This window comes from Lytechinus pictus, chromosome 8 (genome assembly GCF_037042905.1).
Source record: "Lytechinus pictus isolate F3 Inbred chromosome 8, Lp3.0, whole genome shotgun sequence".
Lineage (NCBI taxonomy): Eukaryota > Metazoa > Echinodermata > Echinoidea > Temnopleuroida > Toxopneustidae > Lytechinus > Lytechinus pictus.
In genome coordinates this window covers 13,677,528-13,749,616 of record NC_087252.1, presented here as the reverse complement: position 1 = coordinate 13,749,616, position 72,089 = coordinate 13,677,528, and the positions used below count along the sequence as shown (strand labels likewise).

At 37.6% G+C, this 72,089-nt stretch overlaps 4 protein-coding genes and 1 long non-coding RNA gene across 14 annotated transcripts in view; 1 reads left to right on the top strand and 4 right to left on the bottom strand.

Annotated features, from left to right (window-relative positions):
- The window catches only part of LOC129267152 (uncharacterized), an 18,093-nt gene extending 14,492 nt beyond the window's left edge, over positions 1-3,601 (bottom strand). Inside the window, exons 1-2 of the mRNA XM_064104115.1 lie at positions 3,568-3,601; positions 2,715-3,059 (exon numbers count right to left, since the gene is read on the bottom strand). Of these exons, the coding sequence (XP_063960185.1) occupies positions 2,715-3,059; positions 3,568-3,601 (379 nt within the window). The remainder of the gene's footprint in view (positions 1-2,714; positions 3,060-3,567) is intronic.
- Positions 3,602-5,147: 1,546 nt separating this feature from the next.
- On the bottom strand, positions 5,148-13,158 carry LOC129274545 (uncharacterized). Its single transcript, XR_008585908.2, has 4 exons — positions 13,030-13,158; positions 10,956-11,131; positions 10,195-10,291; positions 5,148-9,564 (listed from the first exon to the last, which is right to left on the bottom strand). It is a non-coding gene; the product is annotated as an uncharacterized LOC129274545 (long non-coding RNA).
- Positions 13,159-21,729: 8,571 nt separating this feature from the next.
- LOC129267151 (uncharacterized) lies at positions 21,730-35,882 on the bottom strand. Its single transcript, XM_064104114.1, has 6 exons — positions 34,421-35,882; positions 32,032-32,136; positions 29,289-29,958; positions 28,641-28,782; positions 25,006-25,178; positions 21,730-24,097 (listed from the first exon to the last, which is right to left on the bottom strand). The coding sequence occupies exons 1-6, from the start codon at positions 35,880-35,882 to the stop codon at positions 23,677-23,679; spliced, it is 2,973 nt and encodes a 990-aa protein (XP_063960184.1). The 3' UTR covers positions 21,730-23,676.
- LOC129266305 (ankyrin repeat and SAM domain-containing protein 3-like) lies at positions 33,571-52,932 on the bottom strand. 9 transcript variants are annotated; one of them, XM_064103610.1, is made up of 8 exons: positions 52,789-52,877; positions 49,725-49,907; positions 48,541-48,739; positions 44,922-45,043; positions 43,339-43,420; positions 42,315-42,450; positions 41,576-41,797; positions 33,571-36,224 (listed from the first exon to the last, which is right to left on the bottom strand). In XM_064103610.1, coding segments are annotated over exons 2-8 (945 nt in total). In that variant the 5' UTR covers position 49,907; positions 52,789-52,877; the 3' UTR covers positions 33,571-36,222. The 9 variants fall into 9 exon arrangements, with proteins under 9 accessions (XP_063959680.1, XP_063959679.1, XP_063959681.1 ...); XM_064103609.1 differs by having other exon boundaries at positions 52,696-52,829; XM_064103611.1 differs by having other exon boundaries at positions 52,685-52,820.
- Positions 52,933-68,425: 15,493 nt separating this feature from the next.
- The window catches only part of LOC129266306 (signal recognition particle receptor subunit alpha-like), a 24,143-nt gene continuing 20,479 nt past the window's right edge, over positions 68,426-72,089 (top strand). Inside the window, exon 1 of one of the 2 annotated variants that reach the window (XR_010294414.1) lies at positions 68,426-68,619. Coding sequence is in view for 1 of the 2 variants with exons in the window: in XM_064103602.1 (XP_063959672.1) it covers positions 68,503-68,619 (117 nt within the window). In the remaining variant the exon portion in view is untranslated. The remainder of the gene's footprint in view (positions 68,620-72,089) is intronic. The other variant, XM_064103602.1, reaches the window with a different exon arrangement.

Below are 72,089 nucleotides of genomic sequence, written 5' to 3'. Positions count from 1 at the left end.
GAATTGGGACAGAAGGCTTCATGCCACAGTAATTAAGTTAACTTTTTCTGTCCCTGGCGTTCCAATGGTTGATATTTCTTATTTTGTATTGTTCACATTGAAATGTATCTTTGAATATTATTTGCCGAATAAATAATAATAATAAATAATATTCGGGCAAGATTTCTATGCAGAATTTCAGTTAATATATCAATATTTTCATGAGAGGCAAGAAGCGGTGTGTCATCTGCAAATAATATAAAATGAGAGTCATGGCAACATTTAACAATATCATTTATGTATAATAAAAAAATAAAAAGGGTCCTAGAATGGATCCTTGGGGCAAACCCGTATTTACATTTCTAAAAGATGATTTAGTTGTATTATATACAGTAGATTGTTCTCTATTCAATAAATATGACCTAAACCAATTAAAAGGTACACCTCTAATACCATATTCAGTTTGTCCAACAGGATATCATGTGAGAGGGAGTCAAACGCCTTTGACAAGTCCATGAAAATACCAATAACCTTTTAATCTTTATTTAATTCACTAATAATTCTGTCTTGTTTTTCGATAACTGCCATATCTGGTGAAAAATTCTTGCGAAATCCATATTGACTTTCATATAAAATGTCGTGTTTAATTAAAAAATTATATAATCTGTTAAAAACCAGTTTCTCTTATATTTTTTGATATACAAGGTAAAACCGATATAGGGCGATAATTAGTAAAACACTTTGAATCATTCTTTCTAAATAAAGAGTTTAGTTGCAAAAGGGATTCGGTCCACTTTGGACCATTCCGAGAAAAACCATAATTTTTATTCTCACTCATGTTATATTTAAGTAGAATTGTAAGAGCAATTACATTCATTTATTTAGTTATTTTCTCTTTAAGGATATTCACATAATGATTAAGAATATTCCAGAATGTATCATTAAAGCTATGTTAGGCATGCATATTATAATGAGTACTGAATAATCTTTGTTATTTCTGGAATGTCCCAAGATAGACAATAAAGCCAGCCTGCAGTGAAAAAGACAATAGGATTAGCTATTTTGTTTACATTGTTAATTTCACTGAGGTCATTCAAGAATGTTCTAAAATTAGACTGCTCTAGAAATTGGCAGAATGTTCTTTTTGTTGACAATGCTAGAAGCTTCCAGAATAGTGAACAATTTGCATATAAGCTGGCAGTTTCTTCAAGGACATCATCACATCATATCAGAACTCAGAGTTTCACGCCAGAATTTATGTCAGAGCATAGTTTATTTCCAACTGGAATATAACGTTTATCTTCTGTGGAATTATTTGCACACCAACAATGAAGTGTTTGCAGTTACTTTGAGAGAGGAATTCTCAGTTCTCATCGAGATCATAAACCTGTTTTAATGAACGCTTTTCAACCCATGGATTGTTGAAATTGACTGTTAATCATCATCAACATCGTCTTCACGGACATTTCAACTCGTTACAGTGACTCTTGTAATTCATCGTGCTTCAACATCAATTTAATCATCGCCATCATTGTGAACTTTAATTTAAGGAATCTTCGCCAACCAACTTGGATTTCATTTGGATATACTATCATAGCTTTGGATTGCACATCTGACATTTCAAGAGATGTAAGATCAATATTTATTGTTAGTTTATGATTGTTATATTTCCTGTAATAAAAAAAAAGGAAATCAAATTTAAAACTAAATTTTCAATGTTATTTGTTGCAATATCGTAACACTTATTGCAATATTCTTATGAAAAACTAAATCATCATGATGTACTACCCTATCATGTGAACATAAAACTGGGTATAAAAGAAATCTACCTGTCTTCAATTTTTTTATATATATTTTAGAAAAAATAATCATTGTGAACCTAACCCCTTTTGCAAGTAAACTAAAATGAATCTAATCTCTTTTAATTAAAAAGTGATTTTTCTTTGCCACTTTCATTCACGTTTTCATATTTTGTTTGGTATCATCAGAGTGACTAAAAAGGTTTAGAGACAGAAAACAATAGAATTTATGAAAAATTGACCTAACCCCTTTTGACAAATGAGTTCTTCAGAATAGTTTAATTCCAAAAGGGGTCAGGTCCACTCCAAGAAAATCATTTTTTTTATCCTTCCATATTGCAATATTCTTATGCAAAACTGAATTTACATGATACCCTACCATGAGAACATAAAATTGGGTATAAAAAATCTACCTGTCTTCTTCTTTTTAAGATATTATTTTCCAAAAAAATTATGTGTGGACCTAACTCCTTTTGCAACTAAACTGAAATGGACCTAACCCCTTTTGATAAAAAAGTGATATTTTTTTTGCCATTTTAGTCACTTTTTAATAGGAATTTCAACTTTCCTTTGGTATCATCTTATAGAGCTACTAAAAATCTATACATTGAGACATAAAAATCAAATTTGATGAAAAATATAATACAATACAATATAAAACAACACCTTTTGCAAGTGAGCTCTTCAAATACAGGTACTACCTTAGCTATCTTCGATTTGGAAGGTACATATTCAGAACTTAAGGATCTACAATATAAAATATTAATTGTTTAACAACATAAGGATCGATTTCATCGAAGTCACTACTTTCTCCAGACTGCAAAGATTTACATATCTCTAGTACTTCATTATTCGTATACATTAGTAAATAAATATATTTATTTACTTATCTATTTATCTGTCCATTTATTTACTTTAGCAAAGAACAATACTTACCAAATACGGTTACTTCCGTAAAGTTATGGATTAAGACCCCCCAGTGGTTTGATACCCTACATATGTATGAGCCTTGATCTGAAACCTTGACGCTTCTGATGTAGAGCGAGTAGTCGACTGTAATATTGCATGATCTGTCATTAACACATGACCCGGAAGCAGATTCTCCTTCCACCCACGTGATCAGATTTGGTGCCGTCGTGGGGTCGACCCCTTTCTTCCAGTAAACCGCGATTGGCATTCCATAGAACCGGCATGTGAGAACAAGTGGTTTTCCAATCTCTGCCGTTCTTTGCAATTCGGTATAGACAACACCATCGGGAACCTGATCATCACCATTGACCCCTGTATTTATTGAAAGCAGACAATGTAAAATAAATGAAGGTAAAAGTGATTTGATGTCAGACAGATACAAAGATTATATCCTGAAACTTTTGTCCATTTCATGCTTTCATAAGAAGTTATATTATATAGGCCTAGGCCCGACATTTCATTTCGATTAAATCTTCGCCGACAATTCATCTCTATATCTCTTTCTTTCACAACATGTTTAAATAAAGAGTTGGCAAAAAGAAGCTGCTGAAAACTGCTTATCTAATAAAGGAGAGCCAATGGAGTAAATTAGAAAGTCAAAAAGGGACTTTCTAAATAAAGAGTTGTCAAAGCTACTATGTATGTGTTTTATCACACTTACATGCATGTAATAAATTTGGTCTGTCCCAGAGGCATTGAGCATCATTTAAACCTTTGTTCAACAAAACAGTGTAACATATCCTGCCTTTCAGTATCTTTTGTGGTGTCCCTAATGGTTCTTTGGTAGGCCCTATTATTTTCATATGTATCAATGGCTTACCACAGTCATTAAAATATTTATCATTCTTTTTCATCACGGTAAAAATAATTTATTGCTTTGCCATATCATATTAAACCAGTTAGTGAGGGGTGCCACTTGTGTAATGTTCAAAATAAATCACTCGAAACATAAACCCTATAAGACCACAAGAGTGAGAAAGTAAATGTTGTAGATGTTGTGAAGATTATTATCATTTTACTTTGTCGGAGTATTGCTGAATACTTAAAGTGGAGCTAGTGAAGATACCAATCACGTAAGTAGCGTAATTCGGAAGAACGTACAAAATTATGAGTTACGGTATATGGTATATAAAGGCATTCCGTTCCAAAACGAGTGTTCGTAATGCTATATTACTCTTTTATTTAAACATATTTCATATGGACTGGAAGTGTGGGGATGTGCCTGGGCAATGACAACATTGAATAAAACCACAATGGGGTAATGACTAATGAGCCATGAAAATTAAGAGGGCCTAATATGGCGTATCGATCGTCAAAATATATTTTTTAAGTTGCGAGATAGCAAAACAAATCTTACAAAGATCTAATTTTTAAACAGATTTTGGCATAGTATTCAGAAAATAACATTTCACCCTTCTCTCCCTTACAAAAATGTCCTGTGGTAATACCATATAATTACCATAGGACTGTACCACACGATTACCACATATATTGTTGTGTGGTAATGCTATGTCTTTATGTCCTGTGGTATTGTGTGGTAATGTGTGGTAATGTCGTGTGGTATTGTCCTGTGGTAAATTGGAACATTTACCACACAACATTACCACAGGAATACCACATGAATGGATTAATATATGGTAACATTTACCACACAAGGGATTAATTTATGGTAACAATTTTTACCACATACCATTTACCACATAGATTATCACACGACATTTACCACACCATTTACCACACACCAGTTACGACATGCATTACCACACACCATTTACCACACAAATTACCTCACATTTTACCACACACCAGTTACCACACGCGTTACCACACATCATTTACCACACGAATTACCTCATATTTTACCACACGCCTTACCACACAAATTACCTCACATTTTACCACACACCGGTTACCACACGCGTTACCACACATAATTTACCACACAAATTACCTCATATTTTACCACATGCCTTACCACACAAATTACGTCACATTTTACCACACACCGGTTACCACATGCATTACTACACACGATTTACCACACACGTTACCACATACACTACCACACACCAGTTACGTAACTGGTGTGTGGTAATGCATGTGGTTACTGGTGTGTGGTAAACACTTACCAGTTACCACACATATTGTACATAATACACATAATACCATGCATCAGAGTCATTACCCAAAATGTGTGTGGTAACTAGATGTGTGATAACTGATGCATGATAATGTATGTTGCAACTGGTGTGTTGCAATGTGTGTGGTAACTGGTTAGATACATCACAGATCATGGGTATGATTTTGGTAGCAGTAGAATGTGTTCATGACCCTATGGACTTTTATAAGATTAAGAAAATACAACACCTTCAATGAACAGATAACAAATGATTTTACAAGTGATATAGAAAGTACTGGTATTTAGCTCATAGAGTCATCAATTTACAATACTGGTTTAGATTTGCTATTGACAAAAATTGTGTAACAGCTGCTTTACTGTACAAACAGTGTAACATAATAGTAACTATCAAAGAAATTAGTTACAGTGCATATAAATACTTTTAAAAAAGATACATTTCTTCTAAATACTTTAAAAAGTTACCTCAAAGGTTATCTGGCTTTTCAGCAAACCAAATTAACGACCATTGTAGTTTTTTTGCAGGTCACACATACAGAATGGACTGATTTACTCTTTGTTTTATGCTTAAAGACAAAAATTATTAAACTCTTAATCGTTTTTAAGAAAATGAACAAAACATAAGGATGTGTCTACAATAGGTAATATCATATAAGTAGCTGCGGCAAAGTGCACTGTACTCAAAATTGCGTATAACAAAATGCATAATTATCCCAAGTTTACTTCAAGGCTGAAGGGCAAGTAGAAATAGACGAGAGATGATAATATGTATTTGGAGAAAATGAAAACTAGGACAATACCCTGGCATGTAATATCTGAATTAAAGGAAAATAACACCCAAAACATAATACCACATGATATTATTGATAAATACAGGACAATCAACATGAATCCACTCATACCCTAATCCAATTACGGAGTACCACCTTTTCAAAGTTGGCCTCTTACAGTATGGTTCGAAGTTTCTGGATGGAGGTCGCCATTTTCGCGGGGTTAGTTAGGAAATTATTACATCAGCGACGAACTACATCTCTAAACGTTTAGGCATTATATATTCTATTTTATCAATAACAAATCAAATGTACAGATAAAACTCATAAAAATATTAGTTAAAATTTGTTTAATATATGGTAGGTTCAAAATACAATTTGATGAGTTTTAATGATAAGATTTACACCCCAATTTCCGCTGCCAATTTGTAAATCGTAGATTAGGGTGTAATTTTTATCATTAAAACTCATCAAGTCGTAATTTGAACCTATCATATAATATTAAACAAATTTTAATTAATATTTTATGAGTTTTATCTGTACATTTGATTTATTATCGATGAAATAGAATATATAATGCCCAAACGTTTAGAGATGTAGTTCGTCGCTGACGGAATAATCCCCATCCATAGACTTTGTACCAGAAGATGCCAACTTTGAAAAGGTGGTACTCCATACTGGGACATCGGATTGGGGGTATATGAGTGGATTCATTTTCATTGTCCTGTATTTATCAATGGTATCATGTGGTATTATATTTTGGGTTTTATTTTCCTTTAAGATATTGTACTGGTTTATATCATGGCATTACAAAGTTCATCTGTAGTGCACACTGTGTCAAGTGCACAAACCTATTCATGGTTCCCACAGAAATTTGAAAACAGAATTCCATGACCTCTCCATGACTAAATTGCTGCTTTCCATGACTTAATTCCTTTCTGGCACAGTTTACAAAATCAGACATGTTATGATCATGAACACCAATTATAATAGTAGAGTACAATCACAGAGTATGAGAGTTGTGAGACATAAAAAACTAGAAAGCTGTCATAGCCAAGAGGTAAATGCAATTCCATGACTTTTCACATATCCCTGACTTTCCATGACCAATTTTTTTCCAGGATTTTCCATGACTGTGGGAACCCTGTAATAATACTGCATTGACAGAGCTCTATCATTTTTAAAGTTAATTTCAATTTCCTTCAAACATTTTATTCATCTCTTTTTGGTTGGACCTTGAATATAATACAATACAATGTTTTGGCAGGTCGTCTATAAAAGCATGTACATCGTTAAAAAAGGCTTTTGGCAGGAACTTTTGGCAAGTAGTCAACAGTATCAATGCATGTAAATTTGGGTGAAAGAATCATACATATACATTCATTCTTAAGAAAAGTTTGTGGTTGTATTACACTATCACTTAAACGTATTAAAAAGACAGCAGTTGCAGCAAACAATTATTTCATGAGAAATTGTCAAAATATTGTACATAATCTCTAGATCTGGTACATTAATGTACGCTTGTATTTTTGTAAAATCACTAATTTTGAACTTAAAATTAATTATTTTGATGATCACTAACACAGAAAAGAACATGTGGGACAGGACAGTGTATTATGATTGATTTGAAAAATACCTGACATTGGATAGAATTACATGCTTATTTTGCTCATTTCTCAGCAATTACACATTTTCTTCCCGAGCTATAATTAATTATGGCACATGTCTTTTATATTTTGCTGGTAATTCTATTGGATTCTGTTCGAACTCATTTTAAGATTGTTACTACAACTGGTAATTTATCTTTAAAGTTGTACTTGTATATGATACGGGCTCAACATTATCTAAAATAAAGTAATTTTTACCATGCAAAATAGTGAAAATTTTATCAAAATCAGATAAAATTTAAAAAAAAATAATTACAAAAATATTGGTCATCAACACATGCAAGTAGATACATGTAAGTTTATGATATTATGCCCACACTTTTATTGTTCTCATGTTACCAGATAAAATAATAATTTACTTCATGTGTGTAATAAGTATGTCTTCCAATCCCATGTAGCAAAAGAACTTCCAGCAATAATCAATACAGGTAAGTCACATCAATACAGTTTACAATCCGATTTGTTTCATTCTTGGTAAACAAAATTAAATGCACAATTTTATATACAAAATAATAAGTTGGGGATACGTGTACATGTACAATGTACGTCAGTATGACATCATCAGCTTGCTACTTGCATATATGCTTAGAGCTCTTTCACCAAAATAATGCAGAGGTTAGAATGTCATACATTACTTTATTATCCCTTGTCTAATTTGGATGAATTTTTCAGTTTTGTTAAAAAGTAATAAAAGGCAATATCCATGGTTACCCTTAAACTTGACCTCAATGCATGTTCGCTTTTACACAACACGTTATTTTGCGAGATACAAAGCGCATGAGATTTAAAAAATTCAAATTACCAGACAGTGACAGTATTGTTGTAAGTACAGAGCAAAGATCAGGATGGTAGGTCTTCTCAAATTGTATTTGGATTGATCCAAGGTTGTTGACAACTGGAGGAGAGGAAGGAGCTAATTCCACGGCCTTGGAGCAGTAGTGGAGAAAGTTGCATCACCAGTAGCTAATTCGTAGGTGCGTAATGATCACAAAAATAAAAAGGCAAGTGCGCCTAGAATGAAAATGACGCACAAGGGATTCCTTATAAAACATGTAATCTGGATCTCTGTCAATGACTTTGAAAATCAGGAGACGGACACTGATGTTCATGTATATCCTTTCCTTGACTTGCAGCCAGCGAAGTTGGCGTATGGCAAATGGCACAATAGATGCAGCATTCTGTACTATATGCAGTCAGTCCAGATCGCCCTAATTCAAGCACGAAGAGCATTACAATAGTCCAGTTTAGATAGCGCTAAACCATGGACTGCTTTGTGGCAAGTAGAAATATAAAAGGCACTTCCCATTGGCCTTTATTCTTCCAATCTGTTTGATGTTATACTGGTAGGGAGCAGGTTCCAATAGCACTATGAAAGGAGTTACGAAACCAGATGAATGGGTGCAGATTTAGGGACAGTGATTTTCCGTTTAAAAAAATTGCCTTTTCCGTTTCAGAAAATCTCAAATTCCGTTTCAGCATGTCAGAAAACGGAAATTCCGTTTCCCCCATAGACTTTGTACACACGGAAAAGTGACAATTCCGTTTACACATTGAATAGCAAAATCACAACACTCGCACTGGTCAAAATTTGTATCTGCTACTGTACCAACAACACAATAGAATCCGTTCTAATCGGATCTATGCGGGTGCATAAAATATTTTTCCAACCCCATTTAGCATGCATACATCCTCACCTTTCACATTATTAGCATTATTTCACGGTAGATGATATTTCATCGATAATTTTGGGGTTTTTTGGACATCGTTATCATCAGTCAACGGCTTTTGCCAATCCGCCATCTTGGATTTTAAGACCACGATATCGTGCTGTTACATCTTCAAACGTAGAGGGCAGCAACACACAACCGTGTAGTTGAACGATATGTGTGTGCATGTGAAGCCCAACCCGGCGCCGGCAGGGTACGGGTACGGTGCGGGGTACAATCAAGTGTGCTGATGTCGAGTGCAGTCACGATGTGTGAATTGTCATGAAAGTAGCGAAGTGAGATCGTGTTTTCTGGTGTTTTGTGGCCATTTAATATTCTCATTTTGTTGTGATTTTGGAGTAATTTCTGTTGCTATTCTGTGTATTTTGAGGGAAAATGCGTTTTCCGTGATTTTCCGTTTGAAATGACACTTTCCGTTTCAAAACACCCTTTCCGTGAATTCCGTCCGTTTTCCGCGATCGCGGAAAATCACTGTCCCTACAGATTCAGGACACCTTCCATTTCAACTTAAGGCATCTGCAATAAATAACAGAAGAAGATGAACATAAAAGCCTTTCCTGCATTAACTATTTAATATTCATTAAAAACTACATGGTTTCAATATCAATTTCCAAACTTTTTAAAAAATGATTAAAAAACAATGTGGGGTTTGTTCCATATTTATACTTCAAATATTAACATGTAAAGTCAGGTCGGGGGAGGGGGGCTTGATGCCCTCAAGATCTGCTGCACCTCCAAACCATCTCTGTATAGGGAAGGACATTTTAAAGTAAAAAAAAAATATTTATTTTAATTAAACATGATTTTAATTCATGCTTTTTTTAAATGTGTTTTAAATGGTTATGGGATAATTCCATCAGTTTGAATAAGAAATTACAAGTTGCCAATTTCACATAACGAAGATCAATTCTGATGTGATAATAAATGCATGTCAGATGTTGATGTTTCACTTATGCCTATCTAATACGTTTGAATTGACAACAGCATGAACCTTGTAAGGGCATTAATTATTAGACAAGCTTTGTATCAGAGTGGTTACAAAATCAAAATTATTTAACTGCATCTCATGTTCATGCACATGTAAATAATCAAAATAACACAATAATTATAAAAAATACCTTCCACAAAGGATAAATTTGTACACACCATTATATCTGCATTAATATTGTTCTTTTAGTCCACCTATAATGATACAGCTGATGAGAGTTTGAATGATGGTATCAAGATGGTGCTTCTACCAGGGCTGCAAAAGAGAGGAAAAAAAATAAAATGTTAACCTCAATCATGCCAAGAAATCATGCCAACCGTTGTGAAACTCTATTAGCGCCAAATTACACTCTAAACTTGTCATTAGAACGTCCAAACCGATACACGTCAGCCAGGAATCTAGTACTAGCACAATCAGCTATGCATTTGCACCAATTCCCTCTGTATTTTCTTGCATATGGACGTCTCTCGACTTAAAGGTCATGTCATTGTGTTATATAGCTTGGGAATTGCAAGCAAGTGATCCTTCGAAATGTTTACCTGCTTAAAAGTAACATTTCTTAAGCCTTAATTTTGTATATTTAGATAACAAAAGGCTTACAAATTGGAAAAATCAAATGTTTGCCCAAAATTATTGTGGGAAAGGTGGATTTTTAAAGGGAAATCCATCTTTGTGTACCAAGTTCTACAGGCAACAGAGACTTGTCTAGCTCCGTGAATGAAAATACCCCTTGTACAATGTAAAAATGATAAAAATATCATCACAGAGTCCTCTAAGTACAGTTAGGACCATTGACAGATAAGGTGCCCTAAGATTGCGCACATCCGAATCTGCGCGATTCTGATAATGGAAGATACGCAACGACTCCAAACAAAAAATAAACTTTACACCTGAAAGAGCCTACTGTACTTAGTCTTACCTACTGCCCGATGCCTCCTGACATGTAGAGCAACAACAAAGGACCTCCACTCCTGGCGGCCAGTGGTTCTGGGCCGTCTTCTGGAAACTCCCCCGGGCTAGGTCATATTCACCGACTTCATCTCCTCCTCAAATGTGATGCCAGGACAAGTAGTTTTGGGTCTCCCTCTCTTTCTCCTGGAATGTCATAAACAGATCTATTCATAAAAAATCTGACTTAAAATGGTTGGAAAATAATGAATTTAGGGCATTGGCAAGAGTTCCATATGCAACCCCACTAAAATTGAAAATAAAAACATGAAGAAGGTTCAGAATAATATATCTAGCACAATATAGAACATATATGATGGGGTAGTGGATAGTACTAGGAGTGGAAATACATACTAAAATATGGCTTTATTCCGTCAAATTTCGAGCATGTATGGATGTATCTAGTGTGTGTAATTGTCCATAGACATCGGTTTATTTACTCAAGGGTCTGTGAGTCAAGTCTAGGCGAACTATTGGCTGATAGTCGTTAAAATACCCCTTCCGGCATCAGCACTTCTTGCTAGCATAGCAGGAACAGGTCTTGACCGCAAATAAAACGAGGTGATCTCAAGTCCCAACTAAGGTGCCAAAACAAGGGTAAAAAAATTATAGAAAAATCTGAAGTGAACGAACTGGAATGGAATTAAGTCTCAACAATCTTATTTTTTATCATGTTGGTGGGGGGTACATTGGAATTGCATATGGAATTCTTTCCAGGGCATTTCATGTGACGTCCTCAAAATGCAGCCTCTGTGACTGTGCTTTCTTATCGAAATCTTCGCATCATGTGAATAAGTGCGCAGACATCGGCCACTATTAGTATTACCCAGTTGTTGTGTGTCCAGACAGGTTGTGTGTCTGGACGATCAATTTTAGAAAGTCATTTGGAAAAAAAGCAAAGTTCCATCAATTTTTAGTACAAATTATTAGGAAATATTATAAAGAACAAAATAGAAGATGATAACAAGTATTGAATTCATATTTTTAGTGTAATCCAAAGATAAAAGGAAGGCTTCAAAAAGATAAAACTGTCCGGACACCCGACCCCCATCCTACCAGCAACGTTCTCGCCAGTGTAGAACACGCGTCGCATGTGACACACGTAAATTCCACAAGCTCTATATGCGTCACGGGCAAAAAAAAATCATAAAAAGTGGGGAAAAGTCATCGGAAATAATTGTTGCATCATTCATCATCAATCCTCAAAAGTAAAGGATGTTTCAGAATCATTTCGGCAACAAACAAACTACGATCTTCTTATTGATGACCGGAAAAATATCCATGCATAGAAACTGGCGCATTTCCACTTCCAGCCGGCTAGCCAGCCAGCCAAGCCTGAGCTGAGCAGCCACACTAGCCCGCGTTGCCAGCGCGCCTAGCTGAGCTGGACATGCATGCTATACGCTACAATGCATGTTATTAAACTGAATTGTCCGCGGTGCGACCCGGGTCCGATGTAGCCTTTCATTTTTACATGATACCGTTTCCCGATAGTTATCAAGAAATTTTTATCATAAAATGAATTGTTCCACATAATTTTCCCGCTAATTTCTAAGTAATATTCTTAACGTTCATTCTCAATTTCTCATGTCATTCTGATCTGCTGTCGGGCTACCGTACCAGTACCACTAACTTAATAATTTTGTTCAATCAAAATGCAAGTAAATGACCATGACTGGCCGAGATATTTTCCCAAGAAAATCAATTATTTCTCTTAATTTTTAATGAGACTTTTTGCACACTTACTCATAAGAATACAAGGAACATCATCAATTGAAAGATTTTGTAAAATAACAGGAAATTCACGTTAAATCTAAACTCAAATCGTTTAGGTGTGCTGTGACTGTGTGCAGACTTGAGACTACCAGCCAGTGGTCCACATCACAGCAGCGAGCAGGCGCTCGGGGCCGGGCGAGCGCCCGGTTAGACAGGATGGGATTGCCAGTGTCATGTCATTTTCATTGACGAAATCTTTAGCTAGTTGCAAGCCGGGGCATTTAACAAACTACGAAAAGAAAATCATAGAAAATGGTTATCTAACTTACTGTTTAGCCTACTGCAAATGTCTTCGAAGTCGTCCACATCTAACCCGCATTCTTTAAGTAGTTGAATTATTAACGGCCTTCTTCGTCCCACTTCTCGATCGAGCTCAATAAACTGCAACGCAACGCAAACGGTATTTCTTTTCAAATGTTGGCGGTAAGTGCGCATGCGCAAGCCTGTCGCCGCCCCCCCGGCCCCCCCCCCCCCCAGGGTGACCAGATTTCACAAAATGAAATCAGGGACAATCGAAAAAAGATCAACAAAGAAGGCTACACAGTGTTACACCTGTAAAAAACTTAAAAAAATTGGAAGGGAGGGTGAACGAAAGAATGAAGGAAAGAAAGAATTTAAGGCGAAAGAAAAGAGATGAAAAGAGAAGAAAAAAAATCAAGGGGAAAATGAAGGAAAAAATAAAAAAAGAATAAAAGAAAGTTAGAATAAAAAAGAGAAAAAAAGTTTCCGCCATTCTTTGAATTGAATACAGAAAGAGAGAAAAAGAAAGAAATGGAAGAAGAATACATGTGTGAAAGACAAAATAAAGGAGAGAAAGAAAAATTAAAGTAAGAAAAAGGAGGAGGAAAGAAAGAATGAAGGAAAGAAAAATGTTTTCTTCATTCTTTGAAAGAAAGAAACAAAGAAAGAAGGAAACAGTAAGGGAGGAGGGAAGGAAGGAATTAAGGGAGGGAGAGAAATAATAAGGGAAAGAATTATAAGGAAAAATAAAATAAAGAATGAAAGAAAGAGAGGGAGGAAGAATGAAGTGAGGAAGGAGTGAAAACATAATGGAAGAAGAGAAAGAATTAAAATAAAAAGGAGATGAAGGGAGGGGAAGAAAAAAGTTGAAAGAAAGAATGGAGGAAATAAAAAAAGGAAATTTGATAAAGAAGACGGGTAAGAAAAAGGGAGGGAAAAAATGAACACAGAGAGAGAGAAAGGATCAGGAAAGGCAAATAGGAGAGAGAGATAGATGGAACAAAAACGGGCAAGCAGGAAGGATAGAAGGATGAAGAAAGAAGGATAGAAAAGTTCAAACTTCAAGCAAAAAATTCCAATCATCTAACAAAAATCATAATGATATTTGGTGTTTTTAAAATATATTTTAAAAAAATGTTTTAGAAATGAATAAAATTTCAAAGTGATTCTTTTTTTACTTAAAAATTAGATGAAACATCGCGGCATTATATAGAACAAGACTCAAAACGAAAGTTGAAACAACTAGATCTAGTTATGAAAACTCAATAACTTGTTCCTCCGATATACATCCCCAAATCAGTAATCTGAGAACCCATAATATAATTATACAAATTTCCCGCCGATTTTGTGATTATTTTGGCATGTTTCATTGTGTTTGGTGTAGAGAATCTGCTCCGATCCTACATGCCTTGCTAGTACTAGCCTGTCACACAAAGGCAGGAGGCCAGTTCGATTGGGTTAGCAAGAAAATCACCTTGCAAAAGTTTATTTATCGATTTTATTGTTGTCTCTGCTTCGTCATCTGTTGGTTATTTTAATGAAAATTCGTCACTTTTAAATATATTTTGTTCAATATTCTGAAATACGGGACAAATAGGGGTTTGTCGGGACGCCGGGACAAAGAAGCAAAATACGGGACAATCCCGGGAAATACGGGACGTCTGGTCACCCTGCCCCCCCTCCGGCGAATCAATTTTTAATTTTGATAGGGGGTGAGCTGAGGGGGGTCTAAGTTATGGGTGTGAAAACTTTTTTTGTGTGGTATTTCTGATTTTCAACAGAAGCTAGGGCAATAACACACAAATACCACATATTTGAATTGACAGTACTACACAATGGGCTATGACATAACATGCTTTCATGTGGTAATTTTGATTTACCACAGCAGTATAATTCCACACAAATACCACATATTTGAATTGACACACTGAATGGCATCATGTGGTATTGCATTCATGCGGTAAGTTTGATTTACCGCAGAGCATAACACCACAAAAATACATATTTGAATTTACATTACCACACAATGGGCTAATGTGGAAACATGCTTTCATATGTGGTAATTTTGATTTACCACAGCAGTATAAAAATACCACACAAATACCACATATTTGAATTTACGTTACCACACAATGGCATCATGAGGTAAAGCATTCATGTGGTAATTTTGTTTTACCACAGAAGTATACAATACACAAATACCACATATTTGAATTTACATTACCACACAATGGCATCATGAGGTAACATGCATTCCTGTGGTAATTTTGATTTACCACAGAAATATAACAATACCACACATACCACATATTTGAATTTACATTACCACACAATGGCATCATGAGGTAACATGCATTCATGTGGTAATTTTGATTTACCACAGAAATATAACAATACCACACAAATACCACATATTTGAATTTACATTACCACACAATGGCATCATGAGGTAACATGCATTCATGTGGTAATTTTGATTTACCACAGAAATATAACAATACCACACAAATACCACATATTTGAATTTACATTACCACACAATGGCATATGAGGTAACATGCATTCATGTGGTAATTTTGATTTACCACAGAAGTACCACATAGACAACAAATTACCACAGCCACCAGCTGACGTTACCACACAAGGATATGGAAAATTACCACAGATGTTCATGTGGTAATAACCTACATTCATGTGGTAATTCGTGTGGTAAAGCCGGGTACCACACAGATATACCACACGACATTTTCGTAAGGGCTCTTTCCTTTTTTTATTGGGGGGGGGGTCTTGGTCTTGTCAAAATTTGGGAGTTCAGCGGCCCAACACCCTCCCCCCCCCCCCATCTGTACGGCAGTGTATGAATCCATAAGACGTATTATCCTTATTTTAGCAACCTTTAAGTATTGTTGGATGTATCCAAATAGTACAAACATAATTCTGTGGCGACTTCCATTCTAGGTTCATATAAATAACAAACTCCCCAATTCATTATGAATGAATAATATGTATATGAACAACATATATTTTTTTAATATTGTTATCATACAAGACAAAACGAGTTTAAAACTTCTCGCCAAGGGTGAAAAATTACAGAGCAATTAAAATAAACCTTTAATTTCATTCATGTGATAGCAAACCTAGAATTTACTGGAAATAAAGTTTAATTACTTAAGAGTAAAAACCTTGTATATATACAGGGTTTTTCGGGAAAAAAGGGTAACCGAAAGTCACTGGAAATTTAAAGGAAGTACTCTGGTGAAACCAAAAACATACAACTAAGTTGGTTTCATGGAGCATGTAAATAAAAACCCCAAATCTTGGAAAAAGTAGGTTTTGTACCCTTCGCCTTCCAAAGACCACAACTCTATGACCAGGAACAATTATTGTGACGCAAAGTGTCCAATTATACTTTGATATAAGTTTTATACCCAATTATGTCCGATAGAAATCATAAGAATAATGCATGTATTTGTGATATTGCTGGCTTTTGAACTTCGACTACCTTTTTTTAAAAACACCCTGTATAAACAAAGACGAGGCTACATCTCCCTGCTTTCTTAGCATCCTCTAGCACCCACGCCATGTTTAGGTCCTTGCTCTTCCCATATCTATATATTATATTCATAAAGTGAGGTGCTATGTGCGCGGTAGCGGGCATCTGAATGATCGAAATCGATCAGTAAAAAAAATTAAATCCAACATGCATAACATTGAAATTTCCATCAAAATACGATGTGAAATAAGAAAGTTATGGTATAATTTTCACTAATTTCCCAAAACAGTTATATGCACATCCTGGTCGGTATGAAGATGAGGGGACTGATAAGTGATGACGTCATCCACTTACTATTTATTTTGTATTTTTATATGGAATATTGTAGTTTTCTCCTCATTTGTAAGTGAAAAAAAAAATTCTTCCCTGAACATAGTTAGCATTAATTTGCTTAATACTATATGGTTCAGTCAAGCTGGTCCTTATTGTTAAATCTGTAAAATATGAAATACTGTATAATCCAAACAATGAAAAACAAAAGAAATAATGAGTGAGGGACATCGACTGTTTAATTTGCATGTCACTGAGTTGTATCACTGATTGTAAAAAAATAAGCAAAAATCGGAAATGCTATAACTTTCTTATTTTACATTCAATTTTGGCGACATTTTCAGCGTTATGCTTGTTAGATTTTTTCTAATTATTCAAATCAAAATTTTATGGGGTGGATTTTACCTTTAAGAAAGTAGTTCATTCGCAAACCTATATGTATTTATATGTAGGCCCATGGCAATTAAATGAAACTACATAAATACATGAAACCATCTTGCACTCAGCCACATGCATTATGGTTTCCTTACATTCCTTGCATTATGGTTTCCTTTTCCAAATCGACAATTACGTATTTATATAGAGTTGAATTAAACAGTTAAATATACCGTGCAGTTCTCGATCCTCTCTGGTAAGCAATATGACCCCATATGACCGTTATAGCTCGGTCCTTACTGTAGGCATGGACCGAGGAGGTTCAGTTTCGTTCGAACAGCACAATTGGATAGTTCATGGTTATATAGGTCCATGGTTGATTCGATGCGGATGTTAGTAGATATGCATACACACATTCAATGTAAAAATATATATATATATCTCGCATTGGACCTTGAACTTTCCAGTACGCTTTGCCTATATATTTCTACTAGGCCTAATAAAGTCATAATCATGAGAGTAACTTGGAGTCCTTTGGACTATGTACCTGAAGCAATAGTATAGCTGATAATATAATGGGTGTGACACTCGCTCTTGATTGGAGTATGCATTAATTGCCGCACATACATATGATGATCATATACTTCGTACTTACATATACATCAATCTACTTACCTCCTTCCAAACATAGATACAATACAATGCACACAATACATGGTATTCGAAGCAAATGAAGTACTCCGGCAGCCATTTTTGTCACGCGATAACAATGATGTCAGGGACATTATATGTAATGGTAATGACAAAATCCGGGGAATTCCCGGCCAGTGCGTTTTTTGCGTAATACGTTGCGGATGATATAGGTAGTTGTACATAAGTATCATTCGGGACATGCATATATATAATATTCCGGGATGTGTAAACCTCCATACTTGGTGCAATGCATATTAGTTGGAAGAGCATTATATGCGTATTATGATTTCCATATATTAGGATCATCGAGGTGGAAAATAGTCAAACGACAGTCACAAAGGAGCCCGCGAAGACTTGTTAAGTGGGTTATTCTGCACACAGCGAAAAAACTCGTTGAGGGGGTGTTTGGAAAAAAATTGGTCACGCATGTGTACAGAAATACATTTGACTGGGTTGGTTGGGAGACGATGACAACCCGAAACACATTCAGTGGTTGATCGAGGGTACGTTGGAAATCAAGATCAAAAAGTTTGTGAAAAAGTCTTGCAGGGGGCCACTTCCAGTAACGAATGCGGCGTCCATCGTCCATGAAAAACACAAGTATTTTCCATGTTCTGAAAATGAATCCCTTAACAGTTTCCAAATATTGGCGTAAAATCCAGGACCTACCCTATCACAAGTATTGTATTTTGCATTAATATGTCTTACTTATTGAAGAAAACCTTCAATAACAAGCTTTGCTTTTCATCAGGTTTCTATTTCATTTCATAACGTTATATTATATTTGGCTTTACTTAGCCTAAATTGTTGACAATTTTGGAATGATAAAATTCGTTATCAATCAATCAATTGGAAACAAACGGCGCCATAATTATGTTACGGCACCCTTATTGGTGATTACACATTTTGGTAGATTTACCCATTACTGTGCAGGGCATTGACATCATATTTTGGTAACCTTTCTCTCAGTTGTCTGTACTAATTCACTTAGTAAACAATCATGACAATACGGACAAAATACCGGCCAGCATTTTAGTATTTCGATACCCTCGCAATTAAATCGATCTTAAACACGTTCAGCTTTCCTAGCGAATTATCCATTGACAGTATTTTTATGCTTTTGACGCCCTTATTACGTTACGTACGTAACGTGCTTGAATATCCTTTTTACTGACGCGTTTCTTTGGGAACGCATGGTATCCACTCGTCAATGGAAGTGCCCCCCCCCCCCCCCACCAGGAAATGTTTATGATCGACTGAAATTGGCATCAGTGATTCGTAAAGATAAGCCATTTTATTTTGTAATGTCTTCTTTTGCACACGATTGTTTTTTACATTCTCTCCATTTTATGTGATTTTCGTATTGGTTTATAGCTTCAAATTTAACTCTTTAAAGAGTTAGAACATTCAGTGTATGGCTGGTCATTATATTCTCAGCTGATTCAAATCCCTGAAAATTAAAGTGTATATGAAAAGCACTTCTTTCATTCCCATCTTACCTCTGAAAAGTCGGGGTGCGGAATATGAAGGAGTGATGATGAAAGGGCCGGAAGTTCACCCTGAAGAAAATTTTGTTATAAAAATACATTGTAAATAATATTGGGTAAAAATAAATGGGCAGAAGTGCTCCATGAGGTAATTACAGTATGTGTCCAACCTATTTTGGGCAGTCGCAATTGGGGAAGCATATTGTCCAGCAAAGTAAAAAAAAAATTAGCAATTACTTTAGAATGGGGAAAATTTTCTTCACACGAGATACATAAAAATGCCCAAAAGAAATGCCCAATGTTGGTTTGACACATAATTACCCTCATTGAGCACTTTCACCCAATATTTTTCAGAGTGTAGCAGATGAAAACAATAATAAAATATATCGTGGTGAAATCATGGTGAAAGTTTGAAGAAAATCCATTAAAGATAGGTATGATTTTGGATTTAGATTTGTGACGTCATAAACCAAATGCATGAATTTCAGTTTTTAATGGTTCTTGATGACTTAATTCGATACATTCATGATCGGATGTGGAATGTTAGTCTATTGACTTACAAAGGGTACAGTAGAAACCATTTTCAATTTTCTAAGAAAATGACATTTCATTAATTTTTCATGATTCGGTATGCCGGTAGGAATTAATGCTTCTCGCATGTGTCACAAATCAAATAATTAATATTCTAAAAACTTTTTTTTCTTTGAAGGATTTTTCTCAAACCTTTTTGGCATTATCTTTTTATTTTTTTCTGCTATTTTTACGATGAACTTTTAGTCAGCTAGGTTTAACTTCCCCTTAGTCACCCTAACAAAAAGCTTAAATGAATAAATAATGTGACAGTTCGAGGAAAATTCATCGGATTTAAAAAATATATGAACACTTTGATTTGCTGATTTGTGACGTCATATGTCCGTAGCATTACTATATATGTAATTTTCTTTAAAAAATACGTTTTTTTCAATTGCTTTTAAATATCGACAGACAAATCCTTTCGCATCTGATCCTAAATTAACCATAAGAAAAGAATCCATGTATGCATAGATATTACATGTACATGACATATGGGGTAGCTGCTCTTACAAGTTTATGAGCCTCAATGGGAATTAGATAAACTGTGACTGGCCAACACAAAACCAACAATTGGATGCGAGGACAGGTTCTCTGTATAAAGTTAAAATAATCAATGGTCTCCAAAAAGTAAAATTTTGAAATTTAGCTTATCTTAAAGAATGATAATTAGTCTTAAAACTGTCAAAATTTGAAATTATATAACTGAATGAAAGGCAAGACAAAAGAGTTTCTTTGAAACTCGTTTTTTTACAGACCACTAGGAGGTGTCTTAGTATGCACATCTCATGCTTGATTGAACCCCAAACTTTATTTTCTCATTATTTCTTAAATATCTCACTGAATGTCTTCAGCATTCCATCAAGTACTTGTGTGGGTTATTGTTTATCAATTTTGACAAGATATATATCATTGTAAAGCTTAGCGTGTGATTTTTCAATAAAAATTTGCAATTTCATTTTGGGCGACTTATTTTTGGCATTGGCGTGGCAGGTCACAAATGGTAAATGGGATGAGACCAAACGGAGAGTAGATGGAGCAGGTGTCGAGTCCTGAGTTATCGGCAATTTACCCTGTAAGGGATCTTGTCAAATATCAAAACCGCATCTTTCTGGCAGATATCCTGCAAGCATTTTTTTTTAATTACCCCCCCCCAAAAAAAAAAAAAAAACCAGGGAAAGCAGGAAAGCTGCAATGAAGAAACACATAGCATCCTTATACATTGTAGCTTACAGGATTCCAAGGGCATAGGATGGGGGGGGGGTGCAGAGCGGGTCCAGCTGAGGCAGGTGTTCCGACAATGTCAAGCAAAACAAAACTTGTACCCCTTCTTCTGCTTTCAACAGCTGATTTTCCAAACTTTAGTTCCACATCCCCAAGATGTGCACACCCATACCACTTTAGTTCCACCTCCCCAGAATGTGCACCTCCCAATGCTCAAACCAGTCTACGCCCTTGGGTTCTTGCTAGATGGTGCGGTACACTTTTGTCAAGTCATTTTAAATCTTCAACCCAATCTGCTCACTGTTTATTTATTATTCCCAGCCAGAATCCTATTTCATGCATAAAGCTGCATAATGAATTCATATGACATGATAAAAATAAATTGATTAAATAAATTATAGCTATGCCATATTGCAGATAATGTCATTTTCTCTTGTCAAACAATGGTTTTTGCTGCAATCGCACGATCCATAGCCAAGGTTGGGTAGAATAAAGTTGTTAATTGTTACCTCAAACATAATTTTAATAAGACATATCAAAGCCTGTAATGACAATGATGTGGTTGTATTCAGATTTATTTTACAAACTTTCTATGTCTATAAATAGTTTTACACTGTGACTACATTTTTAAAACTTACCACTAGCACACACAAACAAATTAGAATGGACGGCCACAAGAACAGAAATGCCTCCAGCAACCACATACAAGCAAATGGAGACATGGGATATATTGAATACCACCTTTGCAATATTTCTATTCTCCCCTACTTCAATTACTACTTACTATGCAATGATCTGAGATAATCTTAAAAATGAACAATTTACACCCAAAAAAAAAGTTGTTAAGGTGTTTCTGCTCAGCCATTTCTCACTTACAAATTATTATGCAATGATCTGAGGAAATTTTAGATACCAACATTTCAGTTGTTGATCAAGGTGAAGAATGTAGGCTAAGAACTTAAACTAAATATATGCCACATAATTTCAGCTAGAATTCTGATAATCATCATTCAGCATTTAATCCTCCCCATTAAGTAATGGGGGATGCAGAAAAACTATGTGGCATAGCCATAAGGCACCAATCTTTAAAAACTATCCTGCTTCTTCCCTTTCGACAAGTGGAACGCCTCTGGCAGTCTTGCCTACATTACACGATTCGATATAGCAGCAGTGCTGACTTTGAAAACAGCTACTGAATAATTATTCATATTAAACACAATTCATATAATATAATACTAGGTTCATTGACCCTAAATGACATTTCACCTTGATCATGTGACCTAAGACTTGTGCAATACGATCAGTGTTATTTGATTATCCGTTTCATGTATGTCCACATTTCATGAACTACATGAATATCCATAAACTGTTAAATTTATGATGGCAATTCAATGATTGCCCCCAACATGGCAAAAGTTCATTGACCTTAAATGACCTAGGTCATGTGACCTGAAACTCGGGCAGGATCTTCAGTAATACTTGATTACCCTTATGTCTAAGTTTCATGACCTACGTCCATATACTTTCAAAGTTATGATGTAATTTCAAAACATAACCTTTGGTTAAGATTTCAATGTTGACCCTGCCACCCCTACGTTGGAAAAGCGGCACCTATAGTCTTGCTCTGCTATGCAGGCGAGACAAAAATGTCAAAGCAGGAATGCTGTGAAAAACAATAATTTAAGGGGAGCCAAACAATGTAACACAGACTTTGGTAAGTGATCAACCCTTGAAGGGGTACTCCAGGATGAAAATAATAGGATTAAACCCTAACTAGGATAGGGGATTTTGTTACATCAAGTGGCCTAGTTAGCGTTAGATAGAAGGTAAGTCGAATCAGACAAACATAATACTGACAATTTCATTAAAATCAAACAAGGAATAACATAAGGAATAACATGAATTTTTTTGCATTATGTAAGAGAAACAGTTCTCTGCATGTCTTCGTGGATATGCTATGAGCAAGCTGATATCCCCTCTTATTCTCTTGTACTTTATTACATGAAATTATATTTCTTAAAATTTTGTCCTCCCAGAATGAAAGAATTGGTTTGACAACTTAATTAAGAAAATCATTGATACAACTCATTTTGTTCCAAGTGAGAAATACCATACACACATGTTTGAAAACATGAAATAATCATCATTTAGTGTAATAGCTTTAGTAAAGGAAAGTGGGGGCATTACACCATCAGCCCATCTAATGCATATTCATGACGGAGTGCACATAATTGTTTTCACAAAATATTGCAAAAAAATATGCAATAACTTTGAAATTATGAAATTTTCAATGTTTTCCTTGATGACTATTACTCAATTAGATATAATTATTTTCAGTCCAGGATTCCTGTTTGAATATTCTCTGACATTCAGGTCAAAAGTAGAACTACTCGATAGAGCACAATTTAAATGGCATCACTCACATCCAGTGTTAAATAGATATTGTTAAATAAATAAATAAATACAAAGGGTTGAATAAATAGTTATGATCTGGAACCATTGTCTTACGGGAGTGAATTGCCACTAGAATTCGGTGAGAAGGCACTCTGTCCATCAACAATTTTATCCATATTATTGGTCACCATAGCAACGATTCTACCAAGTTTATGAGACAGCTGGCCTAGTGTTTCGACAAGGTCTACCATTGGTAGCTTGCGCAGTTCACCATTTTCGTTATCCAATGAGAGGGCTTGATCTATTGAAGTGTGCCTGTGGCCATCTCTAGCGGGGAAGCCCATTGGCTCGTTTGGATGAGTCGAGCTGACTGCGGTACCTCTCAGGACAGGACTGCTCATGATTGAACGAACAATGTCAGATGACGGTGATGACCCACCACGTCCATCTGAGCTCATCCCTGAATCACTTTCTCTTCTTGATAGCAAAGGCATAGACTGGACACGCCTCACCAACTCGACTTGGTAGCACCTACAATTTTAAAAAATACATAGATCGTTTATTGAATATTGGCAAAAAGAGTTTGAAAGTAAGGTCTGCAAGCATGAGGAATAATTTGATGAATTTGAAGGAATTTTTTCACTACACTAGTTTGAAATTCTCATTATTATGAGAACCATTTATTTCACATAATACCAATTACCTATGAAGATGAACTTTATTCTCTTTATCTAACACATAACCTATTTTTTTTCTCCCATAAGCATACATGAACAAAATTTGATGGTCCCTCTTCGATTATTTCTTTGGATACTTATCAATAAACAGAAAGAGGATTTATTTCCTATGAAGTACAGAACAATCTTATGGGTGTCGGTGATACGTTGAAGTATGCAGGTGAGACAAAAATGAAAACGGAAAAAAAAAAAGGAAAAGTACATGGAGGGGAATAACAAAACTAAAGTATGCTTGTCTGGGTTATCCCCTAAATAACCAAAATATCAGATTTTTTAAAAGCAAGAGGGTGGTCAGTACAATCTTTCAAATATCAGATGAAGAGGGCTTTGTTTTTAACAGACATTTTTGAAGTTCCTTTTAAAACTTTGGAGTGATGCTGACTTTTCAAGAATATCATCTAAGCCATTCCAGAGGATTTGATCTCTATATCTAACACTCCTTTGCCCTACATTCGTTTTGAAATAAATACTATGACACATCTTTGAGTTCCTGGTATCATAATTATGGATGAAATCATTTAAGGTGTAACAGATAGAAAATTGTTGTGGTGATTGACTTTTGGTATATCTATATTTTGACAGGTTATGTATCATTTAAAAGCCTACATGTAGAATGTGTTTTCTTCAAACTCAATGATATACTCATTGTTTTGTGGTGGCTTGTTGCACATTGCTCCTCCACAAAGGAATTAAATCTAGTACCTCATATTATCATAGAGCTGCCTCATCCGATGACATAGTTTGCTGGTATCTGTAACCATGGAGACCATCTGCTGGTAGACCTTTTTATCTTCCATCAGACATCCCTCTACTACACTCCTAAGCTCTTTCTCCTGCAAGACCTGTGCTTCAAGTTGTTCCTTTTTCATGCTGTCCTGTAACAGTAAGAACAAGTAAAGGTTGAGTATAAAATGACTTGTTTTTAACTTTATCTACACATCCAAATCTTTAGGGGGAGGGTGAAGATCATGATGATCTGGAAGAAAATTCACAGGATAAAGAAACAAAATGTTCTATGGGCTTGCAAAGGTAATTTGAAAAAAAATCTGCTAATATGGTATGACATGAACAAATTATAAATCATTTAAATTGGTGCATGATATGAAACTACAAACCTATAAAAAGAGCCCCTACATTTTTGTATGAATTTGTACTATTATGTTCTTATTGTTATCAAAATTTATTTCCCTCACCCAAACTGTAAACTACACACCAGTTCTACCCCTCACTCTCATCTTAAATTCTAACAAACTCTCATCGTCACCCACATCAAAAGCCGTACACCGGCTCCAACCCTCAAACTCTTCATAAACTTCAAGTCTGATCTTAACCTCACCCTCATAAATCTCATACAAACTCACACCCTCCCCACAACCTAAACTTCACATCAGCTCTAACCCTCACTCACATCATAAGCCTCACACCAGCACTACCTCCCACCAACATAAACTCACACCAGCTCTAAACCCTCACTCATGTCATAAACCTTACACTAGCTCCAACCCTCCCCACAACCTAAACTTCACATCAGCTCTAACCCTCACTCACATCAAAACCCTCACACAAGCACTAACTCCCACCAACATAAACTCACACCAGCTCTAACCCTCACCCACATAAGAGACCTCACACTAGCTCTAATCCTCACTCACATCATAAACCTCACAGTAGCTTTAACCCTCACCCACATCATAAGCCTGAAACCTTGAAGAAATACTCTTCCCAAAAGCGTTCACACTGTCCTGGAGAGGGTTGTGCGGTGTCAGGTGCTGCCAGTGCTTCAGGTGATGTGGTGATCCTGTGGTGGTATTGTTGGTGCACTATATACAGTGTACCGCACACTAGCACTCACACTAGCTTTCACCCTCACTCACACCATAAACCTCGCACTAGCTCTAACCTTCACCCACAACAGTAACCTCACACAAGCTCTAACATTTGCCCACACCATAAAAATCACACTAGCTCTAACCCAACACCCGCATCATAAATCTCACACTAGCTTTCACCCTCACCCATATCATTAACCTCATACTAGCTCTCACCCTCACCCACATAACCCTCACACTAGCTTTCACCCTCACCCACATAACCCTCACACTAGCTCTCACCCTCACCCACATAACCCTCACACTAGCTCTCACCCTCATTCAAATCATACACCTCACAGTAGCTTTAACCCTCACCCACATCATAAGCCTTAAACCTTGAAGAAATACTCTTCCCAAAAGCGTTCACACTGTCCTGGAGAGGGTTGTGCGGTGTCAGGTGCTGCCAGTGCTTCAGGTGATGTGGTGATCCTGTGGTGGTATTGTTGGTGCACTATATACAGTGTACCGCACACTAGCACTCACACCATAAACCTCGCACTAGCTCTAACCTTCACCCACAACAGTAACCTCACACAAGCTCTAACATTTGCCCACACCATAAAAATCACACTAGCTCTAACCCAACACCCGCATCATAAATCTCACACTAGCTTTCACCCTCACCCATATCATTAACCTCATACTAGCTCTAACCCTCACCCACATAACCCTCACACTAGCTTTCACCCTCACCCACATAACCCTCACACTAGCTCTCACCCTCACCCACATAACCCTCACACGACTAGCTCTCACCCTCATTCAAATCATAAACCTCACACTAGCTCTCACCCTCACCCACATAACCCTCACACTAGCTCTCACCCTCACCCACATAACCCTCACACTACCTCTAATCCTCACCAATATCATTAACCTCACAATAGCTCTAACCCTCATATCATAAACCTCACACTAGCTCTTACCCTTACATCATAAACCTCACACTAGCTCGAACACTCACCATATCATCAACCTCACATGACCTGTCACCCTCACTCACATCATTAACTTCATACTAGCTCTAACCCTCACCCACATCATAAACCTTTCACTAACTCTAACCCACACCCTCATCATAAACCTCACACTAGCTCTAACCTTCATCAACATCATAAACCTTACACTAGCTCTCACCCTCACAGTAGCTCTAACCCTCTTCCACATCATTAAACGTACACCAGCTCTAACCCTCATCATAATCCTCACACTAGCTCTAACCCACACCCTCATCATAACCCCCACACTAGTTCTCACCTCACCCACATAAAACCTCTCATCAGCTCTAACCCTTACATCATAAACCTCACACTAGCTTGAACACTCACCAAATCATCAATCTCACATGACCTCTCACCCTCACGTCATAAACTTCACACTAGCTCTAACCCACGCCCTCTTCATAATCCTCACACTGGCTCTAACCCTCACCCACATCATCAACCTCATATCAGCTCCAACCACATCCTCATCATAAACATCACTAGCTCTCACGCTCACCCATATCATAAGACTGACACTAGCTCTAATCCTCACCTACATCATAAACCTCACACTAGCTCTAACCCTCACCCATATCATAATTCTCATACCAGCTCTTATCATCACCATACTACAAACTAGCTCCATCTTCACCCACATCAATAACCTCACACTAGCTTATGCCCTCACTCATATTATAATCAAAATAACTCTAACCCTTATCCTCATCATAACCCTCACACTAGCTCTCACCCACATAAAACCTCACATCAGCTCTTACCCATACATCATAAACCTCACACTAGCTCTAGCACCCACCCACATCATCAACCTTATATCAGCTCTAAATCACACCCTCATAATAAACCTCACACTAGCTCTCACCTTACCCACATCATAACACTCAAACCATCTATAAACCTTAACCTCATAAATCTCACTTTAGTTATAACCCATGCCCACATCATAAACCACACACTAGCTCTCACCCTCGCCCACATAAGTCACACACTAGCTCTCATTGTCACCATAACCTCAAAACTAGCTCTCATCTTCACCCAAATTCAGAACCTCATACTAGCTCACATCCTCACCCACATTATAGACCCCACACTAGCTCACATCCTCTTATTGTTAACCTGCAACTATCTCTAAACCTCACATTCATCAGAAGCCTCATACCAGGTTTAACCCACACCCACAGCATACACTTCACACCAGCTCACACTAGCCCTATCCATTCCCCTCATCATATCAGCTAACCCCACAACCACAACATAATTCCTACTCTAGCTCTTACCCTCACCCTAAACCCGTCATATATCTCCCATCAATTTGAAACCCACAACATCATCTCAAAACTCGCCTCAGGTCTAGCCTATCATCACCATACACCACAAACCAGCTCTACCCCTCACAGTAAACATTAACTTAATCCCAGCCGTCGTAATAAATTTCACAAATACAAAATTCAGTTACATGTACCTCTGAGAGCTGTATCGCCATTTCTTGCATAGCTGTTTCCACCCTATCTGCATACACCTGCTCCAGTGTATTACTGAATGGCACTGCCTGACTGTGCCACCTAGCTATAGCATTGGTCAACTTGCGTCTCGGCCCCATTAACCTTGAAAGGAAAACATGAAAACAGAATAATGATTAAGGATAGGACCTCCATTAGCACATAAAGCTTTGTTGGCGAGCAGAGCTACATAATGGTTTGGGCATTCAAGTTTGAGCATTCAGGTTTGGGCACCTCGATCATCCAGGCATTTCTAAAAATGCTTTTTTTTCTCATATTTCCAATTTCAGACAGGATTGTTGAGTTGTAAATTGTCATTTTTTTTTATTCGTTGCTGAGATTTGTCTTCAGAATGTGATTTAATATAATCATAGAAGGGACAGCAGATATCTCCTTATGAGAGCCGTGACCCAGCAACCATTCACTTTTCTTAAATTCTTAATATATGGTGCCAAAAGATACATTAGACTTGAAGGACAACGGTGGTTGTCTGACAATTGCATATGTCATGCAGGGTTGCAAGGTCATTGATTGAGTTCTAACTCTCAATACCTATAAAAAGAAATCAATGAAAATGGGAACGGAAGCAATCATGCATTATCATCACTTACTTTATTCCTACTTCTTTGAGATCACTATCAGTCAGTGTCAAAAAAACTCTCAAATCAATCTCCTGCTCCTCAAAGATATGGAGATATTTGATGAGACCGAGGCTTTCAAGCAGCTCTCGAAGATCCTTAAATGGATAACTGGCCTTTGGGGGATCAACATTAACAGCCTGATCCTTCGGGCTTGGATCGCTTCCCTGCAGCGGGTGGACTGTTGAGGTGTAACCAATGGCTGGCGGTGGGTTGAACGTTGTAGGCTGATGTGGGGTAGGGTAATGAGGACCATGGTCACTTGGGTAAATCTGGAGATTGGCACCGAGATTCCATCCAACATGGAGCTGTTGGTGGGACTGATGCTGCTGGAGTTGGTTCACATACTCTTCAGTCCGTCCCTGCTGAGCTTGTGTCAGTCCAATCTTACTGATCCCTGCCACTAGGTCATTAGGATCCACTCCTTGGTGAGACCGAGGATCTCTTCCATCTATCAAGTCACTGCGGTCTAGACTGCTGTCTTCGTTACTTGACAGGCTGGCATCACAGCTCACCCCAAGGGCACCTGCGAGACCACCACCTGAACTGCTACTGCAGCTTGAATTGCTACCTCGTATCGTGAGGGCGCCAGACACACAGAAGGCATTATCTTCACCTTCCCCTCCATCTTCCCTTTGCTCAGCTGTATAAAGGCAAGATGGAAGGCAGTGATGAATGAAATCAATTTCTTTTTAAGAAAACCATTATTGTCACCATTTCTACCCTTATTTTTATGTCTGACTTTGGCAATGGTGCTGCTCAAAAAGCCTTGGCTCCTAACCTTCTCCATGAGCACTACTCCTAACTCCACTCTTGCTCTCTATTCAAACAAATTCTACAGACTGTTTATCCACAGTATTCTTCTTCTTCTTCCCTTCTCCTTTCCTAAAATTGTTTTCACTATCAAGCAAGATTCGCAAAGTCTTCTATACATAATCCAATCCAAATTTTTAACATACAGGCATCATTGTCCATTAACTCTTTAAATGCCGTTGGCAGCTATACGTGCCCTTAGCCCTCTAATGCCATTGGCACGTATGCGTGCCCAGAGAACCTTTTTTTTTTAAACCAATTTTACAGCCAGAAAATCAACACCATATTCTCTGTTTTTTATGTTGTTATACTGGCCAGGAATTCACCATTCATTTTATCATATAAAAAATATTGGTTTACATAGACATTTTTTGAGTAAAATTGTACTTTTGCATCATTATTTTCAAGAGTTGATTTCGGATATTGCCGCGATCTGAATCAAGATTTCCCCTATTGACACGTGTGATATAACGGTTGTGTGTAGCAATACACGTACTTCTATGGGCAGAGCAACGGCGAATGTGTGAAGACATTCAGCTCGGAATTGACCAATGACCGAGCGGTACGATGTTCCTCACCCAACACTACTCGCCCATTCGCTATTGTTACATGAATATTCATGAGCTATCGATCGGGTCTTTTGCAGGCCAGTATGGTAGTATTCTTGTGTCAAGGCTTTTTTCTGCCTGCAAATGTGCACTGTTTGGGGATTTTTTTTTTTTTGGGGGGGGGCGGGGGAAAGGTCTTATACATTGTTTTTAGCATTGTCACAAAATTGTTCTCGTTATAAATATATGAGTAAAGAAGCCTGTCATTTCCAACTCTCGTCTGCGCACTGCAATCATCACACTCATTATTTATTTATTCATTTATTATTGTTATTAATATTATCATTATTAGTATTACTATTATTATAATTATTATTATCATTATTGTTATTGTTATTATAATTATTATTATCATTATTCTTCTCTTTCACCTTCTTTTTATTATAATAGGGATGGTCCCGGCTGAAAGTATTTATAGTTTTATATACAAAGCAGAATTCACTGAGCAAAATACCGAAAATTTCATCAAAATCGGATAACAAATAACAAAGTTATTGAATTTCAAAGTTTAGTAATATTTTGTGAAAACAGTCATAAATATTATAATTATATATTATGTCATAAAAATGATTGTAATCATATTAATTGCATTTCTCCTGCAGCAAAACTCTCTTTTTATAAACTTAAGATCAGGTAAAAAATGGTTCATATTCGTTTGTGTTTTTATAGCCCTACCATTATAAAAAAGAATTATTGATATTGTTACGCTTATTAATATCATATTCAAACTTCTCACAAAAATATGAATTGTTCAATTTTCTCCTCGAATAAAATAGGACGAAGCAAAAAAAAAGTGATAATTAACCCTTTGCGTGCGGGCCTGCGAATCCCGATACCTCTCCCTGCGGCGGAGCCGTTTTTGGTACATTGCTGGTATTTGGATCTGTGGCGGTGTTTTCCGAATCAATTGCTAATTGCGCCAAACTGAAGTATTTTCAGGATTTTTAGTAAATGTAAATATGAAAGAGCAGACATTTTTTCTTTCTAGAAACAAAGGTATCGTTTCTCAAATCAACAGAATAGTTAAGAAATTTACGAGGAAAAAGTCGTGTTATTTTGTAAAATCTTCGCTTTTCCCCAAGTCAATAGGCAATGTGTACAAAAATGTGTAAGGGCACGCGCGGACAGGTCGGGTTCGATCGATACCGCTTTGTTGTCTGCTCTTGTGCTTTTTTTCATTGCCTATTGTCACGCTACTCATGAATGGTTTTTTTACCTCCTTGTAGAGAGATTATTTGCAAAGTGTATAATTACGACGATAATCTATTTTGGGTGAAATCACAGCATACCAATACCTTTACTTTCCAGAATGAATAAAAAAGGGTGAATATTTCCTTGCAAGTGCGATGATGATGATTTAACACTGCGCAACGAACATGACGAAAGTCCGAAACTAATTTGTAATGGGGGGGGGGGGGGGCTTCAATACGGTGGCCTCAACGTTTCACTAAAAATCGTCTTTGGTAGAAGAAACGTAGGGGAAAGAAGAGAGAGTGGGAAGTAAAATCATAAAGTGATTAAAATATAAAAGTAAAAGCGGGCAAAATAGATTGAAAAGGGTTGAAGAGAGAAGGAAATACAGATGGAGAGAGAGAGAAAAAAGGTGCGAGAAAATGAAAGAGAGCAAGAAAATTACGAATTAAGGAGAGGCGAAGACGAGTAAACCAGCTTTATAAGGGAGAGAGAGAAGAGAGAGGGGCGGGGGGGGGGGGCTAGAAAGCAAAGAAGAGAAGATGAGAGCGAGCACAGATACGCCAAGAAACAAAGATTTTATATAGGGAAGAAACGAAAGGTTGCGTTGATTCCTTTTCGTCGGAGTTGTTGATCATACGGTCTTCTCGGTATAATAAAAAAATAAAAATGATATATATATATATATATATATATATCACCCTTTCTTTCACCCTCCTTCACCACACTTCCCCTCCACTCTCTCTTTCTCTCTCTCTAACCCCCTCCCCCTAATTTATATATTATTACCCTCACCCTTATCTTTCTTTATCTTGCACTGCCTCCTTCTCTCTCACCCCTCCCTTTCTCTCACCCCTCTCTTTCTCGCATCTCTCTTTCGACATTTTGACAACAAAACAACGAACATGACGAAAGTCCGAAACTAATTTGTAATGGGGGGGGGGGGGGGGGGCTTCAATACGGTGGCCTCAACGTTTCACTAAAAATCGTCTTTGGTAGAAGAAACGTAGGGGAAAGAAGAGAGAATGGGAAGTAAAATCATAAAGTGATTAAAATATAAAAGTAAAAGCGGGCAAAATAGATTGAAAAGGGTTGAAGAGAGAACGAAATACAGATGGAGAGAGAGAGAAAAAAGGTGCGAGAAAATGAAAGAGAGCAAGAAAATTACGAATTAAGGAGAGGCGAAGACGAGTAAACCAGCTTTATAAGGGAGAGAGAGAAGAGAGAGGGGCGGGGGGGGGGGCTAGAAAGCAAAGAAGAGAAGATGAGAGCGAGCACAGATACGCCAAGAAACAAAGATTTTATATAGGGAAGAAACGAAAGGTTGCGTTGATTCCTTTTCGTCGGAGTTGTTCATCATACGGTCTTCTCGGTATAATAAAAACATAAAAATGATATATATATATATATATATATATATCACCCTTTCTTTCACCCTCCTTCACCACACTTCCCCTCCACTCTCTCTTTCTCTCTCTCTAACCCCCTCCCCCTAATTTATATATTATTACCCTCACCCTTATCTTTCTTTATCTTGCACTGCCTCCTTCTCTCTCACCCCTCCCTTTCTCTCACCCCTCTCTTTCTCGCATCTCTCTTTCGACATTTTGACAACAAAACAATGAAAGGTGTATATTTTATTTAATCCAGAATGATATTCATTTAATTTTCTGCCTAATTGCATATCAAATTTTCAAATATGTACCTCATATACATTATTTCATCAGATTGAACAGACTGTTATGCATAACAATAGATACAAAGCTTCAAAGCAATGAGGAAATATTGCAGGGTATCAAATACTCCATAAATTAGAAATGAATGTATATTTCGTATTGAAATGCATCGAATTGTATTCACAGGATATAATAAAAAATGTCAATAATGAAAAGTATCGATTACATATATAACAAATTGATATACTAAATGAAAATTCACGATGCAATATGTTGTCCAGTTCAACCCATTGAGCAAAATTCCCCTGTTAATTACAGTTGCATGAAGATTGCTTCAGAAATTTTGAATCCATTCACATATCGCAAAATTCATTAATTCTCCGATGATTTCAACAGAGCTTGACAGTTATCTCTTAGTAATTCTTGAGAGTGTGATATCTCCTAAAACATTTGATACACATGGCCTTGTTGCACTCAATGCAGTATGTGCTCGTCGTCTTTCTGCGGTGAGGTCGTACGGAACACACAAAGCAGTCCCGCCTATGACCCCGGGGATACTCGTCCAAGAAGTGCTTTTCTTCGAGCCGTGCCTCCGAGACAGGAGGGGGCACTCTGGGTCTTCTGTAGCGGGTTGGATTATGTCCGGAAAGAAGTCCTGAGATTATGCTGCTCCTGAATTCTCTAGTTGTGAGCTTGCTGGTTGGGTTAGCTAATTTGTGGCAGATTTGTGCATTTACGAGAGCAACTTCCATTAAGAAATGGTATATCACACGGTATGCCTTTCTTTTTTTGTGGGGAAACTTGCAATACGACATACGTTGATCTAGCCTATCAACTCCATTCATGTAGGCATTGTATGAGATCACAGCTGATGGCTTCTTGATTTCCCGCCTTCCTCCTTGGTGGTGCCTACTCCTCACTGACTTCTTTATAACAGTATTATCGTCGATCGTAGACAGGACATTGACGCGTTTGGTATCATGCCAACTGACAAGAAGCATGTCGTCATTACTTCGGTAGTATACCGGATCATCGCCCTTCTTCAGATGCAGCTGGCCATTACGCACATCATCCGGAAGCCCTCGTCTGTTCGATCTCACTGTACCGCACACACCCATGTCCTTGGCCGCAAGGTCTTGTAAAAGTCCTACCGATGTGTAGAAATTGTCACAGTAGACAGCGCGATCCGTTCCAAAGTATGGCTCCACAAGTCGTTTCACAATCCTTTCGCTAATGCTGTCCGAAGCTCCACGTGGAACAATCTCTGCTCCTGTATATGGAAGCCACTTCAAACAAAATCCAGTCTCTGCGTCACACAGAACCCACATCTTTATACCCCACTTCTTTGGTTTGTTTGGGATATACTGCTTGTAAGCTAGGCGCCCCTTGAAGGGCACAAGGCTTTCATCCACACTCAGATGGCAACTAGGTTCGTAGGAATCCATGTATTGTGGCACCGATTTGTCGATAAGAGGTCTAGTTTTGAACATTGGGTCGAATCCGGGATTTCCGCGGGTGATGATGCGTCCGTTGTTGTTGAAGTGGAGAAAACCATTTAACAATTGAAACCTATTCCTTGGCATAACCTCTCCAAATCCCGGTGTTGCCAATACACCGCTGATGGTTTCCCAATAGTTCGCAACAGCTGGTTTCTTTACGAGTCCCATTGCGATTTGCAATGCGGTAAAAGCTCTCATCTCACTTTCGTCAGTGTCACTCCATGCATTATAACGAGAACCTGATAAAACCGGATCTGGGCAGTCGAAAAACTGGGATGCATAGCGGTTGGTCTCCTCGGTGATATGCTCAAATATGGAGCGTGGATAAAACTGGTAAAAAAAATCCACAGGTGTGAAGTCGGTGAAGTCAAATTTGAGGCGAGCTCGTCCATCTACTGGAGCTCTAGAAGGCGTAAAATTGTCGCATTCAGCTAATCTTGTCCATATTGGAGTCGTACGTGTCAGACTAGGGCCAGTTTGTTGAACTAATGCAGGACCTGTTGCCGGTTGATCAACGTCAGAAGGATGTGCATCTGTAGGTCCAGGCACATTATCTGCAGAAGTATTCACAGAATTTTCTTCGTTTTCAGAAGGATGAGAAGGGTCATCATGAAACGTGATATTGGTATCATCTGAAGTGTTCATGTCTTCTTCATCACTCCACCTGTCGACAGAATCATCCCGTGGATCTTCGATCTCCCAATCTGAATCCATTAGGATATCACGAACTTCATCTGCAGTGAAAGTGTCTATCTTTCGCCGTTTCCTCGGAGGAGCCATTGCGATAATCCAGTTATAAAATAATGCGATCGTTAGCTTCCGTGAATAATTTCTGATAAGGATCTAATAGTGAATGGCTAACTTCATAAAACCTCCAATTATTTATAGAGCTTTGATAAGAGATAAGGTTAATGAGAGTACCTTTTGATTGGTCGTTTCGTCAGTCAATTAACGCATTGTTTGAGCCGGTCTATTGTTTGACACCGCCGCGGGGACTTCAAATAGAGCGACATCCTATTGTTTGATTTCAAGTTGTAAGGTGACAAAGTTATCTCAAGATCAATCATCCAAATCTTCAGTTGATAATCCTTTGAGGCAGGAAGCAGGGTTAACTTCTCCATCCTATTGCAGATACCCATCATAATTCAGAAATTCAAAGTTCAAATTTTATTTTCCACAATTCCATGAAAAACTAAACTATTACATGTGCGATATGAGCTTATCAATAAAAACATATGCACACATTAAATACAGAAATAAATACACGTAACTAAAACGAGGTTGTGTCTATTAATCATTTTTTTTAATACAAGGCATAATTATATTATATTATATATTATATTAATATGTAACTTTAACATTTAAGTTACAATCATTGCAGTGGCGTTAATCAGGTCCGAGGAGTGGGGGTGACCATTATAGCGTCAATATATTTAGCTGAAAATTAAAAATTTGGGCCACCCCCACATCAAGGGCTATATGTTACGGGGGTAGACAACATATGTAAAATAATACAAGTGGTGAAATGATACCCCAAAATGAGAGGCCACAACACGGCACCTGTCAAAGTCCCGAGTGAGCTAGGAATAAAATAAAATGAAAATCTCATTTTGTAGTATAGATTTTGACATATTATGGAGCAAATAACATCACATCTTACCCGTTTCTCATTCACTTCCATTTTTTCCTCCTTCTTTTTTGATGACCGTTTTGATAGATTAAATTGTGGCATACTTAATTTTTGAGAATAGGACCTCCCGCCTTCAGCACATATACGTTGGAATTATGGAATTCATAAATGGCTCATTATAACCATACTCACGTGATGCCGCGAATATAACCTTTGCGATAGGAATTTTGTGTACACCTACAAAATATAAACACCCATTTCTACACCTTGGTCGAACCGGATTTATGCAACTGGTCGACATGATCTGATGTCACCTAAGAAAAGTATGTTTGTCAACTATGCCAGTGCAAACGGAAGCAATATTTTTATTTTATTTCAATAATGACCTTTGTTTTATTGCTGGAAGAAGTATAATACTCAAGAAAGAAAGTATGCGTTTTGTTTTTAACTGTCAGGTTCAGAACTGCAGAAGGGGAAAGAGTGTGATGGAGAGGCGCTAGTGCCTACAAAAATGAAGCATGCACATTTGACAGTTTGTATCAACATGGGAGTCACATAATATATATAAAGTATTCTCATGATGAAGTGTGAAAGCTTCTACGACAAAAAATTATTATTCATGTTCCTCCTTTGCTCCTTTTCGTCACATACAGGGTTGTAAGCCGGTTTTCTAAATCTAACAACACCAAATTACGTACCAAGTTCGGTGAAAAAAACATCAAATTTACGGAAAGAAACCTAAATATTATTTTGATCATTAGCAAAATGTATATTGTCAATGTGGCAAGGGCGAAATAAAAAGTATGATGTGTGTAAGGAAGAAAAAAAAGAGAAAATGGGAGTGAGCGAATCAAGCGAGTAAACGCACTTTTCATTATCTTTTATTTACAACATTCTGTGATTGTCATGCATTTTCCGCAATGCGTTTTTCCCCCGTTCTTCCTCATTTGTTTTATTAGCGGGATATAATTTATATTAATCAATGTATCATTTCTTCCGATGATCCGCTTTCTTTTGTTTCTCCCTTTTTGCCAGCAAAACGATGATGGGTAAATTCCCCTACACGCTGAGTTCATATGTCAAATCTGATATCATATACTACTAAATGAAAAAAAAATGGATCAGGAAAATTTGATAACAACACCAAATTACGTACCAATTTTGGTGGAAAAAATAAGCATCAAATTTGCATCGGTTACGGTAAGAAACCTAAATATTATTTTGAGCATCAACAAAATATTTGTTGTCAATGTGACAAGGGTGAAATAAAAATATGATGGGTGTAAGGAAGATTAAAAAAAGAAAAGTGTGAGTGAGCGAATCAAGCGAGTAAACGCACTTTTCATAATCTTTTATTTACAAAATTCTGTGAATGTCATGCATTTTGCGTAATGCGTTTTTTTTTATTCTTCCTCATTTGTTTTATTAGCGAGAAATAATTTGTATCAATCAATGCATAATTTCTTCCGATGTTCCGCTTTATTTTGTTTCTCCCTTTTTGCCAGCAAAAATATAATGGGTATATTCCCCTACACGCTGAGCTCATATGGCAAATCGGGAAGCATAAACTGGATTACTACTAAATGGAAAAAAAATAATATATCAAGCAAATTTAATAATTGGAAATGTAAATTGTACTAACATATCGAGTATGTTGATTGTGCATAAGTCCTACTGCATGAATATTGACAATGCACGGTATAAAGAAATTTAGTGGTGTCACTTATATATCATTTGAACAGCAAATAATGTCCATTTAATTTTTTATTTCAGGGAAGGGGAAGTAAAATTAATCCTTACTAGATTGATATTTTTAATGACGGGGTAATTATAAATATCACAAATAAAGAGGTGTAGAAAATATAATTTCTGATATTATCGAAAGCAATATCTTACTTTTCTGATAGATGATCCATTACAAACATATTATTTGAATAAAGATTCGTAAGGTTCAACAAATTATAAAGATCTAAATTTCTCCAAATTGTTAGTAATTTATACCTTCACACCCCATTGCTTCGTTATTTATGTTCCATCTTTTATCTTTCAATTTCCTGTATTTTTTATTTGTCAAGGATTATATAGCCTATACATTTCTTCAATCTTAAATCTTATCTTTATCCTTTATTTCTAAATATGCAAAATAGGCTTCAGCTACAAGGTGTGCTGTTTCCCCGTGATTTCTTGTTCTCATTCTCGACATTATCCATGCCATCTTTACCATCATCCCTTTCATCATCATTATCATCATCATCATTTAGGTTACATGAAATTTGACGTATAAAGTCGAAACAAATATTTGAATAAAAATTATGTACTTTAATGGCAATAAGTCAATGGAAGGTGTTGGGGATAGAGACGGAGGAATCTTAATCTTGATCTCAACGGAGAGAAAAGCTATTGTGCGTATCGGAACCTTTGAAAGTATTCAATTGTCAAATCAAAAGACGCGCGCGTGGCCCGATTTCTATGAACATCCTGTGCTAAATTGCTCTCCTCGATAATAGGTCAGGAGGGAGTGCGGATTAGACATTCCTCGTGAAAGGGAGTCTGGGCATCTATTGTTCATGACTTGGTGGCATGAACAATAAAAATGCAGTCGCTATCAGACAGGTGGCTACTTTGCTCGCTTGCGGAATGAAGCCTAAAGTTTGAAAATAATCAATTATTCAAAGACATAATATGCAATGGGGCCCTTTTCTTGTCTAAAATTGCCATTATATTTTCATATATATTATCCACACGAAAAAGAATATCCGGCATGTATTGTCCATTCCTTGGCATGTACGAGATGCATAGTTGGCACAGATTACAGTCTGTAAATTGTCAGAATACCAGTCTTATAATGACTGTAATCACAAAATTCTAATTGCGTAATTATTCATTATATTTATCTTAATTTTGGTTACCCTGGAAGCCGGGGGGGGGGGGGGGTCTCTTACTTCAAAACGGATCAACCTTAACATTTTTTGACAGTTTAAAAATGAGTGTTCACAAATATCAACGTTCATAATATTTTAAGCGATTCATTTGTCCGACCAGGACACCCAGTTTTTGTACTGCTGTAAAAAGTAGTTGTAGTGTAGTAGTAGTAGTAGTAGTAGTAGTAGTAGTAGTAGTAGTAGTAGTAGTAGTTTTGTTACTCTCATTATAATTCATTAGCTCACTGTAAATTGTCGTTTATCATTTAAGCACAGAATCTATGCAAAGATATAAAAGTAAAATAAAAGTGAAAAAAAAAACACGGCATGAAAAAGAAAGGAGAGAGAGATCAGAGATTACGAGAGATGGATAGATAGATAGATGGAAAGAGAGAGAGAGAGATGTGAGATCAGTTATTTACGTAATAATGATAACGTATGAATATTATGCTAGAATTATGTTTTGTAATAAATACATTTAATTTTGTATTCAACCTTGGTCACCACAAAAAGGGCTAAAAATCAACATAAACATTTCCACCTGACCTCACTTTTTTGTAAGGCGAGGGGGGGTCAGACAACAAATACAGAACAAATAGAACTAAAATTTCTTTTTGAAAATTTGTATTGAATTTATTTTTAGTTTGTAACTGATCTGTATTTCCTCTTCTTGATTCACGAAAAATTTAAACATTTTTTATTAGTTCTGTGTACTTTGCCAAAAACGCCCATATTATTTTGTGGCATTTTACACCCCAAACCCGTTAGTATTGAATCTGTCCGATCCCTCTTTATCTGTATTTCAATATATCATCTTTAGTTTTCTATATTTTGTCTCCTTCTGACTGGCAATAACTTTGTTACAGTACGAAAGCCCGTATAGTATGTACGACGAATCGACCCTGACAAAATATGGCCAAACTTTACACTGATTCATGCTTTTGATCGATAGTTGAGTGGGTCGCAAATGTCTGTTGCCGACACTGGATAGAAATCGCCTACATTATCCAAAACAGTATATAGTTGAGTGCATCGCACACCACAAATCGTATCCAGGTTACGATTTTTCTACAAACATGTTTTGCATTACGACAATATTGACAAGAATTGAAATGACATAAAATTTACACTGCGCTAATAATTTTGTTTCCCCCATATCGGTTGCTTCGGAATACCGCGCATTCTGAAAAATTACAGGGTCTTGTTTTGAAGACTACACGAATGTAAGGGTACGGTTGGCTGCACTGTGAAGATACATGGCTCTAATATATTATTGTGTGTGTTTGCGTGGGGATCGCAGCTGTGTTGTGATTGGTCACTTGATCGACGACAATGCCCTTTTTTGGAAAGGTCGGTTTCAATTTCGTGTGTATAAACCCTCTCACATTTCAGAGGAAATAACTTGAATAGCAAAATAGTATTTCATTAAAAAGAGCATTATTTTTCATATTTCTGTTTGTTCAATTTCATCAGTAGATACGTCATTTGAAAGGGTAAACATTGAACTTTCATTTTATCCTCTTAATTTTTTGGTATCTCTACAATTACTCAGGTTATTTACTCTTTGAAATGTTCATGAAACCATAATTTTCTAGGTTTTACTTATTGAAAAAAAACTATGTAAAATATTTCATCTTTTCTCAATTTTTCCGATTGCAAATATGAAAGGTCATAACATGATCATAAAGTTCATGAACCATGCATCATTTCATATGTAGAAGGTTTCATTATACAACGTACGGGTAAAGAGATATGACCGTTTTAAAATCGGTCTCTGCTTACGTTTCGGTCAATTTAGGATTCCCTCGAATATCCCTGGCACTATAGGGGTATTGGGCATGGCATAGTAAGAGTTAATTACCAGCTCTCTATCATTTACAAGATCAAATGCTCTACGCCAGATTGTAACCGATTAAACTCACAATGGTCTTTGCTGTGAAGATCCGGTGGTTTGGCTTTCTTCTCTCCCAACATCTTTGCAAATGCTTCTGGTCCATCAAGAATGCTGGGACCTTTAGCCTTTGAACCTCGACCTTTCAAATGGTGGTGATGATGATGGTGATGTTGTTGTTGAAAAGAAGGTCTGGAAGATGGCATCTGGAAGTTCTCATCGGATGAACTCAGATCCAAATCATCCCCAAGCCCTAGATAAACAAGTATTTAGAAAATACAATTTAATTGAATACTTTTTCTGCAAAGAAGCAAATAGTCAGTCATCCAGGTTTCTATTTAGTTTAGTCCCGCACTATGGGGTGGATGGAATCATCTTGCACTCACAGAGTCCACCCTCACCCCCTCCCTCCACTTAAACTCTATCAACCCAACACTCCTACACTCTTCCACCACTCGCTTCTTCCAGGTCTTCTTCGGTGGCCCCTCTGAACAGCCACCTCAAACTAAGCACCCTTCTCATAACATGATTTCCCTCCTCAATACATGACAATAGTGATCCACCATCTTTTCAAAATCCTACATCTGCATCAAAACACCAGAGTTCTTCCTTTCCATCAGCTTCACATCACAGATAACCATCATCATCATCGCTCCCTCAGTCCTTCTCAAAATCCCCATCACTCAATAACTGCTATAAACTTATCCTTTCAAAACATTTTTCCCATAAAACTCTCCGCATTCCCTAAACTACCTGTGATGCCAACTAACCTGGAGCTGATCGAACACTAGAGGGCGACATACTCCTGTTATCAATCAAGCTCACAATCTTCATATGGCCGTTCAAGAGGGCAAGAGATCGTGCTGTATCACCCCTTTGATTCTTCAAATCAATATCAACACCTTTCTGTAATGATAAATAAGATGGAAAGAAAGAGCAAGAATAACTATTAGTTGCTTGAATCAATCCAAACCCGTCAGAGGCCATAGCCATGGATGCCACACTGACTGGCCTACAAAAATGCCAATTTCTTTGGCATCAGAGATATTTTCCCCTTTTTTTTCTTGCTATATAGATCATGCAGTCTTTGAGGAAATTATGACTGAACAGAATTTAATATGATGGCATAAAGTGTAATAATGCATCAGGTGACAGCACCAATGGGGAATGACTGTAAAAAAACTGTTCATTGAAGTACCACTCTGCAAAACATGGACAACTTTGGAAGGGGGATTTGAAAATGATGGGTGCAATCCTTCCCCCCTCTCCCCATTCACCATCAGTTTTCTTTATCAATGGGGGCTTGTAGAAAAAACTAAAACAATCTATTATCATAGTATGGTAAACATGGTTAAATAATCACCTACACTGTATGGTTGAATCATGTTCACAATAAAAAAATCCACATTTAATTTTGTAGCCATCCCTCTTCCGAATACCTCATTCTCACCGAATGCCATTACCTCCCGTGCCTTTTGGAACTGACTGCAAAAATTACTTAACCATTCAATTTTTTTTCTATGATAAATATGAACGCCAAAACTGATCTGATATGATTACTACAATTTCTACACAACTAAGACAACCATCTCAATTATGGCATGAATCGTGACACTGAGAACTAGGTATTAAGAGAGAAACTCAAATTCTTTGTCTTGCTGAGTTGGATAATTCAGTAGCAATAAACTTTTGAAAATAAAAATATTGAAGAAAAACATTTAACTCATCAAAATTTAACTAATGACTACAGATAAAAAAACAGCTGAATTCATTTGTCATTGGTTTTATACTTACTGTTCCAAGTAAAAAATTGACAATAATTTCATGGCCCTCAGCAGCGGCCATCATCAGGGGTGTGATCCCTAAGGAAGGTTCCCTGAAAAAAAAAGTGCAAGTTCTACCATCAAAAATGTAAAATGATAACTGAAATAATTATTATTATTGAAATTATTATTATAATTATTATCAAAAGGTGTGCAAGTCTAATTCAAAGGGGCAATTCCTTTTTTTAATACAGGAAAGGGAAGGGATGCTAGGTTTACATGGCACCAGGGCCACATGCAAAAAAGGGCATATTTGGGCCAATTCTATAAATATGTGGAAGGGCAGGCATCAGAGGCCATGACCTTGGAATACATCACTTGAATTAATTCGAGCCCTGGGTGTATTAATCAATTTTTTGGTCTAATCTAAAGCAAAACTATACTTCGGTGCAGCTTTGACCTACACTTTACATATTGTCCCAAAAATAGATGTAACCTAGATTAACCTAGGTAATGTGAATGTGTCGAGCCTCAGATACAGCAAAATAATAGAACTCACACTCAGAAGCAAGCAAATGAAAGCCAGTATGGGTTTGAAAAATGCAAATTAATGAAAACTGAGCACAGTAAGAAAAGCAACATCGGTTGAATGAACATCTCAAGTGATACTACATGTAATAGAATAGATAATACATGTAATAGAAGCTACAACTGAGAATGGTACATGCACACGGATAAGCAAAAATGATGGAATGGCAATCTGCACAAGTTTTCTTTTCTGTGTGTGTGCATGTTACATGTTACTCCTATTACATTAAAATAGCCATGAGAAGTGTGGAATGCAGTGTGTGCATGTGGATAATGAACAAATCTGACAACTTCCCCCCCAAAAAAATGCATAAACTATAGTTTTACAGGTCCAGGTAGTACAAATGTGGATATCTTTAGGCCACCACACACCTAACGAATGGTCCACGTTCCGAATTTGGAACAAATCGCATTTTGCTCATTTTTTGAAAATGTGAATGAAAAGTATATTTTTATTTGAGGATCAAATTAACTGAAAGAATACTACCGTAATATATCAATTTGAATGATTGCAAGCCTTAATTTTGGAGTAAAGGCCAAATTAGTTTCAAAACATAGCCAATCGTACGACTGCTATGATGTCATAATTCACTTTATTCTAAAAAGGATGATAGCATAGTCACAAATTTGAAAATAGGTATTCGTACGATGATTTCGACCATTACACAGTAAGATATTTCATGTCTCAACATTAGCTTCCGATTATACTATGTTTTTATTCCAAAATCGGATTGCAGACTAATCGTAAGGTGTGCGGTGTCTTTAATGATCGATATTGTTGTTGTTGTTGGTAAGTTTGATTGAATTGTTACTAGTGCTTCAACAAGCTTGTATCTTGTGCAGAAATTGCTACAGATCACTTCTAACGATTCAAATCCATCATAAAAGCAAAAGAAAAAATCCCTCCATATACACCCGTTCTTGAAAATGAAATAGAATTATTTCTTGGATTCCAAACAAAACTGTAAATGTGAAGAAAATACCAAACTGGCAATATTTATAATTTGTTTGACTTTCAAAACACACCTAGCATTGGGCTGTGCGCCATTTTCAAGCAGAAACTGAACCATACTCTGATGGCCATTGTAGGTGGCGTAAAATAGAGCGGTCCAGCCTCGGTGATCAACGATTTCAAGCTCCGCCCCTTCCTGTGTCATGCAAAATGAAATGAGGAAATGTGCCACCAAACAAAACAAATCAAATCAATAGCCACAGTGATCGGGTGAAGGTGAGAGGCAATAGCTTCATAAGTGTCATTCTCAGAAAAATGTCGCAATTCTTAGTCCTTGACTCCTCACCATATTTTGGCCTGAAGCCTCAGAATCTTTGCCTCAAAATGATTTGGGTAAGATGACTTTTTAACTATGGATGGATATCAATTGCACCATATATGTGCTTGGTGCCAGTGACACTTTAGCATGAAAAAGTTAACAAACTGACAATGGCTATTTTCTGTGGCAGTAACTACCGTCCATAACAAACTCATCAAATTCGCATCAAAATTAAAATATACATTGCATCGTTTCTTTATACATGTATTTTGTTTGAGCAATGACAGGGAAGGACGGCCATTTTAACACATTTGTGTATTGTGCTTGGTGACCAGAGAGATTTTGGCTTGAAAAATGCAAGTTTGTTAACATCCATAACATTGATATCCATTAACCACAATTTGTAATCTGCATCACATATATTTGGATCTGGGAATTGCTGGTCACTGCAGATGGATGCAGTGTGCAGATCAGTGTTCATTCTTGTATAAACTGAGTGGAGCCATTGCCCAGAAGATGATGGAGTCATGATTTTTATGAATTTTGACCTGTTCTAGACAGTGACCCATGAGTGAATGCATGCACAAAGGTACTGTGAATAGAGAAAACAAATGGAGATAGAGAAGTGACTGGTGACATACATGTACTTGCAATATAACATAAGGGCATTTTCACCACAGATGGACACAGAGGCAAAAAAATCAAGTTGATATTCATGTAAAATGCTTTATGTTTTTTAATAAAACAAGACCTGAAGTTTCTGAGACAAATTTTTTTTCCAACTCTGGCAGCCATTTTTTATTTCAAAATGGCTGCCAAAGTATGGATACAAATTAGTGTTGAAAATAGTATATTGATACATATTTTGTTTTGACAGATTTTTAAAGAACAGGTTTGATCATGATGGTTTCGCCTGTGATTTAGCTTGCTATTATAACACTTTTTAAAATCCCACAGAAAGAAACACCAGTAATTCATTCATCTGATAAAAAAACATTGATGAAGTATGTGATATGGTATGTAATGTCAGTTACCGAAAACATGAACTTTTTTTTCTCATTTCCTGGAAAAGAGGATATATTATATGAAACTTGGTAGATTTCCTCTCTAGGTAACACCCCTCCCTTCTATACCAAAATTAAAGATTACCAATTAACAATGAAGCCATAGGGTACCATTAAATATATGTAATGTCAGTTACCAAGTGGAAAATGTAATGTCAGTTACCGAGATGTAATGTCAGTTACCATGATAAAACGTTGGTTACCAATATTGAAATGCAAATATGTGGTCAATTTTATGGTGAAGAAATATTGTATACTTGTTATTTAAGTCAAGTCACACCAGAAGGAGCTTGCTATTGACTTTTAAAAGGTATAGTTCACAAGGAATACTATATGAAATTATGAAGGAAGTTGCATTCCCATCGTGCAAAAAAAAATTACTATGAAATTGTTTTGTACATGCACTTACCAAGTAAATAATTGTTTGTATCAGACAATTTTTTGTTTGGTTTTCGGGGGGGGGGGGGGGTAGGGGGTACTTTTCCCAACCTATTGCCTAAATCTGCAACATTTTTAAAGCTTAACATTGTGATGAAGGGGATTTTCAGGGTCCCCTTTTTTAGTTTCTAGGATTCTTTTGAGCATTGCCTCGCTAAAAGTGAATTCCTGGTTTTTATACCTGTTAGTAGTGTGGATGTGTGATACAATTTTGTTTTTGGTTTACAAGTATAGATGAAAAGTGAAATTTGACAGTTCTGATCAATGTTGCATGGATCTACTAAAACTGGTGTGTTTTTTTCTAATTTACAAATAGTTTATTTTTTGTTGACAGCCTATAAAAGAAATTAGCAAAGAAAATGATTAAACAAATTATGAAGAGAATTGAAATCCGACAGATATGAACAAGCATTGCTTGCACTGACCAGAATAGAAATCAATAAAACTACATGGCTGCATGAGATTCGGGGGAGGGGTACATGTAGCCTAGGGGAGGAAACCCTTATTAATTTTTGCCTTTTTTGAGGGGAGGGGGAGGTTGGAGAAGGAATAGGTTTAAAAAGTCAATATAAAACTGATGAATATATTATGGGTGTATAGTCAGAAAAATCCATGCGTACAGTCAATGCAATATCAAAATACTATAGGAAAACATGTAGCTGCTATGACCCCCCCCCCCCCCGAGTAAGTAAAACATACATTTCTTATCTTTTGATAATTAAAAATGTGAAGTATTATGAAACTTTTATGATTTTAAAAAGCCTTACATATAAGTACATGTACCAAGAAAATTATGCCTTTGAAAATCATATAGCACTGGTAAATGTTAATGTGTATTGTCAGTTACCGACAAGTAATGATAAAAATGTTCAAATCAAAGAAAGGAATTGAGAAAAAGAAAAAAATTTTCATTGAAATGTTCCTAAAAACTTGGGTATACTTCCACATCAAGCTCACTTTCATGTGAAGCCCTGCACAGAAGATACAATGCAATGATTCCACACATTTGACTTCCATGTGTTATCTCTATGGCAAATTAAGTGTAATGTCAGTAATACCGTAATGTCAGTTACCAGCATGGTTGTCGAAAAATCATCATAGTCCCCAAAAGACAAAAACAATTTTTTTAATATTTTGACACATCTTAACCTAGTAACGGAGGTATATTTACATATTCAAATTATTACTCTATCTACTCAGGGACATGAGATATTTCAATTTTAATGGACACCCTGAAATTGCATGTCCTTTTGCGTAATGTCAGTTACCGACACATTTTTGCTTGCTGATGCGTAAAAAAATGTGGTTACATAGGAAAACTTAGTATCAGAGTATACAGCAAGGTTCACTTTATTAACTCTATCAAAAGCAAACTCCCATCATTTGTTGTTTTAGAGATACACACAATGAAAGGTGTGAAAACATTGTGCCGTGTAATGTCAGTTACCGTGAAAATGCCCATAAGGTAATTTGAAAGACAAGAATGGGATTCAAATACAAAATGCAAAGAAATTATATCAAACTCATAAATACATGTAGCTAATAAAAAAAACTGCATAAAAAACTATAACTGCAACCATATGAATGATAATGAATATAAGCATAGAGCAAACTTGAAATTACCCCTAAAGCAATTTATAAATTAACACGATAATGAATCAACACCAGAAACCATAATGAGAACACAGCAAACAATATGAAATAAGAAATATTTGACAAGAAAGAGGAACCTGTCATTGCAATTTGTGATTATTAGCGACATGGAAAGATTATTCAAAATAATCGTAGCATATTGATATGGCATGCATTTCATTCAAAAGTCTAGTAACCAATAAGAAATTTCCTTTCAAATTTGCAACTAATAGACCATACCTGAAGCAAGAAGTAGGCGACGCTTTCGTTTCCACAGCTAGCTGCCATCATTAGGGCCGTTGACCCCTTGTTTGACCTCAAATCGACCTTTGCCTTGGCATCCAGGAGGAGATTGACAATGGTGTCGTGACCGATGTAGCAGGCGTACATGAGGGCGGTCCAGCTACCCTTGTTCTTTTTGTTGATATCCACATCACTACTGTAAAAATTTTGAAAAGACATTACGGAGTAACGAATCCTACAACGCAGCAAGCGCATTGAAAATGCAAGTCAAATCACAACGGAGCTTTGTCCAGGGTCGGAGAATCGGAACAGCAGTTTCGTCCAACGTTTCAAAGCTGACGAAAAATAAGAAATATGTCATTTGTCCAGTCACAGATGAAACTGCTGTTTTGTTTTGAACATCGACCCTCCATAAGGTCTTCATTGTCATGAAGGGCATTTGACAATAGATTTTTAATGTTAAAAAAAACGTCTGCGTAGTAGTTGCGAGAACTCACTGTAAACAGAGATGCCAAGTTCAGAGTCTGCTGTCACTACACCTATCATCGTAAATCTCTATCTGGTAAAGTTACATTAACTGAACTTTGTGAAATAATTAAATGTAATAAATGCAAGCTGAAAAACAAGCTGAAAAAGCATATGAGAGAGTGCATGATTATCATCGGTTGGAAAAAGGCTAGGTATCATGCTTGAATTGCTTCCTTTTTTGCTAAATTGGCAACAGTTACACAGTTACAGAGTTTCTTCCAGAATCATTTGGCATAGCTTTACACAAATTATATAGTCTCTTGAGTGGTCATTTGATTGGATTCTTTAGAACTCATTTTGAAATTGTTCAACTGGCATCCATCCATCTTCAGACTTTAGTAGAGTCTGCTTGTGACCATGTACACATTCACACTTTTTCTCACTGGTTAGGTGTGAAAGGACCGATTGCAAATTGTTTAATTCATGAGTCTGAATATCAGGGGGCCGTTTCATAAAGCTGTTCGTAAGTTAAGAGCAACTTAAAGAACGACTGGTGAACCTTTCTTCCGCGCTAAACCAACGCCAATGAATATACCATTTGCCACATGAAAGGATCTCCAGTCATTCTTAAAGTCTCTCTTAACTTACGAACAGCTTTATGAAACACCCACCAGGAGGGTTAGTGCAACTACAATCCTAGACAGATCGATTACCTTGCAATGTAAGCGTGCACACAGTCATACTGCCCAATTGAAGCGGCTGTGTGCAAGTCTAAGGGGATGGGTTCAAATGCACTCTCACTGTCCAGAGCACTCCATCCTTTCCACATGGATAGACTCTTGTCCAGGAGTTCTGACTCACTTGCTTCATCACTGGCTTCATAAGGGTATTCCATACTGTAAAAAAATAAAAACAAGAAAAAAAGTTGGCACAAAAAACATTTTTCAATATTTTATGCTAACAGGTTGATTTACATATGACCCATCACCCGAGGTACTTGTCGGCGAGCTTGTTTACTCCTTTTGTCATAGCTTGGACACCTCACCGACAAGTTGAGTTTGACTTTGAGCCATGCCTGACCTGAGGTCAAGATTCCATGGAGATGAGAGGGAGTTACCAGGATCCGGAGGGAGGAAGGTGAAGAACCAAAAAATGTGTAAGGATACTAATATGGGGTATGGACTAATCTAATGCTTAGTATGGACCCCATGGGCCCGTTTCTCAACACCTGGACAAGTTAGTCATATCTTTATCCACCAACCACGGAGTTAGTTCCAATATTACTAAACCTGTTTCTCGAAAGGCTTCCTAACTAGAATACCTTGATATTGATACTATCGGTAAAAAGAGCAGACGAGACGTAGCCTTAGTCACAAACTAGCATAATTTTCAAAAAAAAATTATGACAAAATTGCAAATATTGTGATGAATTGGGAAATACATCTATAAATAATAGCACATGTAAATTATGCATCATACATACTTAGACCATGAAGATTGGAGCATTCAATTGCTGAGAAAATTAGATTATGAATAAACAATTTCATGACTAGAAAATCACATGTGGACGTGAGATGGGTACCCCCGGGACATCGGATTTTAATAGTTTGCGAAAGTAAACCATAACTGTTTTCTTTGTAAAATGATGACAATTATACGCCCTTCTAAGATTCCAAACATCATCAAAATATAGTTTAACAAAAACAAAAATAAATCTTTGAAACTGAAACATACGATTTGACAAATTCTATGCATAAATTAGAGATAGAATTTATCCAAATGTTAATAGGGGTTTGAAAAGGACAAATACGAGTCCAGTTATGGATGGCCTGACGTGGTAGAATCTTTATCGATTAAGTCATTTTACTATTTCAAACTGAATGGTTTTGTGGCGTTTTAACAATTTTTATAGTTTCTTTTTATTAGAATTATCATTGAATGCATTATCCCACTTGTTTTGTGATGTAATTTCAACCTCTATGATCGATTACGTAAGATTGTTATTTTCAAATATCTAGGCACCTTTGCTTGTCATAGTCTACCCATGTGATGCCACTACGTCATTAAGAAAGAAGTTATGACAGGTTCGGAGGTGTCATAAATATTTAGTGAGGTTGTTGTACCCGATCTTGGTAAAGAGGGCTTCGTGAAACGGTTAGCGGACAAGTAGCTCACTATCTCCGAGTTAGTCAAGAAGTTAGACTTATGACGGTGTTGAGAAACGGGCCCCATGTTTCCAAAGAAATTGATTTGATCAGGCATAGCAAGACAAATAAGTAGATCTAGATCTATATGTATTTTAAAAAAGAAACTGACAAGCAATCACAAATTAAACAAAATATTGCATGCGCATGCGCGAGGGTCTGCTTGGACCCTCGCGCATGAGCATGCGATGTTTTGAAATCGGCAGCGAATTATTGTTACGTGTGAGAAACTCCATGTTGGCTCTAAATCACCAATTTGAGACTGATAGAAGCATGGAAATGAAGTAAAACTTTGTGTAAAGTAAGAATATTAGTTTTGTTTTTAAAGATCGTGATGTTGCATGAATTTTATATTTCCCCCCCATAAAATCCCACCTTTGTCACTCGGGTTGTATTAACCCAGGGAGCTCCCGCCAGCACAGCGGGCGGGAGCCCAGGGGCTTACCGTGTATTTGACCATACTCACGGGACAAGGGTGATTTATGGTCTAAATATTTCTCCAAATGAATTGTGAAAACAGAAATTATGCATTTACCACGATTATATGGATGAAGGTCTAACGAGTGGCAGTTTCCCGACATCTGGGCACAAACTGGAACCTCAAGAGTAAAAAAAACGAAAAGTTCTCTACTTTTACCAGTCTCGATCGGCCATTTTGTTACAATTCATAACAAAAATGGTTCAACAAAAATGGCCGATCGAGACGGGGGTAGAAGGAGAGAACTTTTCGTTTTTTGAGGTTCCAGTCTGTGCCCAGATGTGCAGGAAACTCGTTAGACCTTCATCCATATAATCGTGGTAAGTGCATAATTTCTGTTTTCACAATTCATTTGGAGAAATATTTAGACCATAAATCACCCTTGTCCCGTGAGTATGGTCAAATACACGGTAAGCCCCTGGGCTCCCTGGGTTAGGGTTGTATCAGAGCGAGTTTTGGGTCTCAAGCCTTGAGTCAAGGTTCGGGTAGGTACAATGTAGAGCGTAGTGTAGCGGTAGCCGGTAGTGAAGTGGAGTGGAGCCTGCACAAACATCGCTTGAGGTACATCGACATGACTCATGAGCCAAAAATATTTTTTTAGGTCAGCAAATTTTTTGTGGGGGGCATTTTGCCACAAAGCCAAAGGCACAAGCATGACAAGACAAGTCAAACATTCAAATACAAGTGTGCCAATTATACAATTTTTTATACAATATTCAATATCCCGACCAGGCACAATAATAACACTGATCAACTCAATCATCACTCAGACAGTCTCAGCATGCTCTCACGACTCAGTCTGCACTGTCACTCAGCTGGCAGCCGAGACCCAGTCAGGCCTCAGCTTGAGCCTGAGCTGAGGCTCGGCGCAGCCTCAGTCGCCGAACCAGTGGGAGTCTGTCACTCATCGAGAATGGGAGCACAACATTCAAAATTTTAATTTCATGTCCCCTTATTCAGTGAGAAATCAGTATAACAAGCATTAAAATACCGTAGGCCTACATCATTATCCGAAATTCAAAATAGTATCGTCAGTGATCCGTGTTGCCTCGCCCTCGAGTCGTCGAGTCGAAAAGTTTATTCCTCAGACCTTACCTCGGTTAGTGCCGCCTTTTCTCGACACACGTACCGAGATCGAGAGCTAGCGGGCCGGCTCGAGCGGAGCGCTAGCTCCGGCCAACTCCCGGCCGGCCGGCGCCAGCTCAGGATAGCTAGCTAGCCCTTGTTTGCAGCGACAGTGACGTAAAACTGAACATAGAAATTGAAAATCAATCCATCACCTTCACAAATATTTACAGTAACCGCCATATGTAAATAGAATTTGAAAAAATCAAATGACTTCGGAAATTAAAGGACAAACTTTAAAATGTCATAACTTTCTTGTTTTACATCCGATTTTGATGAACTTTTCAGCACAATGATTGTTTGATTTTTCTCTATTTATTCAAATCAACATTTTTCTGGGGTGGACTTGACCTTTAAACCCGATTGCAACACAAAGCTACCTAATTTCAAAGTAGCTAGGATTAATAGGAATAGGTCATGAATTCTGATTGTTCAAATATTGCCACCGAAAAAATGAATATACCGGTATGACAAGTAGCTTACTGTATTGTACGGCAATTTAGTGCCACGGATCGAAAAAAAAATATTTGTACTATTTTTCTGCCATGTTTAGTCTGCCCTGATACACTATTTACGGGTATTCTAATAATCTGTATATATGAGGCCCTATAACTTTCACCTAACATAAGAAACATACATAGGCAGATCCAGGGGGGCGAGGGGCCCGCCAACCCCCCCCCCCCCCCCCCTTATTGGCGGAGCAAAAGAAAAAAGGTGGAAATAAAGAAAAAAGGGAAAGAGAGGGAAAAAGAAGGGGAAACATAAAAGGAGTGAATAAAATAAGAGGCTACGTAGACTTCGAATTTATTTTTTTTTTTAATTTCCATGTCATTTTATAAAATTTTTGCTCGCGATTCGCACTCGCATTGCATTTTAGGTGATTTTAGGTGATCTTGCTCAATATGGAGCTTAAAATATCAAATTATGAAGTCAAACATATTTCTGCTCAGAAATCGAAATTTCATTATTTTGTTTGATTTACAAATTGATTTTTGAAAAGTGCATGTGGTCTGTAAAAATTTCTGCTATATGGTCTGAATATAAACGTTTTCTGCTCGCGCTCGCAAAATTTGATTTGTCAGGTATACCTATTATTTTCCTTATCCCTATTCAGGTCAGATTGTCAAAACGCATCCGCTAATACTGCACACTCCATTTTAGTTGGTTATATAGTTGCATAAACTACTCAAAATCCCCATTTCATGACAGTTTATCAAAAATTTCGGCTCGCGATTTGCGCTCGCATTGATTGTTGAAAATTTATGCAACTCATGCAGTTTTCAGGCCATAATATTAACAGATTTCGCGCTCTCATTAGGCTTATTAGATCAATGAATAAGATATCAATTTAATAATCAAATTGTTCTTTTTTTTCAGAATGGTTTATCGACAAGTTTCATTTAGCGCTGCGGCTTAGGGAGAGAAATAGGAAGATCATTTTCATGATTATGACATAGTGTTCTTTAAATGTCCCGGTCATGTCAAAACTGAAAATAATAATGATGAAACATATCAGCTCTTTTTTTAACTGTGATCCATATTCACCTCACAATTTTTCCGCAAAGTGCTTGAAATATACAGAGTTAAAATGACCCCCCCCTTTTTTTTTTAGATCGGAGTATCAAATATTTAAAACTCGCACTTCGCGCTCGCTTTATTGATTTTCATGATAAAAAGGGTATTTAGAATGCCCAGATTCTAGGTCGAAATCTGAAACACGCACGCGCATGTATACGCTGCTTGTTCTCTATTTAAATCATTATCCAGTTTTATATTACAATATCAAAAATTTTCTGCTCGCGCTTTGCGCTTACATTATTATTTTAGGAAGATTTCAAATTACTCACCCTTTTCATGATTTATCTAAAAAAAAACATGAATTGAGTGTCCCGCGCTCGCATCAATTATTTAGTTATATAGGCCGACTTATCCTTTTCACGACTACAAAATGTGCTTAGAATTTCCATTCAGGTAGAAATGTCAAAATGTTCAGCTGGCGCTCAGTCGCGCTTGCATTATTTTGATTGCTGTAATATGAAACGTCTTCATGGATATAACTGCAAGTAGCCGTTAACAGATGGGCCTACTTTTTTATCAGTTCAAATATATTAAAAATTTCTGCTCGTGCTTCGCGCTCGCAGTAATCATTTAGTTGGATACACATGATCGTTTAGGATCACAAACATTGCTCAGAATATTTAGATTTTAGGACAAAATATACACAACAAAAAAAGTAAGTCCCCCCTTAAACAAACATCGATAATTTCCGAACCACTGGGAGTTTTTAATATATTTTTACATGAACTTGTAGGGAGTTTTATAAGCTACCCTCTTTGTGAATGTTACGGACGTGTTTTATGTCATACTTCAGTGAGCACCGGAAAAATGCAAAATTGTCACTTTTTAAAAGTCACAAGCAAAATATCATGACTTTGATTCCAGTTTATTGGAACGAATTCCACAATCTCATCATGAAAAATAGTCAGAAGGCATGTAAAATGTACTTTCTAAAAAACGATACAACTTTTTTGGCAAAATTTCACGGTTGAATAAACACAGTCAAAATTTGCTATTATTGGAATTTTTACACATTTCTATCGATGAAAATGAAGGAATATGATGACGATTATTTTTGGGAAGAGTATCTTCAACAATATTCATCATTTCACGGCTCAATGAACATTTAATGAAAACAAAAAATACGATTTTCAAATATCATTGGCAAGTAATGTTTCAAGTTGGTAACTGAAATTATCTTTTCTCAACCTTTTTCAATATGTTCATGACCAATTAACATGCTTCAATGATTCAAAGGCATTTAATTAAACATTCACGCTTGAATGAACATGTGGAATGTGATTAGCTCTTTTTTTACGTTATTGGCAAAATGCAATTGCTAACTATGGATATCTGTCACAAACCTTCTTGAATAGTTAATTTGATTGGATTTTTATGAAAATCCCGATATCGAATGCCTCAGTGAGCACACAATATTCGAAAATTATGCAAATGAGAAGAAAGTTCAAGGCCTTGGCCCCACTCTGTGCCGTATCGAATGGTAATTTGAGTGTGCGGGCCCTTTGGAGAGTGCCACTCTGAAGCCATGTGCGAAGTTTCATGAGAAAACTATTGGCAGAAGTAACAAAAACCGACTATGAAACAAACTCTTATTTCACTTTTGTTAAAATTTTGACTTCCTCTCTCATAGACATTGTGTACACGATGGGTGCATATGTTAGAGAATAAGTAACCCCCTATTCAATGTGGTGGAACTTTTTTTCAAAGCTGTCTTTAGCATGTTTAGCAGTATCGTTTGGCAGTAATGTTCATCAACTTATGGGCAAAATTCTATGCAAAAATGAAATTGATTTGTTTGTTTATGGATGAGTGAGCACGCCTCAAAGGGGGAAAAGGGGCATTTTCAATGTCACAGACTCATTTTGATGGGTTATAAAGTGAATAATTGGGGCAAATTCGGTTTCAAATGTAAGTTAATTGGTATTGCTTTCATCATCAATCATTTTTATCACCACACACTTTCCGAACTTTCTACATTGTCATGGCTGAGCGAGCACACTCGAAAACTTAGGTATTAATACTCTTTTTACTGCATAAATGTATTCTTTTCCTAATAATTTCTCAGTATCAGTTGAATTTATGGACAAATCAGTGGTAGATCCAGAATTTGAAAGTGGGGAGGTGCCGAGAAATTTGGGGAGGGAGCCACTAACATTTTCAAATTTTAACATGTTTTAACAAGTGGATACTACCATAAACCCCCTATGAGATGATACGTCACAAAAAATGTGCTCATCCAAGCATGAACATACGTTATCAAAATTTACCAAAAAACAACATTTGCCCAACTTTGTATTTACACAATCTGAAAAACGACTCTTGTGACTTTCAAAAATTGTCATTTTTAATTCAATCTTTGATTACTCATGCACGACCCAACCGATCAATCTCATTTCCCCCCAGGAGTTGCTTAGTGAGTGTAAAAATCCACCTACGAAATGTTTTATCTCAAAATTATTCCGTTCAGAAGTTATAGCATTTTGATTTAGGGGGGACTTACTTTTTTGGTGTGTATACATGAAATAAAAAATAGCTCGCGCTCGCACTATTTAAATAAGACTAATGAGATTATCTTAAATGTTGATTTATAAGAATAAGCTTTGAAGTGACTATTTAGGACTACCCCCTTCAAAGAAACACAAAAAATCAACTTCAAGCGGCCAATCGGGGAAAATGTGGCTGAAAAATTGGGGACATCCCGATAGACCGCGGGTCCGATAGACCGCGGGTCCGTTAGACCGCGGGTCCGATAGACCGCGGGTCCGATAGTCCGCGGGTCCGATAGACCGCGGGTCCGATAGTCCGCAGTGTGTGTAAAATTATGATCAGATATATCAAATGTCATCGAGAGCTCCAAAGGTCAAATGATACGAGGCCATGGGGTTCTATCAGGTGCGGATCCATGGGGGGGGGGGCCGAGGGGGAACTGCCTCACCCCCCCCCCCCCCCAGCTCAAAAAAAAGAGGGGGGAAGAGGGGAAAAGGAGAGAATAAAAAAAGAAAGAGCAAGAGGGGAAAAGAACAGAATAGAAAAGAGAGTAAGAAAGGCAGAGAAGAAAAGTAGAAAGGAAAGACAAAGAAAATGGGAGAAGAAAAAGGGAAAGAAGAGAAAAAAGAGAGGAGGGAAAAGGAAGAGAAAAAAAGAAAGGAGAAAGGAAAAGGAGGAAATAGAAGAAGAAAAAAGAGGAAGGAAGAGAATAATATTTAAATAGAGGAAGATGGGAAGAAAGATAATAAAAAAGAGAGAGAGGAAGAAGGGAAAAGAAGAGAAGAAAAAGAGAGAGAGAGAGGAGGAAAAGAAGAGAAGAAGAAAAGGGGAGAGGAAGAGGGGGAAAGAAAGAGAGAAAGAAAGAGAAAGGAAGGAATGGGAATGAGGATAAGAGAAAGAAAAAAAAGAAAGAAAAGGAGATGGGAAACGGAAAAGGGAGATGTTGACCTGGACGTCGATTTGATGGCGCCAAAATGACGTTCGAACTATGGGGCGCCGAACTGATGTTTGAACTGGGAGGGGGCGCCAAATTGATGTTCGAACTAGGGGAGCGCTAATTTGAATTTTGACCATAATGCAACAAATACATGTTTCAGAGAGGGGGAGGGAGGGCAAATTCATTTTCGACCGGGGGCGCAACATTGCTCGTATTGCCTGTTTATATTGAAATATATGTCCTGCCCAAAAAACTTAAATTAATGCGGCTGAATTGAAATATCCCGTTTTTATGATAACAGACAAAAACAATGTTTTCGAGTTTTAGGTCTGTTTAGCGAGATAGAAACCCTGTTCAGGGTCACATAAAAGGGTTATTATCGAATTCAGCTCGCGCTACGCGCTCGCAATATTTGATTAATGAGGTATGCATCCTCTGCATCAATCCCACATGTAAGTGTTAGTGTTTTTCAAATCAACATACATAGGCCGATCCAGGGGGCAAAGATTTTGCCCCCCATGGTGGCGCAAAAAAGGGGTAAGAAACAGAAAAAAAGAAGAGAAAAAAGGACAAGCAATTAGAATAGGAATTATACCTTAGTCCTTCTTAAGTCAGTATATAAAAAAATTTAGCTCGCACTTCGCGCTGGCATCAATAAATGGTTTAGTTATACGCATCCCGACCTTACAGTTTTTTATGCGAACGAGAAGCACAAGCTGAAAATATTTGATATTCTAACCTGACAACTGAAAATGTATTTTTCATTTCATCATTATAAAAATTTTCAGCTCGCTCTTCGCGCTCGCATTATTTAATCGTTGAATTATGTATCGTCTTAATGGCTAATTGCAAAACATCCTTAACAGGTCCCTTTTCGACTAGGCCACTGGGACAACCCCTTCAAAGAAAAAAAAAATCAACTTTGAGCGGCCGATCGGGGAAAATATGGGTGAAAAAAATGCAGTGGCGGATCCAGGGGGGTGGCGCAGGGGGCGCGCGCCCCCCCTAATATTTGAGCGGCGCCGAAGGCGCCGCTCAAAAAAAATAAAAGAAAAGTAAAAGAAAGAAAAGGCGCTGCTTGAAAAATAAAAATAAAGGAAAGAAAGAAAAGAAAATGCGCAGCTTAAAAAAATTATACACTGATATAATATTAGCAACAGTAAGGAAAGACTATCCCCCAGCAAAGCACAATCATATCATCATCCTTATCTTTTCCCAATAACTTCGCCGGTTAAAAATAATCAGCAGTGCGCTGCCTGCATATAACTGGCGCCAATCAAGAATAATCAGCGCCACCTTAATCTAAATCGGCGCTGGACAAGAATAATCAGCGCCATTTGGTTATAAATCGGCGCCAGTCGAGAAAAATCGGCACTGCCAGAGTCTCAACCGGCGCCGATCAAGGATAATCTGCGCCACCTAAATCTAAATCGGCACCAGATAAAAATAATCGGCGCCATCTGGTTATAAATCGGCGCTGCCAGAGTCTTAACCGGCGCCGATCAAGAATAATCAGATCCACCTAAATCTAAATCGGCGCCGGGCAAGAATAAACGGCGCCATCTGGTTATAAATCGGCGCCGGTAAAGAAAAATCGGCGCTGCCTGAGTTCGTAACCGGCGCCGATCAAGGATAATCAGCGCCACCTATATCTAAATCGGGGCTGCATGGTCAAGAATAATCAGCGCCATCTGGTTAAATATCGGCGCTGCCTGAGTCTTAACCGGCGCCGATCAAGAATAATCAGCTCCACCTAAATCTAAATCGGCGCCGGATAAGGATAATCAGCACCACCTAGTTAAAAATCGGCGCCAGTCAAGAATAATCGGCGCCTCCTGGTTCTAAATCGGCGCTAGTCAATTATGAATTGCCGCTGCCTGAATCTTACGTGACGTCGGTAAAAATAATCAGCACTACTTGTTCTAAATCGGCGCCGGTCAAGAATAATCAGCGTCCCCTGGTTCCAATAAATAGGCGCCGGTAGAATAATGAAGAAGGGCCTATTATATTGCTAACCAAATCTAGATCGGCGCCGGTCAAGAATGATCAGCGGCACCTGGGGGGCGTTTCATGAAAGGACTTGTTGGACGTTTTATCCGACAAGTCCCATTTTATCCGACAGTTACCATAGTAACAGTACCTCTCAGCCAATCAACATCAGAGGAAGATGTCAGATCTGACAACTTGTCGGATGAAAATGTTGATGAAACACTCCCCTGGTTATACATTTTATTGTTGAATGGTCATAACAAAGCTTATCGCATGCCCTTACAGAGTGGACTGGGGCGGGGCAGTTGCCCACAGAATGACAGATGTCATGAAATCTTTAATTTATTAAAAAAATCCCAGAATCATACAAAAGCGTAGAGCAAATCCTTTAATTTTGATCTTATTTTCCAATGCTCTAATAAAAAGAAGGTCAGTCACTTTTCTTCTTTACACATTCCACATTGTGCCACCTCTATGGCCTTTAGTTTAAGACAGCTACTATAGTGTTTTATGAAGATGATTCGATATTTTAGCCCAAAACTTTGCTAAAACCCGTTGCTAGTACCGGGAGTGTATAATTACGCAACCAATCGTATATTGAGATTGAGCTACACAACTCGTTCTTTATTTAAAATCGTGCTTAAATTATCCGCTTCTCAGATTGGAATATAAAAATTTTCAGCTCGCGCTTCGCGCTCGCATCATTTCTGTAGCAAAACCCCATACTTTTCATGATTAAAATAGGTGAATAGAATGTCTCGTTTTCAGTTCTAAACGTCAAAAGAACTCCCGCTTCGATTTGCAATAATCTTTTGCTGAATATAATCTTGTTCTTTATTACAAACGTCCATTAAACTGTCATTTTTTTCAGATCGAAATATCAAAATTTTAAGCTCGCGCTTCGCGCTCGCATCTTTTATTTTTTTTAGATACCCATCTTAATCATTGGTACCAAAAATGCATAGAATATCAAGCTTTCTGGTCAGAATATAAAGAAATTTCAGCTTGCCCTCGGCACTCGCATTATCTGTGTAGTGAGATATGTATCCTCCTCATGAGTTACTACAAACAGTCCTAAACAGGCACCTTTTTCCTGTTTTCAGGTCAGTATACTAAAAAATTTCAGCTCGCGCTTCGCGCTCGCATTAATTTGTTGGTGAGATATGTGTTTCTATCTCATGAGTCATATATATATATATATATATATATGCATATGTGTGTTTGTATGAGTTTGTTTGTTTTGTGTGATATCGAGCGCCTTTGGAAAGTTGATTCATGATTTTGCCCCCCAAATCTTAAAAAAAGGATCGACGCCCCTGTGTATATATATATATACATATAGTAAAAAAAACTTGTATCTCTATTAAAATACAAAAGTATTGGCCTAATCGCAATAAAAGGGTTAATACACGAGATTTTGAAATCGCCCATAACATGCATAATTTGTGTTACTTTTTGCTTGTTTCTTTTTTTAATAAGTTTTTCAATCTCTCTCTATATATGTTTTAGATTATATGTTTAAATTGATGTATATTTTCTGTTATAATGAGATATGTTTAAGTAGACTTCAGGGAATGGTCGTACGCAGCAAGGGGAAAGGGTGGGGGGCACATTCGCGATCTGTTGTTGTGAAAAACATTTTTTTTTCCTTAACATTTCATGAAAACTATGAAAAATGTGCAAATGTGAGATGTGCACCAAATTTTCGAGTCTTGCCCCCCCCCCCCCGGAAATATTATCTGCGTGTGGTCATGCAAAATGGCATGACTGGAAATCCTACATTTTGAAAAGAGCATTTGACAGGGTCAGACTTTACCCCTTTTTCAACATTTTCATTTATGGCGCCGGTGAAGTGCAAAAATATGTGCGCCGCTCGGCAGTGCGCCCCCCCCTTTCGCCAAAAGCTGGATCCGCCTATGAAATGGTCCCTCCCCCTATTGGCGGAAGCTGGGTCCGCCCCTGACTTAGGCTTTCAGGATATAATACATGAAAAATCTTTTAAAAAATCAGATCGCGCTTCGCGTTCTCATTTTTTATTTAGGCCTTGTGAGATACCTCAATGTGTTTTTAAGAATGAAATCTCAGATTTTCTTTAACGTCTACCCCCTCCCACTTCATTTATTTTTGTTTAACTTGGTGCCGTCGCGATTGTCCTTTGGGTCATCGTTATAGAACCCCATGGACTCGTACCATTGGCCTTTTGACTTCTTGATGACATTGGATCTCACTATATCCTGATCATAATTTTACACACACCGCGGACTATCGGACCCGCGGTCTATCGGACCCGCGGACTATCGGACCCGCGGTCTATCGGACCCGCGGTCTATCGGACCCGCGGACTATCGGACCCGCGGTCTATCGGACCCGCGGTCTATCGGCCCCGCGGACTATCGGACCCGCGGTCTATCGGACCCGCGGTCTATCGGGCTGTAACCGAAAAATTCCGCCCCCTTCTATTGACGAAGGCTGGATCCGCCCCTATTGTTTCTATCTTCACACACTGAGTAGAAACATTTGTAATAACAGATTTGAATCTGTACAGATATTAAAATAAACTTTATAATGGTTCTATCTATAAGTAATACAACATATATACATATTATAATCTGTGTAACAACCGGTTTATAATAAAGATTAGTAGCACTTTGTAGGCCTACACAGTAAAAAAATTATACAACGCTGTTTACTATATGAACCATAGGCGGATCCAGCTTTTGGCGAAAGGGGGGGGGGCGCACTGCCGAGCGGCGCACATATTTTTGCACTTCACCGGCGCCATAAAAGAAAATGTTGAAAAAGGGGTCTGACCCTGTCAAATGCTCTTTTCAAAATGTAGGATTTCCAGTCATGCCATTTTGCATGACCACACGCAGATAATATTTCCGGGGGGGGGAGGCAAGACTCGAAAATTTGGTGCACATCTCACATTTGCACATTTTTCATAGTTTTCATGAAATGTTAAGGGAAAAAAATTGTTTCTCACAACAGCAGATCGCGAATGTCCCCCCCCCTTCCCCCTTGCTGCGTACGACCATTCCCTGAAGTCCACTTAAAAATATATCATTATAACAGAAATATACATCAATTTAAACATCTAATCTTTCTAAAACATATATAGAGAGAGATTGAACAACTTATTAAAGAAAGAAACAAGCAAAAAGTAACACAAATTATGCATGTTATGTGCGATTTCAAAATCTCGTGTATTAACCCTTTTATTGCGATGAGGCCAATACTTTTGTATATTAATAGAGATACAAGTTTTTTTTACTCTATGTATATATATATATACACACAGGGGCGTCGATCCTTTTTTTAAGATTTCGGGGGCAAAATCATGTATCAACTTTCCAAAGGCGCTCGATATCACACAAAACAAACAAACTCACACAAACATACACACACATATGCATATATATATGTATATATATATTTATATGACTCATGAGATAGAAACACATATCTCACCAACAAATTAATGCGAGCGCGAAGCGCAAGCTGAAATTTGTTAGTATACTGACCTGAAAACAGGAAAAAGGTGCCTGTTTGGGACTGTTTGTAGTAACTCATGAGGATGATACATATCTCACTACACAGATAATGCGAGTGCCGAGGGCGAGCTGAAATTTCTTTATATTCTGACCAGAAAGCTTGATATTCTATGCATTTTTGGTACCAATGATTAAGATGGGTATCTAAAAAAACAATAGATGCGAGCTTAAAATTTTGATATTTCGATCTGAAAAAAAATGACAGTTTAATGGACGTTTGTAATAAAGAACAAGATTATATCCAGCAAAAGATTATTGCAAATCGAAGTGGGATTTCTTTTGACGTTTAGTCCTGAAAAAGGGACATTCTATTCACCTATTTAATCATGAAAAGTATGGGGTTTTGCTACAGAAATGATGCGAGCGCGAAGCGCGAGCTGAAAATTTTTATATTCCAATCTGAGAAGCGGATAATTTAAGCACGATTTTAAATAAAGAACGAGTTGTGTAGCTCAATCTCAATATACGATTGGTTGCGTAATTATACACTCCCGGTACTAGCAACGGGTTTTAGCAAAGTTTTGGGCTAAAATATCGAATCATCTTCATAAAACACTATATATAGTAGCTGTCTTAAACTAAAGGCCATAGAGGTGGCACAATGTGGAATGTGCCAAGAAGAAAAGTGACTGACCTTTTTATTAAAGCATTGGAAAATAAGATCAAAATTAAAGGAATTGCTTATACGCTTTTGTATGATTCTGGAATTTTTTTAATAAATTAAAGATTTCATGACATCTGTCATTCTGTGGGCAACTGCCCTGCCCCATTTCACTCTGTAAGGGCATGCGATAAGCTTTGTTATGACCATTCAACAATAAAATATATAACCAGGTGCCGTTGATCATTCTTGACCGGCGCCGATCTAGATTTGGTTGGCAATAGGCCCTTCTTCATTTTTCTACCGGCGCCTATTTATTGGAACCAGGGGACGATGATTATTCTTGACCGGCGTCAATTTAGAACAAGTAGTGCTGATTATTTTTTACCGACGTCACGTAAGATTCAGGCAGCGGCAATTCATAATTGACTGGCGCCGATTTAGAACCAGGAGGGGCCGATTATTCTTGACTGGCGCCGATTTTTAACCAGGTGGTGTTGATTATTCTTGTCCGGCGCCGATTTAGATTTAGGTGGAGCTGATTATTCTTGATCGGCGCCGGTTAAGACTCAGGCAGCGCCGATTTATAACCAAATGGTGCAGATTATTCTTGTCCGGCGCCGATTTAGATTAAGGTGGCGCTGATTATTCTTGATTGGCGCCAGTTATATGCAGGCAGCGATTATTTTTAACCGGCGAAGTTGTTGGGAAAAGGGTATATAGGTAAAAGAAAAGATAAGGAAGATGATATGATTGTGCTTTGCTGGGGGATAGTCTTTCCTTACTGTTGCTAATATTATATCAGTGTATAATTTTTTAAGCGGCGCCTTTTCTTTTCTTTCCTTTATTTTTATTTTTTCAAGCAGCGCCTTTTCTCTTTTTTACTTTTATTTTTTTGAGCGGCGCCTTCGGCGCCGCTCAAATATTAGGGGGGGGGGGCGCGCGCCCCCTGCGCCACCCCCCTGGATCCGCCACTGTGAACCTTATAGTAATTGTTTAAACAGTATAAACAAGTGTTTAAATCTTAAGCAACAAAGTTTAATTTTCAATATCTAATCTTCATTAAATTAAACATGATTGTCTAAACGGTTAAACAAATACTGTAAGGTTCATATAGTAAACAGCGTTGTATAAAAATATTAAACAGCGTTTTTACTGTAAAGCATGATATAAAGGCGACCGTGAAGATAATAAGTCCAAATCACACCTTGGCGATTGGTCCACGTCATTTTGGAACAAATCGCATTTTGCTAATTAAATCGTAGCCAATCGTATGATTGCTATGATCGTCATTACGACAAAATATTGATATGTTTTATTCCAATAAGGATGAAAGCATAGTCACAGAGTTGAAGATAGGTATTCGTACGATGATTTAAAACATCACATAGTAAGATATTCCATGTCCTCAATATTAGCATAACATATATTCTACTACCTTTTATTCCAAAATCGGGTCTAAGTCAGACCACTCCTAACTGTACGTTTTAAAAAGTGATGAAACTGGACTCAAATTTTTTTTTAGCAGTACCGGCGGTGATTCTGACGTTATAGGAGGTGGATTCTATGGTGTTCGATCCTCGTCCTAATTTACATGATATGGGGGGATGTATGAATGGGTGTCAGTGCATGCAGAAGATTGTCACGGGGGCGCGCAACAATAGATGCCCCCCAGCGTAATATCCTCTGTGATGCATAACTCTCAGTGCTATCCATCGATTAATGCCCATTGTTTTTGTATGGACACGCAAGAGCTCGTATGAGCTCTTAAAGGGGGGGGGGGGGGGTGGGGCCACTGCCATTAAACAGAGGACAGCATCCGCGACAAAGAAACGCGGAAAACGACAGTGCACGGCGTAACAGGCGGGGGGGGGGGGGCGTCTGGTGGATTTCACCGGGAAAATATACAGAAGGAAAAAAGGAGAAAAGGGAGAAATGAAATTAAGAAAGAACAGAAAGAAAGACAGAAAGAAAGTGAGAAAGAAAGGAAGGAAGACAAAGAAAGGGAGAAAGAAAGAAAACAAAGAAGGGGAGTGAGGGAAAGCAAAGGAGGAAAGGATTGAAAGGGAAAGGGAAAAAGTGAAAAGAAAACTAAAACATAAAAAAGGGAAAACGCAAGCAAAGCGGGAAAAGGAAGGAAATAAAAACATGCGAGAAAGAACAAATCATCCCTAATTCTATAATGTTAGCAAGTTATAGTAAGAAAAGGAATTAAAAGATGAAAAAATGGCACGGAAAAGAATGGTGGGAAAGGGAAAGGAATAGGCAAATAAAAGCGGGCAATGAAAGTAGAATGGAATGAGCCAAAATGTAAATTGGAGAAAGAAGAAAAGGGAAAAGAAACAAAAAGGAAAAAAATAATATCAAGAACGGGCTAGTGAGGATTGGAAATAAAGAACGGGAAGAGAGATTTATCTGTCACATAATCAAAATTTCATTTTAAAATGGCAATTTTTTTCTGGCGTGTTTCGCTCGCTGGCGACTTTTTTTTAAATACAAATTTACCAAATTTTTTATGTTGTGCCCCCTCAAAATATTTGCTTTATTAGATAACTGCGTCGAAGAAATGTGTTGTGCAAAAACTATACCTGCCATTTGATTAAAAATAGCGACCATCTGTAAAATTTAAAATGGCTTAATATCAAAAGGTTCCAGGAACTCCGCCCCAGACCCCACCCCTATAGCACTGGCGTAAAGCCATGGCCCCAAAGAGTTCTACAACCAAAAATGAAGAATGATCATATTTTCTGAAGATGTCAAAAACTAAAACTTAGATTCTCACCCTCACGATTTTTTTTTCTCGCTCGCTTTGCTCGCCCTGGACAGTTGTGCCCCCTCTTTCTTTAAACTCAACATGCTATCTGCTGAATAGAGCATTGGCGCCCTATATAATGCTCGCAAAGACAACCATAGAAAAAAATCCTGTTCCGACGATAGTGTCCAGACCAAGAATAATAATAAAAAAATAAAGGCAAGAGAGAAGGGTGAAACATTGTACAATTTTCTGAATATTAGGTCAAAATCTATAGCAAAATTAGATTTTGTAATAACAATTCGCCCGAGAAAAAAAAACATATTACGGTTCACCCTTTTCCCAACCATCCGTATCATCTATTAGTCTGCAGGTACAGACACTGATTGAAACTTTGATCAGCAAGTGGGTCTACACACAAAGACTAGCACATACGAAACTTAAGGCCACCGCACACCTTACGACTGGTCTGCGACCCGATTTCAGAATAAAATGTAATAGAATTTGATGCTAATATTGAGACTTGGAATATCTTACTGTGTAATGTTCGAAATCATCATACGAATACCTATGATCAAATTTGTGACTATGCTATCATCCTTCTTAGAATAAAAGCGAATTTAATATCTAGTCGTAATGACGTCATAGCAGTCTTACGATTGGCTACGATTTGAACCTAATTTGGTATTTACTCCAAAATAAGGGCTTGCAATCTTTCAAAATTGTTGTAATATTATTATTTCAATTAATTTCAACCTCAAATAAAATGATATGTTCCATTCACATCTTCAGAAAATGAGCAAAATGCGATTTGTTCCTAAATCGGGTCGCAGACCAGTCGTAAGGTGTGCGGTCGCCTTTAAGAGGGCCTTCAGTAGGCTTAGGAGCTGCGGAACGTATTATCGTTGGGGGGGGGGGGGGCAAAGCCAAAAAGGGGCACTCATATAGGGAATTTTGGAGCAAACGGATATTTTCACCATGAGATTATCATCTGCATGCGTGCAGTTGTGTGTTTTGGAGTAGTTGAGAAAAGCCTTTTTTAAAGTGATTTCTGATTATGCCTTTATTTTCCGCGATAAAGTGTAGCGAGCAAGCGGTTTGGAAAAAATCTGAAGTTAGTACATGTATTATAACTCAAGAGCATCCCTGGGTGATGTTGCGAGCGTGAAACGCGAAAATTAACCAGTCCGAATAGTTTTGGTAATCATGAAAAAGATGTGTATGTAACTAAAGAATTAAGGCCAGCGCGAACTGAAATTTTGAATGCTGACCAGAAAAGGACCTTTTATAAGGACTGCATATAGTTACTCATAAATAGGGTACATATCTTACCAATCGAATAATGCGAGCGCAAAGGGCAAGCTGAAAATTTGTGATATTTGAACATGAAAACCGGAAATTCTAAGCATTTTTGTAACCATGAACAGGATGAGAACCTTACTTAACAGTAATTGAGCACGTTGGCACATTTCATTTAAAAAAGATGCATTTTCCATTAAAGGCATTTTTTCTACGGGTATTTTTTTTTTTTTTTTTTTTTTTTTTTTTGGGGGGGGGGGGGCTGCCCCCAGTTCCGCTGCCTCTGAATAGGCTGAGCACTCATCTATCGGTTGTAGCACAATCAAATCAATGTACTACGTATAAAACAAAAACAATGTACCAACTTTATTTTGCTTGCTTGTTGCATGGATCGAGGGTACCGTAATATTGACTGCATTAAAAAAAAGTGACAAGTTCAGTCAGATTGCGTGTAAATCGACAACGGCGAGGGCCGGAAAGTGACAATATGTTAGACCTTTTCACGATTTTTAGCAAAGGAGGGATTGTTCTTTGGTGTTTCCAAGGGACGTGTCAAGCCTTTGGAGCGCCCGTGAATTCGCTGATTAAAAGTGTAATTCTTCAGGTGGGGAAATTTAGATTTATGTCTATAGTATTTCGCAATAGCTTTCGCAATCGCGCAGTGTTGGCAAATCCGATCTAGGCCTAGTCGTAGCCGTATCTCCCCCCGGACCCGTCGGGCGTAAGGGCCCCGATCCCCCGTCTGACTTTAGTTTGAGCTATAACAGTGCAGTGCGTATTACACAACAAAAAAAAAACGGGACGGTTTATAAAAAAATGTTGTTTCAAATTATGATATCGATATAGGCTTAACTGCAGAATACCCCGCACATTTCATTACCTCAACGTTGGCGAGCCAACGTCACGACCTACGATGTGAAGAATCAGAATCAATCTCGACGTGATCGATCCTGAAGATTCGTTGTCTTGTCAGTTTTTACGATACGACCCGTACCGGTACTGTACTTCCGAGCCATACGAATACACGCGCGCATGCTTGTACTCTCGCGCGCATACCGTTGGCGAGCCAACGACCTACGATGTTCCTACTATGTGCATAGGGTTAGGGTTAGGTTAGGGTTAGGGTTAGGGTTAGGGTTAGGGTTAGGGTTAGGGTTAGGGTTAGTAGCATGCCAAATTCACAACGTTGGCATCGTTGGCTCGTTGGTAGCATGCCAATCTAACAACGTTGGCATCGTTGGTTCGTTGTCAGCAAGCCAATACAAGTCACAACGTTGGCATCGTTGGCTCGTTGGTAGCATGCCAAAGTCACAACGTTGGCATCGTTGGCTCGTTGGTAGCATGCCATGCCAAAGTCACAACGTGGCATCGTTGGCTCGTTGGCAGCAGGCCAAACTCACATCGTTGGCATCGTTGGCTCGATGGCAGCATGCCAAACTTACAACGTTGGCATCGTTGGCTCGTTGGCAGCAGGCCAAACTCACATCGTTGGCATCGTCGGCTCGTTGGTAGCATGTCAAACTCACAACGTTGGCATCGTTGGCTCGTTGGTAGCATGCCAAACTCACAACGTTGGCATCGTTGGCTCGTTGGTAGCATGCCAATCTTACAACATTGGCATCGTTGGCTCGTTGGCAGCATGCCAAACTCACAACGTTGGCATCGTTGGCTCGTTGGTAGCATGCCAATCTTACAACATTGGCATCGTTGGCTCGTTGGTAGCATATGCCAAACTCACAACGTTGACATCGTTGGCTCGTTGGCAGCAAGCCAATACAAGTCACAACGTTGGCATCGTCGGCTCGTTGGCAGCATGCCAAACTCACAACGTTGGCATCGTTGGCTCGTTGGAAGCATGCCAATCTCACAACGTTGGCATCGTTGGTTCGTTGGCAGCAAGCCAATGCAACTCACAACGTTGGCATCGTCGGCTCGTTGGCAGCATGCCAAACTCACATCGTTGGCATCGTTGGCAGCAAGCCAACGCAAGTCAAAACGTTGGCATCGTTGGCTCGTTGGTAGCAAGCCAACGCAAGTCAAAACGTTGGCATCGTTGGCTCGTTGGTAGCATGTCAAACTCACAACGTTGGCATCGTTGGCTCGTTGGAAGCATGCCAATCTCACAACGTTGGCACCGTTGGATCGTTGGCAGCAAGCCAATGCAACTCACAACGTTGGCATCGTTGGCTCGTTGGCAGCATGCCAAACTCACAACGTTGGCTCGTTGACAGCATGCCAAACTCACATCGTTGACATCGTTGGCTCGTTGGTAGCAAGCCAACGCAAGTCAAAACGTTGGCATCGTTGGCTCGTTGGTAGCATGCCAATCTCACAACGTTGGCATCGTTGGCTCGTTGGCGGCATGCCCTATGCAAAAATCGCGTAATCAATCGTTGGCTTGACGTAAACAAGTTCGAATTTTAGTCACAACTCGGCTTTGTTGCAACATCCTTTCATCACATCGTAGGTCGTTGGTCGATTCAAACATCCATGCTCTCGTCGTGCGGGGTATTCTGCAGTTGTTCCTCGATATATTTGATGTTAATAGATGCTCTCAAAAGTAAAATCTTAATATTCTTATCACTATCAGTATCACTCGGACAGTAGAGGTGCACGGCCAATATTATTGGACTCTTTGGAGACTGTCTCCAACGTGGGAGATTATCTCCAATATCAAAGACTTTTGTTAGTTTTGTAAAGAATTTGGGTATCCAATTTCAGAGACAGTCTCCAGTTTTGGAGTCCAATTTCCTTTGTTTACATTTGCTACAAAAGGATTACCTTGGCGGCAAATAAAAATGTGATAAGCAGATTCCTCATGAAAAATTACCCCTTTTCACCGTCTACTTTAAAAATCCACCGTCTACTTCTGTTTTGATAAGGATTTTTGTTGTCATCCACACACAAAACAAATGGGCTTCTGACCTCAGTGAGACAAAATTTTTGATGGAAAAAATTACACTTTTGTTGGTGTTTCTTTTACTCTTTTGCAAAGCAAGTCTCCAATATGGGAGACAATCTCCCATATTGGAGAGAATCTCCCATATTGGCCGTGCGCCTCTACTGATAGATGCTCTCAAATCTTTAGTTTGACTTTGAAATGCCATTTTAAAAAATAAATTTTGTTCATGCTTTGGCTAGTTTGGCTTTGCCTTGGCTTTTACTTAGTTAAACTTTAAACTTAAAGGGGAATCCAACCCAAATAAAAACTTGTTTTTTTATAAGAAAAAGAAAAATCAGGTAAGTTGATAGGTGAAAGTTTGAACAATATTGGACAAATAACAAGAAAGCTATGAATTTTTAAAAGTTGTAAATATTGGTAATCACTAAACTCATGGAGACTTCAAATTGGCCGCATATGGGATGTCATAGTGATGTAAGGCAAGGACTACTCTTCCATGTACTCCAATACATATTATGGCTAAAATGTCATTTTTCCCAAAAGTTTTATTTCAAATTACATTTATCTTTCATGAGGACATTAAACAATATACATGTACTACCTAGGTAATATTCAGATTACTGCCCCAGGGGAATGGGTACTTGAAAGAAAACCACAAATCCCTGATAATAAAGTACATGGCCTATGGGAAAGTTGTCCTTGCCCCTTGTCATAATTTACTTACCCAGTTGCCAATTTGAAATCTACATACTATTAGTGATCTCAAATTTAAAGCAGCTATAACTTTCTTATTGCTTGTCCGATTTCTTTCAAACCTTCTGTTCAATTTATTTTTCTCCTTCCCAATACAACATTTTATGGCCAAGGCTGGATTCCCCTTTAACTTAGTGAACACGGGACGTTTTTGTCGGGGCTCCAAGAGGCTTGGCGCCAGAATGGCAGAAATTAGAAATTCGATGATCAGACTTGCTAATCAGCAGACTTCCTCTTAGTCTTACCTTTTCATTATTTATCTTTGCCATGATTTTCGAATTATGCTGTCAAATATATTGAGGCCTACTTGAATTAATTTGTTTTTTCATTAAAACTTCTTTAACCTTTGAATTTTCTTTCATAAGTTAGAAAAGAAGACTAGTTTTCGTCAACCCAAGCAAGAAGATTTGCATTATTAC

What these genes read in the sequence shown, in the direction of transcription:
- LOC129266305 (XM_064103603.1), bottom strand. An exon ending in GTGCACGCTTACATTGCAAG is followed by an intron (nt 48,740 to 49,724) that starts GTAATCGATCTG and finishes AAATTTTTACAG; the next exon opens with TAGTGATGTGGATATCAACA. An exon ending in GGCGCACAGCCCAATGCTAG is followed by an intron (nt 43,421 to 44,921) that starts GTGTGTTTTGAA and finishes TTTTTTTTTCAG; the next exon opens with GGAACCTTCCTTAGGGATCA.
- LOC129267151 (XM_064104114.1), bottom strand. Translation starts at nt 35,882, where the DNA reads ATGGCTCCTCCGAGGAAACGGCGAAAGATAGACACTTTCACTGCAGAT. An exon ending in ATTCATTCTGGAAAGTAAAG is followed by an intron (nt 29,959 to 32,031) that starts GTATTGGTATGC and finishes GCCTTTATACAG; the next exon opens with CTGAGCAAAGGGAAGATGGA. An exon ending in CTCAAAGAAGTAGGAATAAA is followed by an intron (nt 28,783 to 29,288) that starts GTAAGTGATGAT and finishes TTTCCTTTCAAG; the next exon opens with GTTAATGGGGCCGAGACGCA.